The 53,836-nt window shown below is 42.5% G+C and overlaps 1 protein-coding gene across 1 annotated transcript; it reads left to right on the plus strand.

Annotated features, from left to right (window-relative positions):
• Positions 1 to 2,182: 2,182 nt before the first annotated feature.
• RASSF3 (Ras association domain family member 3) lies at positions 2,183 to 53,614 on the plus strand (the record flags this gene model as incomplete). The annotated part of the gene is made up of 5 exons (XM_080362417.1): positions 2,183 to 2,311; positions 50,106 to 50,213; positions 51,540 to 51,807; positions 52,899 to 53,014; positions 53,465 to 53,614. The coding sequence occupies 5 exons, from the start codon at positions 2,183 to 2,185 to the stop codon at positions 53,612 to 53,614; spliced, it is 771 nt and encodes a 256-aa protein (XP_080218543.1).
• Between the last annotated feature and the right edge of the window lie 222 nt (positions 53,615 to 53,836).

The raw sequence follows: 53,836 nt of genomic DNA on the forward strand, positions 1-53,836 counted from the left end.
AAACAAGCTCTGTGTGCACACAGTGCCTTTTGTTGCTGGGGAGTCCGTCAAGTGTGCCAGTGGATAACATTTAAAAACACCTTTGTAGTTGAGAAACACAAATCCCATTTTGTAGCACACCTGAGTCACTTAAAAACCTTCAACTTAGCTATGATCATGGTCAAGGGTGTTAGATCCAAAACCTTTGTAAACTGAGGTTACTGGGTCTTCAACAGGTTCAGAGGCAAGCCCAGCAGATCTCTGTTGGGGATTCTTTTTAGCATGGGGCTGGTCTTGGTGAGCCAGGTCACACAAAGTTTATTTGTCAAAAGCAAGCATTTTAATATGTTTTAGTCACATTCAAGTAACTTGGTGTTCAACTTAAAGCTGTCTTGAATACCATGGGGCTTTACAGTGCTCACAAGTAGGCTCAAGATCTGACACATTCGCGTCTACACTGTTAGACTTAATTATCTGTTTTTAAAAGCTATGCAGCCTTCTAATCTGCCAGATGCCAAATTCTATATGACAATCTGTGAGAATCAGAGGTGCTTGGAAAATGAGGGTTTAACACGCCCCAAACGGATTAACTGGTTTAAGCTCTCAGTGTGAGTCGTTTTGCTGGTGTTGAGGTGACTTTATCAATACATATGGCATACTGGTGTGGGAAGAACACCTAACTGGCAGAAGCAAACCCACTCCCCACGTGAGTGGGGATGACAGGAATGGCTGCATGAAGCAGACGAGGAGTTTGTGAAGGATCAGTGAGATGAGGATGAGGAAGAGGGAAAGGAGACGTCAGTTAATGGCATCCAAGATACATCTGTGGCCGAGTGCTGAGACCACAGGAACTGACGTATTGGCTTAGGTCATGGTTTGGTAAACACACAGCTTCAAATCTGTTTAAACTAATGTAGGGCTGTGGTGTTGCTGAAAGGTGTCACCTGCCCTCCTTCCGGATCCCCACAGCCCCATCTCCAGGGGTTTGCTCTGGCATGAGTGGCTGATGTGACTCACTTCCCCCCACGGGACCACTGCTGTGGCATGGGGGGACAGCAGGAACGCGGGGCTGAGGGCGTGCAGGAAGGGCAAGTCTGCTTTTTTGGGCAGCTGCAGAGCCCTAGGAAGCCATACCTTAAACCCTGTATCCTGTCTGTGACAGTGACCAGCCCTAGATAAATTAAGGGAAGACATGAGAAACTCTGCAGCAGGTAATTATGGAATGACTTGGCCTTCAGGCATTGTCTGTCATTTCCCCCATTAATGAGTTTGATGTATACGGTGTCTTATCAGAACTTTTGTGCTTTTAAATATGTTTCCTAGTTGCAGGTCTGGATATTCTTGCTATCTGTACACATATCTAATCTCTGCTGAGTCTTCACAAGCCTCGCTACATCCTGGGGCAATGAATTCCATTGACTTAATAGTCCGTGGGCCTGATCGCGTGTGCAAGGAGAGGCCAGGGCCAGCCGCCCACGGCAGCTGCGGGGATTCCAGGTTGTTACTGCTCAGCACGACAGGGTCTGCTACCAGTTGCAAAGCTTAAATTCAAAGATTACTAGAAGAACAATACAGGAAAGGCTTGCAGTTATTTTGCCATTGGTTATTTTTTAATAATTTTGTTCTCACAGGCACGTAGGAGAGTGAAACTGGGTAATTATTAGAGGAGAGTTTCAGAACTCATTCCTTTAGCAAGGACCCCCTCGTTGCTCGCAATTAATGGGGTTGATGCTGAGGTGTCAGCACGGAGGCCGGGAGGAGGGTCGGTAACTTCAGTCCACGCCCGTCCTTTGATCTACCGCCTCCCCCTTCGCCGCCCCGCGGCGGTCGGGCCCCGGCCCCCGCCTGCTGGGCTCGCCGTGCCGGCGGGACCCCCAGCTCCCGCCGGACCGGAGTTTCGGGGTCTGGGGGCGGGAAGCGCTCGGCCCCCGCCCCCTCACCTGCTGCCCGGGGCGGGCGCCCCGCGGGGCGGGCGGGGCGGTGCCGCCTGGCGGGGCGCGGAGCGGCGCTGCCCGCGGAAACTTGTGAGGCAGGAAGGGAGGAGAGGGCGGGAGCGGAGCCGCCAGAGCAGCAGCTCCTCCTCCTGCTCCCCGGGCCCGGCGGCGCTGCGAGAGGAGCGGCAGCGGCGGGGCCCCATGCGGCGGCCGGGACGGCGCTCTCCGCCGCCCGGCCCCAGCAGCACCATCAGCCGCCGCCGCCGCCGATGACCTGGACCAGCAGCATGAGCAGCGGCTACAGCAGCCTGGAGGAGGAGGAGTCCGAGGAGTTCTTCTTCACCGCCCGCACCTCCTTCTTCAGGAGGCCGCCGGGCAAGACCCGGACCGCCTCGCAAGTAAGTGCTGCGCGCCGGGTGGAGCGGCGGCCTCGCCCCGCGGGGCAGCTGCCGCCGGTCCGGTCCGGTCCGGGCCGTCCCGGTCCGCGCCGCCTCCCTCCGCCTGGCCTCGGCCTCCACGTGTCCGCCGCCCCCTCCCCCACGGGGACAGACCCGCGGGAGGCGCCCGGGCCCCGCGCCGGAGCGCGGAGCGGGCGGCGGGGACGGCTTCCCTCCCCGGGCTTCGAGCGGGGCTCGCACTGGGCTGGGCTCCGGAAGGGTCCCCGCCGCGGTGTCCCGCTCGGAAGCCGGCCCGAGGGAGCCAGACTGCGAGTCTGACCCCCCCACTCTGGGAGTCCGGCGGGCTGGGGATGTGATCAAAAATCACATGTTTGTGCGGTGAGTAACCGTGCTATCAGCCCTGCTATCGGCTCTGCCGGCAGCTCTCCGCCGGGTACGGTGGGGTCTGCCTCTTCACCGCTCTCAGAGCTGGTTTCGAGATGAATGACAGCCCCTTCAGCTGTTTTGTTGGCAGAGAAAGCCCCACAAAAGTGTTTAAGTGCCTTGGTTTAAGTATTCAAGCGCAGGATATCAACGCTAAGTGGGCTTTGAAGTGAAGAACTGATTAAAAAGAAAGCAAAAACCCCAAACCAGCCCCTTTTGTGGTCAGCGTTGGGATTTCGGTGGGGAACCTGCGGGGCTGGAGGCAGAGTGAGGGGGTTGCTGTGTTGAGGAGCCAAAACCAGCCCCTCTCCCCTAGCAGCAAAGCTCATGTCAGGGATACAAAATGGAACAGTCCCTGTCCCATCCAGAGCAGTCGTTAAACCATATAGGGTAAACGTCACGTTTCTTTAGCTGAGCAGTGCAGCCTCCTCTCATTTTTCTCTTCCCAAAGCGCAGGATCTCTTTCTAGAGGTGGTTTATAGCTTTGGAAACAGTAAGCTAGCAAGCCTGTTTTGTTTATGCTAGCTCTTCTTCCCCTGTGTCTACCAGCGACTGTGGCTTCTTTCTGCTCAGTGCCTATTTCTTTGTACAAACTTCTGGTGTTTTTTCCTGACTGGACTTTGGTGTCAATATTACGGCTACTATGGAGACCTAGTTATAAACCTGCTTATCAAAGCCTGGATACCTCAGGTGCCCTCTGGGACACCCATGGGGCTTGCCAAGTCTCATCATTAGTTGCCCATGGCTGTTCCTCTAGGCTTTGTTGTGCTGCAGAAGGCCAACACTGGTTTCTGTTTCTCCAAGGTTCTCCATCTGTTATGCCCTGTTTGTGATTTGCTCAAAACTTAAGCCCTCTAACTGCCCCTCGGGAAACTCCAGCTCCTGTTCAAGGAAGCGCACGGAGGTTTCTTGAGCTTTAGCTTCCCTAGCCAAGTTTGGCAGGGAGCCTGGGCGCACCCTCTGCCTGCACCTGAGCTCAGGCACCTTGTGCAAATAGTCTGGGACTGGCTTTTTATCAGGTCATGGCTGCTTACCTAAGGTGCTTCTTGCTGTGCCCCTCCTCAGGGGTCGGGTTTTTCTCATCCATCTGGAGAGTCGGCCTCCCACTAACCTGATGGCCTCGGTGCAAGCTGGCAAGTCCTGCTGAGTGTCCTTGAACTTCACTCCCTAACCTGTCTGTCCGGCGTTGGCTGCCACCTGTGTGTGACAGAGGAGGACCGTGGTGTGACAGTGCTGAGCAAACAGATACCCAACTGCTGTCAGGTTTAGCTTGGCTGCTGTGTCAGGAGATGTGAGAAGCCTTAGGTTTTGATTCGGATCCTAAAAGCGTATCTGTGTATTTATAACGTGGTTTTGTGAGTTGCCTTACTAAATGCTAGTTGTATAAGAGATTGTGCAAACATGTAAACTGCTGCATGCAGTGTTAATGTTTCCAAGCAAGGGGGGGGATGGAAGAAAAACCCTGAAATTTGATATTGTGCTCCAGTATTGTTTCCCAAAAGAATACTGCAGTGAGGTGCTGCAGGGTACATGTTTAAGTATGCATTGAGTAGCCTGGAACAAATTCATCTGCATTGCTGACTCTGCAGCATCAGAAATTCTCGGCGAAATGTTTGTAGTCATGAAGTTATTACCAGTTGCTCTGAGCTGCTGAGTTATAAAGTAAAAAAAAAGAATCCCCAAACAATGCTGAATGTAGATTTCAACAGTCATGTGGCCAGTAAGAGTGAGTTTCCCCTTCCAGCAATAACAGTCATAATAAGCCTCTTTGTACAGATGAGGATGTTACTTTTGGTTTGTATTTGAGGTTTAGTAAAAAAATGCATACTATGTCCCCTAGAGCAAAGAGGAAGGAGGGGAGCTGTTAGTTATTGTTTCTGTGTCTTTCTCAACTGTACAGATAATTTTGTAGTGAACTTTTGAAGTGTATTGTGTTTTGTGTTTGTTGTTTTTTTTGTTGTTGTTGTTTGGTGTGTTTTATTTTTTTTTGTAGAAGGCCTAAGTGCTGGCAGTTACTTTCATCCCTCCATCAGCTCCCTCTGCCCCTTTTCTCACAGGCAAGAAATTGTTTCAAGCTTTTGTCTTGTGGCTGTGCCTGCAGAAAAACTCAGTAGTAGTGTTTGGACTTGTTTTGTATGGATTACCAAAAAAGAAAAAAAGGAGGAAAAAAGGAAATTAAGTAGCTGAGTGAATTTTTGTCTTTAATTTAATGCGGCAGGGGTGGGCTTACTTATGTACCTCAATTCCTGCAGCTAAAATGGGGTTAATGGACTGATAGCAATTCTGGTGTAAAAGTGTTGTGATAGTAGCTTTGGGCTTTGCCTAAGATGCCTAATCATCTGTTGAGTGGTTAAAGATTTGTCTCCTCCTCTTGCCCTACCACTTATAAAAAACAGAAGCATAAAAACCATTCCAGCGTATGACAGGCAGCATGATGTGTTGAGGCTGATTATAGGCCTCAAAGTAATTTCTTAAGCAAGAAATACTTTAATCTGAGGGCAATGTGCGTAAAATGCAGGTTGCTTTACACTGTGTTGTTGCTCATGAAAGTTTAGTTTTATTTAAGGTTTCTTATCTTCTGTAGCTGTTGTAAAATTTAACTGTTGGAGGTGAGATTAAGCTTAGTGTGGCTGTGTTTCATATTTGCAATGACTCAATAAATGAAAAAGGAGGAACTGTAAATATTTTTGTCCTGCCAGTGTGAGTACTCATGTGAGGTAAAGTTACCCATGCACGTAAGCTTTTGCAAGGTCAGACCTGTGCTTCTGTATGATAAAGCCTTTGGAAATCATCCATTGCCTGTAGAGAAATTACCAAAATAAGGTGTTTTGCAAACTTCTGAAAGCTGCCCCCTTTCTCTGCTTCTTTCCTCGCACCCACCCCCATCCTTTCAGGAAAAGTGAAAAGAGTCGCGCCTGCTTCTGTGAGCCCTACCATATGTTGGAGGGATACACATCTTTCTGCGTATGTTTTCTATGCTTCCCTTCCATGCACTACTTCTCCCAATTTGAACATGGTTGATGTAAATGCTTGCAATACTTCTCCTTTCCTGGCTGGCTTTGTAGATGGTGGCTTTTCAAGCATTGTGGTTGGTGTCTGACTTAGTTTCCAGTCTTGCTAAGTTCCTGTTTTCTGTGAGGATCACTGCAAACACCTGAGGACATCCCTGTGCTTGGTTTTGCCTGCTCTGTGTTTTGATGTTCCCCTGGGCTGTAACCATAATGGTTAGAAACAGGAGATTTCTCTGTCTCTGTACCTGCCCTTACATGTGAGGGCTCTGTGAGAGGACACCACTGTGCTTTAGGAAAAACAGTGCTGCAGAAGCTAGTGGTGCTGTGTAGATCATGGATCCCAGCTGTTAGAAGAGAGCAAATCCTACAGCTTGTATTCCGCGTCCTGTTGTGAGTAGTTTGCGTGCAAAATACGAGAGAGCTCTGTGTGAAGTCTAGTATAAAATAGCTTTGAGATATGAAGGTTGACACTTGGGTGCTGCTCATATCTTTAAAGGAAAAAGCATTTGTGTGTTTATGCTCAGTTTTGCACTGTTCCATATAGGGCTCTGTAAAAGTGCTTGCAAGAAAAATGCAATTGCTTCTGTTGGCAGTTTCCAGAAATGTACTCTTTCCTCCTGCACATGAGAACGTGCTCATTGCTTCGTTATCAACAGCGGTCCTTCCCAGTCTGCAATCTTATTTCTCCTTCTCTCTTCGCTTTGCTTCTCTCAGCCCTCACGCCTTCCTGACCCGCCGTCTTAGTTCCTTCCCCAGCACCCACGCCCGGTGCCCCCTGCCATGACATTGTGTTTGTGACCGTCTTCTCTGCGCGTCAGTGCAATTTGCAGGTGTGGTAATGGCGGTGGGAGAGGAAATTCATTAAAAAAGCTGGAAACGGAAAGCGAATATAGAAGAGCAGAGGAGGTATGAAGGTGAGAGGCAAAAGGCAGAGGGTGAAAGTCATCTGTAACTAGTCCTGGCAAGGTAACCAGCCATCTCTCGTTCCACTGTTGGAAGAGGGGGTTTGCAGGGGAAGACCTAGCAATTTTTTTGCTTTTTAAATGGGTGAGCTGGTGTAAGTGTGAAAAAGTAGACAAGCTTCTGCGTGCAGAAGGCCTTTTTTAGATCTGTTCCGTGTGAGTTTGCACAATGGCTCGAGGCAGTTCATTGAGAGGAAGACAGACAAAAGGAGTGTTTTATTTGGGAAGAAAGCAGTTTCTAGGGATAAAATGCAGTGCGTAACTGCTCAGGACTGCTTAGGATGGCTTTGTGTTACCAGTGTCCGTTATTAATAAGTTTCACGTTGTTTGGACATTACAGCTCTTCCCGGGTTTCCTTCCAGTAACATTCCCCAGGGAAAATGGCTCTCCTGACTACCAGAACAAATGAGATTTCTAATTATAGGCTTGCTTTGGAGCCAAAAAGTTTAGGTTTGTGTTTGACGTGTAGTCATGAAACTTATTTAAAAAAAAACAAACCAACCCCAAACAAACAACAACAAGAACTGCCCACAAAGCGAGAAGAAAGCACTAAAAATATCCAGTAGTGTTTATTTCTTTTATTATTTTTTTAATTCATTTGGCAGTCAGTGAATGTTATAGGATAAAATTTGTCACGGCTAAAATACTTGAAAGTTAAGAGTTGAAGTAATGAGCAGGGTAGAGATCGCGTCTATTTTAAGCCCATGTCAACGTCGAGTAAACTAGCGGTTCTTATTTTGTGTTTCTGCCTTGCTTCCAGAGTGCTTGTTGTGGTGTGTGTGTGTAGCTTGGAAGAGTGTGGTAGCTGTTTTAGGGTGAACTCAAGAGTCCCCTTCTGGTGTCTGACATCTCCGGAGCTGAGATTTATGCACTGTGCAGAGGACACTGTTTGCTTTACGCTAGTTTGTAATCACTGTTGGTTCTTAGAGTCATCAATTTAAATTTTGGGGACTTTAATATACGAAATGGTATCTACTAACACACAAAAAATTAAGAAACATGTTTAGGAGAGGTTAATGTACTATCCCAAGAAGAGTTCGAGTCACTAAAACATCTAATGAGTGCTGTTACATTCAGCAATTTGTTTTAAGGGTCATGAATACAGCAACAGTGGCAGGTGGTATTCAGGCTATGGTGACTAACTCTTATCTTCCCACTCTTTTCTTTAGTCTATTGTATTAACGCAATATTAGATGCATCTCTGTTTCTATGTTGGCATAAACTTCTGGAGTACCAGCAGTGTGTTACTGATGTTTATTTGAATATTGCCAGATAAACACTGGTGTTTGCACTGGTGTTTGTTGTTTTTGTTGTTGTGGGGTTTTTTTGTTTGTTTGTTTGTTTTGGTCATTTATTTGGAAAAAAAGACTTTGGTTCACGTGTCTGAGTTCTGGAATATAGTAGCTAGGCTTCTCGCTGGTAACTTCAGGAGTACCTAGTTTGTATGGATGTTTTGTGAATTGAATAATAATGTAATTGAGTTGGGATAATCCTGTGACTTTATCTAAGTGCAAAGTCAAAAGGGTAGAACTGCTGGAGCTTTGGACTTTCATTGTAGTCAAAAGTATTGGGCATCTATAGCCTTATGGCCCAAAAGGTTTAGACTTTTAGGCTGCTTATACTCATGAGCAGACATGCAGACACAAGGAATTTTCTTTAAATTGAGGACTCTGGTGAATTCAGGTAAATGCAAAGCAACGGAGCTCAGGATCATCTGTTAAAAACAAACACAGTCCAAACCAAATCAGACAACAGCTATTTAAAGAAGGAGAGTATTTGATGCCCTGTTCTCTTGACCTCTTATTTGAGCTGTAGACCTGTGTATAAGAACAATATCAGAATAACTATTTTGGAAGATGTTCTTGATGGTTAATATTAAGCCACTGTAAGAGCAAAAATAAAAAGAAAAACTGAAGTAAAAAACAGATACTGCAGTTTGTCTCTCGTGTAAAGAGCCAGTGGCACCAGTGTTGGATTAACAGTTGCAAATAAACCGATTAACAGAGGATTTTAGATAAAGCGGTAGATCTGTAATGCAGCATTTGCCTGTGACAGTGTCCTTGTGAGCCAAGCCAAGCAACAGAAGCGTCAGGGAGAGAGAAGTGAGAGTGACAGGTGTCCGTCGTTCAGCTCTCCCCATGGACAGGCAGCCGAGGCCTCGGACACGTCTGCAGGCTGCACATCTGGCCAGGCTGCTCAGTACGTACAGCACTGTCCTTCCAGGTACAGATAGCGGGGGTTTATCTATCTATCTATGTATTTATATATGCATGTTAAACAAAAACAACAACAGAATAATTTATGTATGTGTCAAGGTTTTGATTGCGGGGTGACAATAAAACCGTGGCAGATGTGTTAACCCCCTCTCCCCACCTTCTCGGCCTTTAGTCTGTCCCTTTCCCCTCTTCCCACTAAGGACAGGCAATTGGGAGGGAAAGAAGGACAGAGAGAAGAGAGTTGGAAAAATTAAAAATGTTTTACTAATGCTACCAATAAATATAGAGAAAATAATACAAAATATACAAAACCCATCTTGAAAGTCCCAGCAACTGCTCTGGCAGATGTAGAGCTGGCACCCAAAGTCCTGGACTGGACTCTGCAGCCAACCGGAACTGGATTCAGTCTATTACTAGGCCTCAGTTCACAGGGATGACTCACAAGGTCCTCTCCTAATGTTGGCCATAAGGAAAAGGGGCAAGATCTCTGTGATCTCCCACTTTTATATGAAGTATCATGTGAATAGGATGTTATACTCAGTTGGTCAGTTTTTGGTCACCTGCTTCTTGTTGCCCCTCTCATGAGATGTGCATCCATTCTTATCAATGACCTCCCATTCCATTGCTATGTCTACCAAAACATCTATCTAACTTTCAGGAGAGTGCATTTAATAAGAAGGCTTTAGCTGACAGACAAATTCACTAAAAAAGAAACTTGTTTTTAACAAAATGAGGACAGTATGTATTTTTCGTACATATGTAAAATACACACATAGAAAGATTTGTACTTTTGACACCAACATTCATGAAAGGTCTTAAAACCAGCATGTCCCACTGACTTCAGGGGCGCACCCCGTGAGACTGGAGCGAGCACAGCATGCTCTTATCCCCTCCAGTTTCAGAGCAGCGCTTACCTGACTATTGTCCAGCCTTTGTAGGAGTTTGGGTGCCTGTGACAAAGCCCACATGTTTCTGTAGACAGGTGTGAATTGACCTGGGATGAGCAACTGCTGCTTTCGTTTTGTTTTTTTTGGCATACGTGCTCTTTTGCAAGGTTGATGAAATACTGCAGACAGTTTTGAGGAGAGTGCTTCCTATGCAAACATATATTTGGCTATGCTAACTAGCCACATGTGATTTATGTAGCAATTAAGATCATTTTCTAGTTACTCATCTGTGTGTGTGCTGGAGAAGAATTCGTGTTCCTGTATATGAAGGAATCTATGCTGTGCTGAAAATAATAGTAAAAGCAGCAGTGGTCCATCTGCCTCAGAGGAAGCATCAGGTGTTAGTGTTGGGTACATAGGAATACTTGGCGTGCTGGTTGTCAGCTTCTCCGTCTCAGTCTTTGCCCACAAAGTAATTGTGGAAAACGCTGTTTGCAAGTGCATTTCTGTTAGAAATTACATATAGTAATACAGTAGGGGCAAATTACAAAAGCAGTTGTCTGTAATATTTTGTAGTTATCCCTGTTGTGTATAATTAGGACTGCTTGTCTTGTGTTCTGCATTCTAATTCATCCAAGGTGTGATCAAGTGCATGGATCCAACCATGCTGTGCTCTTCCTCATAGTGCACAGTCCTTGTATCTTGTGTTTGGAGTACCCAATCAACAGGGTCTCTGTAAAGGCTAATTAGCAATAAATACTGTAGGTCAAGTTCTGTTCTGATTGAAGGTAACGGTTTGCTAAATAATTAAGTGCTTAATCTTATTTCCACTGAATCAGGGAATACCATGATCTGGCTTGTCCCTCCTGAAGAAAAGTTTGGGGTATATCAAGTTTGTTAATACTGCAGAAGTAGCTTGATGGCCTGTATTGTAGAGGACTTCTCGGTCACTTCTTACACATAGTTGTGCCTAGGATCAAACTGGGCTGTAAACTTGGAAAAGTTTATTTCAGATGTTCTATACAGAGCATTACTTTTCTTTTACTGGGTCGCTCTCTTCTGAAGAATTCTGCTCCTTGGGAACAGAACCTGCATATCTTGCGGTTTCATCCACCAGTGGCTTGAATTAGTGTGTTTGCATATATATATATGTGTGTGTGTGTATATATATATATATATATATATATAAGCTAAGATTGTGAAAGTCTTTTTGTTCAGAGCTATTAATTTAATTGCCAAATGTCTTCATGGTTCATCTGAGAAGCATCTGGTAAAGCTTTATAACCTGTAGCAACTGCACTAGGGATTTCAGCATGACCCATAGTGCTTGTGTGTACAGAAACTGGCATATTCTTTGACACTGCTTAAAATTTTAAGAATATGGTGGTTGCGTGTTGCGTCATGGGAGGATTGACCTGTATCATTTGTCCTAATGTCTGAAATGAGTAAGTTCGGTGTTCAATGCTGGTGTGAGATCAGCATAAGAGTCAGTGCATTTTTTTCATGAAAGGTGTAATTTGAACTACTATAGTATAATTTTTTTTGTTATGTTGTTATTGCTGTGTGCAAAGATTATGTAGTGTAGGCATAAACAGGCATCTTGCGTTACCCTTTGAAGTAAAGGGTAGTATTTCTTTTTTTCTTTGCAGCTCTGGTTAGCTTGTTAGTAGTAGGAAATTGGACAAGTGGCAAGTGACTTAGGCTGTGCCTAAAGCAGACGGCAGATATGTGCTGCAGGAGCTGATCCTCACCTGTCCAGACTGGTGACTTAGAGTAGTCAGCCGTTTTTTTGTTATTACTGTGCATGTGTGTTTGACTTTGGAAAGCAGTGGGAGAGATGGTTTCTGCAGAAGTGTTTCTGGATCCATCCGGCTAGACTGTTTAACCCAAGTGAAGACTGAGGAACAGAAATAAGAGCGGGAGAAAAAGATCATTACAATCTTGTCAAACATGCAGGCTCCTCATTTCTGTCAGCAGGAGTACCTGTGATCCAAAAATTAGATTGATGTGATGGCTCTTGTTTTGTGATACAGTACGGGGGTAAATGCCTCAATGGGCGGTATTCCTGAAAACTGTGGAAATCCATAACTCTCCATGAGGTATGGACCTGGCAGTTTTGCCCTTGCAGCTGAAGGCTTGAAGTAGGTGTTGCTTTTGTATTTGGTAGTTAAGGAATGGAGGAGAAGGAAGGAATCTTTGCCTATCTGTTGCAGGTTGGTAAATAGGAACACTTGTCTGCTGCTGAGAGCAAATTGGAACAAATTATCCTGGTTGCACGTGAGGAACAATAAAGGTCTCATTTGAGATGTGGGGTTGAATTGTGACTTGGTTGTCTTTCAGCAGCTCCGACTAAAGAAGAAAGGAAAAACTATTATGTCTGTCCTGTGAGTGTAGGCTAAAAAGTGGTTTGTTTGTATTTCCACACCAGTAAGCGATGTCTTGTGTCCCGTACAAAAAGGGACAGTTTAATAGAAAGTTTGTAGTTGGAGCAGTTGCTGTGTCAGGTGCTGACACACAGATGCTGGCGGTAGCAGAACACCCGACACTGAGTCAGGGGAATGTCACTTGTGCAGCCAACCTGGTGTGAACTGTGCCCAGGCTCCCATGTAATCTGCACATGAGAAGTCCACTTTATTAAGGAGAATTTTATCTTTAGTTAAAGTAACCTTCCTCTGGTCATGATACTTGTAGCTCTCATGAAGCCTAGTTTAGCACAGCATTCCTTTTCTTATTCAGTGTCTGCCTAAACTGGTACGTTTACAATCTTGTTTTCTGTATTTAAAAGTGTTTCTAAATCTTTGTGAGCTAATTTTGGTGTAAAATTTAATCCCAGGGACTGTCTGTAGTTTTTGCATGAGTTAGCAGGTCAGGTTAAAATAAACAGAATCCTGGGAGTATTTAACTTGATATTCAGGGCCCCTTTAGTTGTTGAATTAAGGGAACACATTTTTCTCCTTTGAAGAACATGCAATGTGGGGTGATGGCTGATGAAAGGAGTCTTAATCAACAATTTCTATAATGAAAACCATTTAGCTGCTCTTAGAGCCCAGTAAGTGGATCTCAGGATCTAAGAGGGTGAATTCACAGTAGCTAGATAAGATATTCTCCATGAAGTAGGACCATTGTAGAGTTCAAAGACTGGACCATCTTTTTCTGTTTACTAATAGAACTTAGTTATTTCCCTGGGGAAATGACTCTTAAATTATTGTTGGATTGATTTACTTGTCTCTTACCACTACAATGAATTAAAAGATTAGTGCATGTACAGATGGCAGTCTAAGGAGACAGCCAGTGCTTCTGGACATCGGTCAGATAGGCCTCTGAATTAGATCATCACATTTTTTTCAACTACATTTTTCTGTTCTTGTTGAAGCTAAAGTTGAATTAATTTATGTGAAGAGTTGCTTTTCTTAAGTTTGATTCTTTGGGCTCCATGGCTGACAGTGTGTAGAGAAATAATTCTTTACAGAATTATTTTTTTTCCCTCTTTTCTTCAAGGTGAAGTGAGAACCTGTTTTATTCTTTGGGTGCAGTTACTTTTCCTTCTCCTCTTAGTCTGGGAGTGACTTGCAGTGCTATGGTTTATAACAGAATCACTGATGAATCTAAATACCTTCTCTCAACATTCTCTATATGAGCTGCAAAGTATTGCTCTGGGGTCTGATTTGACCTTCATGGGAACCAGTTTGTTTTCATAGAATTTGAAAAACGGTATTAGTGTTCAGCTGACCATTTGATGCGTGTCTCTGAACTTTTCTTGGTCTCTTGATTGCCTAGGAGTATTCTTACTGCTTTTTGAAAAAAAAGTATAATCTTGGCACAATGAAATTGAACTTGACTAAAAACTGCTGTGTTTTAATGAAAGTATACTACAGAAAATATCTTCTACGAATTTTTAATTCTGTGCTTTAAGTTGCAACTATTTTCTTGAGAAAGTACTCAGTAGACTGCATTATCAAAGAGTAGAAAAATCTGGCTTTTTGTCACCCTGGTCTGAATACTTGATCTTCTGTAAAATGAAGCAGACAGCTCATATGCTTTGTATGGTGAGATTTTTATATTCTGAATTAGGCCGGGTACCAGTTAGCCAGCACACAGTATAGACAGTTTCTGCATTGTAGACCTTATCACAGCACACATAACATTATCCCAAATAAATGCCAAGTATTTAGGTGAGGAGAAAAACCAGCGGTGCTTCCTAAGATGATGTATGTCAAATACGAAGTGGCTCTGTTGCTAGTGGAGCATATTCCATTAGGATTTCTTCTTTGATTTAATAAACTATAGGGCATTTGTAGCTGCCTTGATAGTGTGGTGGCAGTTTTGTTATAAAATAGAGGGAAAATAATTCCTGGTGTACACCTTTATTGAGTTCTGAATCAGAATGAAGCCGTCTGTAAAACAGTAACCCTATAGAAGTGCCCAGCTGTCAGAAAATCATGTAAGTTGGCTTGAAACATGGCAGGTGGTGTAATGCAAATCAGTTTGACTTCTCTTTGATCACCAAATTGCAGTCAGGTTCCTAGGAGGTTAATCCCGTGTTTTGTCACAAAAAATAACCCTGCTTTGTGCTCACCTGTGCCTGAGACGAATTTGCAAAGTGTGTTTTCAGTTGGTGCGGTTGGCTGCACCCTCTTGTTTGTGTGTCTTTGGTTCTCCAGTTGCCCTTACCCTGTCCCCCAGGGGCACCAGTGGCCATGGAAGCTTTTGGGGGGAGTGTGGCACCTGCTGAGCTGAATACTACAAAAGACTTAATATTCTTCTTCTCTTAATATGCTACCCTGAAAAGGGTCATCCTGCTTATGGGGGCTTCAGGGACCCTTCTTTGATATGATGGTCACAGGAAGGTCACAAGAAGACTTTTGGTGTTTTGGGAACCCAAATTGTTGTTCTGTTGCTTCTCCCAGGACTGCAAGGTGGTAAGATATGCCTTAATATTAATGTGAAAGGATTTAAATAAGTTACAGATTACTCCAATAGAACAGAAGTTACAAAATGCCTTTAGTGTCTTTCTAAATGTCTTCCACTTAGAGCGTGCATTTGCCCAGTCATGGGCAAAGAAGATTTAATAGAGTTATATCACAGGCTGTTTTGTTTCATGTGTAGAGTTGATGAGTTTGTCTAAGTTGACAGCTGCTTTTGATTCAGTTACATGTTCACATGATGTGAAGCTTATCTCAAGATGGGGAAACATGATTGTTTATACTGTGCTAAAAGGTTGATATGTGAAGTGAAACATCAAAGCAGTTTCTAATGCTCTGAACTTTAAAACTCACAGATGATTTAATAAAAATAATAATTAAAAGGCACATCTTTCCCCACCCCTAAGTACAGACCCCAAATATTCTTCAAAGCATATTTGATTTTAATGATTTGGTGATTTCCTCCCTGAGGCGTTTTTGAAGTTACCACTGGAATATGAAGATGTAGCTTTGAGCTGTGACAATAATAGACCATTAGTGAAGTAGGTGTTTACCTCATAAGATGATAAAATGACATGTTATGAGAAAATAACGTGGTATTGGCCAAAAAAAAAAAAAAAAAAATCATAAACCTAGTGATTTTTCTTGTAACAGCCAAAGTTGATGGCAGACTTCTCTTTTTTTTTTTAAGTGATTTATAGCTCAAAACAGCTCCTGAAGTGGCTTGGTAAGGATGCTAGTATGTCACCCTTGCTCTTTTTTTTTTTTTTTGTTTTATTCCCCCTCTCCCTTCCCCCTTGAACTTTAGTCAAGTGTCCTGTATTAAAACAAGTTTGATTTTTAGCTAGGCTGGAATGCTGGAAAAATCTTGTAATCTGTAAGAGAGCTTATACTGCACAATCTAGTTGTCCAAACATTATGTGGAGAATTCAAGATGGGAGCTCCCTGCTGTGTGTCTGGATTTAACCTCTTACACAAGTAATAACCTATATGTTTTCATCTTCACAGATCTGGAAGATATGGGGGGGGAACATCTTTCAGAAGCTGTTTTGCATTTGGTAGTGATTGGGTCAGAAAGAAAAGGCAGCAGAAGAGTGTTTGTTACCAGAAGGATTATAGAAGCAGCATTGTTAACACTAGCATTGGTATTTCATTATCTTGCAGGTATGAGCATTACAGTGTGCTAAGTGCAATAATTACAAACATGGTGCCATTCCCTGGATGTGGAAAGGAACTGCTTTTTTAGGTATTCCAGAGATCTTTTATCATTCTCCCTTATGGCCTCAGTATAAAATGAACCTCTCTGCTACCCTCCCAGAGAAATCTCAACTTTGATCTGACTGTTCCCAACAAAGGCAAGCAAAAAAGTTTGAAACATGGTAGGGATGCCCCACTGGAACTCTGGGCTGGATTTGGATCCCGTTGTCTTTCAGACATGTACCAGGACATGCTTCCCTGGGTAGTGCTTGCTCTGATCCCTCTTCGTTCTTCTCTCAATCTCTGTGCAGTTTCATGTCTGCATGCTCATAAACAAATCTTCTAACTGTGTTATAATTTTTACCCATGTTAATTGTCGGATTGCTAATCCACACCCATTATCTGTAAATAGGTAGGTGGTATTTTCTTTTGGGTTCATAACTTCATATTCCACTTCTGTACAGGCATATGTATACAAAACATTTTGGTGAAGACATGGTAAACTAAACATTAAGCACAGGTTGATTCACAGAGTGTAACTTGCATCAAAACACAAGCCTGGTGCAACTCAGTCCTCTTTTGGTTTTGACATTTTGTAGAGGGTGCTGAGCACAGCCAGGTTTCCAATCTCCTGGGTTCATCCTCTGAACCAAGAGCAACAAGCAATGTGTTGCAAGGCAGAACGTGAAGGGATTATCATGCAGCAGTTCATCCCTCTTCCATTGATTGAGCCTTGTAACATCACAGCCACCCACCTGCAAGGTGAATGCTGGAGGTCTCAGGCTGTTTTGGAGCATGGCTGCCATCACTTGAGCAGAGGGTGGGGTTCCACTACAGCTTCAGTTTAAACTCATTAAGTTAGTTTTTTGCCAGATGCCCTGCTTGAACCAGATGTCTGTGTGGTGGCCAGAGGAGCAGTTCTGGTGCGGGAGCAGGTAGAGGAATATACAGGTGGGGAGGCTGACAGAGAGAGTGGGACCTCAAGAAGCCCCATCTGGGCTTGGCCTACCTTGTGGAGCTGGGTTTTGGGAGGAAGAAACTCAGTAGATGGTGCACTGAAGAGGTGCCCTAGAGTGTTTTAACAGGTTTCATAACTGGATAGAGATGCTACAGGTAGGCAGAAGGTGGGAGAATCTGGGCTTTTTGGTTTTCTGCTGTTTTAGTTTGTCTTTTTTTTTTTTTTTTCAAATGAATAATGCTTCTGAAACGAGACAAGCAAGGAGAAAGCAGTAGAGCCTGCTGATTAGAAAAAACTGTTTGTGCTTTAGTATTTGACAGAAAATAGTGCAGCAAATAGGATTGCAATGTAAACTTTGGATTTACTTGCAGGTTCTTGATTTTAAAAACACATGCATTTGTGTATTTATAGCTCCTTGTATTTTCTGTGGCTTTAGAATCCTCCCTTAGTTGTTTCCTGTAAAAGGTTTTACAGGCCAGTTCATCCATTTAGAGTACAAAGTCAAGGGCACTATTCTAAGCATATTGAATTGAATTTTAAATGGAAATCAGGTCTTAGTCCTTTACTCACCTTTTGAAACTGCAGTAGGTTCCCAAGCTTGCTAGTTTTGGGAGAAGGTTGGAAGGGATTTATTAATCTGCTTGATAAATGTATTATCAATATCCATTTTTATGCCTCTTCATTAAAAGTTTCACAGCTGAAACTATCTGCCTGTGGTAATTACTGCAGTAATCAACTTTATGCCTTGATTTTACTTTACTTGGGCTTTATTGGTTATGGCATGACAGTACCTGTTGTTTTCACAAGTGTAAATAGGGGCAGCTTTTTGGACACTCCTGCTGCTTGAGGGGAAGAAAGTGTCTCTTATGGGACAGAAGACAGAAGACAGAAGTGCAGGTGAAAAAGAAGCTACAGCAACAGAAGAGGCAGCTCCCCTCGGTGGGAGGTCTTGTTCTGCTGCTGGTCCATTGGAAGGAGGGAAGGCCAGGCTGTGCCCTCCTGCCTTTTGCTGATCACGAATTGGGAACACCTCAGGGTCTTGACTCCTGACTGCTTAATAATTTATTTTGCTCATTTCAAATAAGGAGAGTGTTGCCTGAGGAGTTTCTGGATAAACTGGAACTCAACATCACCATCACCACTCCCCTTTATTATTTTATTTTCTCTTTCTTCCCTGCAAGACAAGGCAATGAAAAATAAGACAGGACTCAGATGAGTAAGGCAGTAGTATAGTCAGGATCGTGGTAAATAGCAGTGCTGTGTATGGTATTAAGGTAAGAAAAGTACTAAGTTTAAAAAAATACATAAAATGATACTTCATTATTTGCAAATTTGATCTAGTTTTTTACCTTGATTATTTTTATCGAATGAGACATTCCTTCTCTTCCTCCTTCTCTTAGATATTTCTCTACGAATGTGTGAATCTGCTTTGAGTACTTTTTTAAAACAAGGAACAAGTGTGGATGCAACCAGCAGACTGGGTAGTACCAGCAGGAGCTGAAGGGCCAAAGCCTGATGACATTTCCAAGATCTGGACAGCATTTGGCAGTTTGAAGGCACTCTCATTGTAATAGTTGCTGAACTCAGCCCTTAGATGAATGTCATGCAATGGGACACTGAGAAATGAGTATAAATATTTAGATTTACATACAATAAATTTTAGTTCTGCCTATTAGTAATATCTCTTAGAAATGAAGTTTTACTGGGAGCTGGAAAAGGGAGCAATGACCATCAGCAGCCATCGGACTGGAAGAGCATGGGTGCATCTGGCCCCTTTGGGACACTTGGCCTGTCATGGGCACGGTGAGGAGACCAGGGGAAATTGTTTGACCTCTGTCTTCTCCTTCTTCCCTGGCTCAAAGCTTCTCTGTGCAGTGACTACATGAAACGTTAAAATGTCTACCCTGAGCAAAGGGGATGATGTGAGCAGAGGTAAGAGCCTGGTGTGTGCTCCAGCTCACCACTGTGGCTGTGGTGGTGAGCCCTGTAGTTTGGGTAGAGAGGAGTCTGGAGAGCTCTTGCTGGGAAATGGAGCGGAGGTTTGTGTGGAAACTGTACGTTGTGGGTAGTGATGGTGGGTGGAGATGGTGGTGTCTGTTGCAGTGGTGCAGGTGGTGGATTTATGGGAGCTCTGAAAATGAACGGTGACCTGATCTGGAAGGCACCATGAGTCTGTGCTATACAAACTGTGATGCTCATGAGAGCAGCTTATATGTAGGGAAAGGTGTGTGTGGGTTTTTTTATTTTTGGTCATCTCTTCACCACCTATTTTGTTTTCTTTGTCAGGACTGGCTGAACTGGCTTTGATCTGAGATCACCAACTCAACCTTCAGTATTTTGTGTGTTCTTTGAAACACCTTCCTTCATGGCTGTGATGCCTGAGGAGGTTTCAGAACAATACCTGGCTGCAGACAAATGTTTATCGATACCACTTACCAGACTTTTGTTAAGCAATCCTATTTGTAAATACTGGTATGTCGGGTAATTAGTAACTGTAAATCCCTCCTTTTTGGCTGCTGTTCTCTTGGAAATTTGAAGATGGTTGCTGATAATTGACAGATGGTTAAAATGCTTCTCCAAGCTGAAGTCTAGTGACCACAGCCCAATGCCAGTCCCTTGACTTCCTTTGCAAGATTAAGGTCACATACTTCAGTGTTTAGATGTAGTTTCAGGCTGATATCAGAGTGTGACTGTGCTGGAAATCCAGCTGACTCTCCAGCAGACTTCAGGATACTTTGGCCATTCTCTAGAGAGCTTGTTTGAAAGTAAATGTAGAATGCAGGATTTTTTTCTTTTTTGTTAACACACCTTAGTAGCTGAACTATATACTGTGTATAGCAGTATTTAAAACTTTGGTGTTGACTTACAGTCATATTGTGTTAAAGTGAGTGAGGGACTGAAATTTGTAAAGCTGCTGTACTTTTACGTGTTTGCCAATAAAAAGAGAAAGTGCATCATTTAATTTTTGGCTAGACAGGCAAATGCAGACGAGTTGCATGGAAGTGTTTGCTCTGGCACCCTTCATTGCTTATTGAGAGTCTTTGCTTATGACCTGAATTCTGGGAAGGTGTCCAAGCCCTATGCAGGCTGTAGCGCTTATCTCTTGAGTTGTTTTTTCTATTATTCTGCTCAACAGAATACACAGACCTACTTAGCAAATGCAGACCTACTTAGCAGTGCCCATACAGTTAGAGCTCCGTGTCCCACTTCAAAGTCTCTCTCTTCCCACCCCCACCTCTGCTGCAAAGGGTGTGCAATTAAAGCTTTCCTTCCAAGGAGGTCTTGTTCTTCAGTTCCAGACTGTTCTTTTGCCTTTAACCTTGATGGTGCCTCTTTTTTCCTTTTTAATTTGAAAATGTTCTGTGTTAATGATATGGCTTATTTTTGGGGTGACCTGCCATCTTGCATTCATCTCTGAGCAAAATGAATTGCTTTCTGTTTTTATTTGAATACTTTCACAATTCACAAAAGTGCACGGACAATTTTTTGCTCTGTGCTTTTGTGTCCACACTACTGATGGAACAGTAGCCTTTTAGAGGGAGCTGCTACAAGAATGGTGTTTCTGAACCTCTTAAGCTCCCTTTTCATTGCTATAAGAAAGTCATGTGGCATAACAGATCCTTAGTGTTTGTGCAGAGCCTTCGGCTCCTGCCTGGGGAGGCTGAAAGCTGTTTGTGCATGGAACAAGTATGAGCATGGGTGGCACAAATACGAGTAGCCTTGTGCTGTCTCTCAATGTAATGTGTAGCCTTTTCACAATCAGTCATTGCTTTGGAAGTATGAATTAATGCAAAACCTATCCTGACTTGCTGCTGGTGGTAGGATATAAAAACTACCCTGTCTGCCCTTTTTTAGCACTGTTTCCTGCAGAAGTGAGACTTCTGCAATTTTTCCCATCCGTCTCCTAAGGCAGATGGTGTGTTAACCAGATCTCTCAAAAGGATGAGGGCCTGAAGCTTCTACAGATCTTAAGTGAAGCTGTAAGTACAAGTTACTCCTTTGTAGCCATTCATATGGAAGTCTCTTATGGTTTAGTTTACAAGTAGATCATGTGCAAGAGGGTAGCAAACCAGGTTTTATTAGTTCCTTTGCACACAAACCACTTGGGGTTTTTTGTTGCCCTTTCAGAGGCTACTGGAAGAATTTCCAGTATTAAATGGCGCTGATGCTGTCGCTGACCTTGGTTCATTTGAGTCAGAAGATGTTTTTAGAACAGCCTTGCTTTTTTAGAACAAAGGGGGGACCTGGAAGTTTTGAAAAGTTAAGTAAATAAGACTGTGTTTGCATGACCTGCAGCAGCTTGGACTCTTCATGGCAGGGACTATAGCAGGAGCGTTGTTCCATGTTTCTGTTCTGGCTTTTACCTCCAGCCCCCTCCTGTGCCTTCCCTGGGGCGCGGGTGGCACCATGGCAGCTGCGGCCTGGGGAAGGGAAACGGGTCCCTCTGCTCCTGCTGGCTGAGGCTGTAGTGTTGTTGGCTCTGTGTGTTTATCTAGAGAAAAGTAAGCATTCTGTGTATGTTTATTCTCTTACACAGTGGTTTGGCAGAGTTCAGTTCTTGCCCTAGACAGTCCGGGGTATGCTTAGTTAAGAGAAGGCAATCTGCTTTTAACTCAAAATGGTGGAGAGCTGTGAATGCTCCAGCTGAAGGAGACATGATGTTACCTTTCCCCTGGACTTTTGTGTATTTATTGCAGTACTGAGGTTGCCCCTTTACCTCTTTTCCCTCTGGAGTGGCAGATATTCCTTCCCATCCCCCAGCTGTTCTGAGCTGAAGTGCTGCAGGACTTCCTTCAAAGGGCTTTTTTGGCTGGGGAGCTCCGGGGCTAGCTGTCCTCAGCAGCAGGCCCCTTATGCGTTCTGTCAGGATTACGAATGCCTGCTTTCCACTGACCATTCCTATCACAAGACACAGATAAACGTGGACAGATACATCTTTAATGGATTTATAAACCTCAAAGGATTCAGCTTTCTTTTAAAGCAGGCATCTGGCTCTCCATCCCGTGCTTTGGCTTCCCTTGGACTTGAGAGTTGCCGTGTGCTCCTTCCCCCGATCTCGCAGCACAAGCCTTTCCCGTGGTATTGGAGATGATTTCCACTGAGGAGTGGGATTTAGGAATGATGTTTAGAAGCAGGATGGTTCATTTCTACAGAACTTATTTTCTGGAACAGCTTAATCTATCAGTCACCAGTACTCTAAACAACCCATGATACCTTTTGAGAAAAATTTGTGTGTAGGTCCCCTTCATGGTGTATGGCAGAGACCGAATGGCTCTGCACTGGACTGGTTACCTCCAGGTGAGGCAAACCTTGGAAAATCCTTTGTTAGGAAGAAGGGATCAAATCTGTCATCATTGTGGTCACACCAGTCTTTTCTAAAATAAAGCAATGAGAACAGCATGTCTTGGGTTTTTTTGTGTTTTAACCCAGCAATTGATGTAAGAGGGACAGGGTTGAGAATTTTATGGTTTATAACCAAGTATACAAAATGTCCCTCTGTTTGATGCAATCTTCTCTATTTTAAAAAGGGGGGAAATTTTAATTGTGAAGTTTATGTATGACCTAGGGTTTAGTCACATGCAATAGACACTACATGTCAGAGCAAAGGACGCTATTTTTTTTTTTTTTTTCCTCTTTGGTGCTTTTACTACTTCCATCTTTGGAAAACAGGATTCCTTTTGAGTTCTTTGTTATTGTAAGTGGCTGATTACATGTTTTAGCTGGGTCATGCAAATGACTATGCTTGTCCTTAGCAGCAAGTTGATAGATAGGAAGCATGTTAAATTCTTACCTTTTTTAATGGTACTCTGGGTTATCAGTAAACTGAGAGACTGGTGAAGAAAGATGGAGTATTTGTAGTTTCAGTAAAAATACCTTAAAGCAGGGAAGTAGTTTTGAATGAAATAACAATATTCGTGTTTGTTATCTGGCTTAGTTTCAGTGCCTTCTGCATGCCTGCCTTTTGCAACCATGCTTCCTTTCCCTTTGAGGATATTTCGCTTTATTGTTACATCTGATCAACTGCATAAGATTACTTTGATGCTTTAAAGAAAGATGGTTCATTCTGCAGGGTGGATTATAAACAAATGATTTATAGGCAAATCGTGAAGCACAGTAGGAAACTTTAAACATTTAGTCTGATTATAAAGATTAATAAAGGAAATAGTTTTTCTAAATGCGGAAGGATGGGATGACATTTGCAGTTCTGTAATTTTAAAATACTTTCTGGATAAACGTTTCCTATTATTTGTTTCAAGTAGCAGTTGTTTTTAATATTAATAGTTAAAACTGCACATATGAGATTGCATTTATATTTATTAAGTGTACACTTTTCTAAGTGAATGCGTGAAAGTTTTGGAATGCGTGAAGCTTATCTCAGCGACCCTGTAATATAAAGGGCACGTGGTGATTTGCGTCATTTCAAGTAGCGTTTTCCCATACTAATGCTCTTCGCTGCAGGCCCCAAGTCAAAATTTGAATGGTGCTTATCTAATAGACATCCCAGCTGTCCCTTGCTGGAGAGCTGACAGCTCGCTCTGGTAGCAGGGGGAATGTCTGACTGCACAAGTGTTGGGGACCGGAGTGGGCAAAACCACACAGGCTTGTGTCCAGTTTGGTACACAGAGAACCTGTGAGGTTGTCTGTTGGCTCCCAGTGACAAAAACATTCAGCTGAAGGGTTGGTTTGCCAAGTGTGAACGTGCGTGTTGAATTTCCAAGGCTGCCGATTGTCTGCTTAGGCAGTCAGGACCAGGATTGTCCATGCACAGGGTTGTTGCAGATGATGTCTTCCACAATTGTTCGGACTATCCTCCTGTTGATGAAACAAGCAGCTTCAGTCCTGGTGTCTGTGCTTTCCTACTGGAGCTGCCCTTTGAGGCCTTCAGTCTCTCTGAAGCTGAGAAGAATAAATAAAACCAGGAAGGAAGAAATTCTGCATCTGTAGCCAGTATGGTGCACTTTCCCAAGTGACTTCCCTGGTGGTGAACAAACCCTCTTTCAAAACCCACATGAGTGTGCCTGAAGCCTGAATTCCTTTCTGGATCTGATGGGTCCACATCCTTAGATTTAAACTTGTATACATACTGAGTGTTTGCTTTACTTACTGATTTGCTCAGATAGTATTTCAAACTCTGGGGGGAATAGACTCTCTGAAGAGTACAGTAACGTAAAGGATTCCAATGAGGACTAAGGTGTGTATCTCCAGTTTTGTGTGGAAATACCTTCAATTTCTTGCTTTTAAGAAGTGACCAACCCAAACACCAGAAACCTTGTTATAGGACATTTGTCTCACACAGTGTGAGTGGGTTAGGACTGGGTAGAGCAGCTTGAAGCTGCTTAAAAAAAATCCTACTTGTCCATGCACCACCTCCTGTACTGCTTGGACCTTGTTTTTTCTAGCTTAGCTTTTTTTCTAGCTTAGCTTTTCTTCTCAAGTTAATTTTCTGATGGGTTAATGAGCTGAGTTTTGCTCACTGAGAGTCTGAATAAATGCTGAGATCCAGGGACGCCTCACAGCTGTAGGGAAGGGGAGTGAAATATCCCATTTGCCCTTGAGAGCAGCAAGTTGTTGGGTTGCGTCACACCACCTAGGAGAACTTAACACTCATGTTTGACCACGTCTGGGTGATAATGCTTTGTTTGCTCCCTAGAGCAAATAAAAGCCATTAAAAGTACGGTGTGACGTCCGTTGGTGGCTGTGTTGCTCAGTGTAACAGTGGTTCCTTCTATCCCTCACTTAAGCCAATACAGCTTTTGGTGGGGCTGCAATATATTAAGGTCAGGGAACTCCAGTAGTATTACTCATCTGGGAAAAAAGAGGGAGTGTAGCTGCTGGAGTATGTCTGCCAGCAGAAAGACTATATAGCCATTTGGAGCTCTAACCTTGCCAGTCAAGATGCCTAGGATGTGAGAGGGCTGGCTGGGGTGTGGGAGTTTTGCAAGGCGTGGACTAAATCCTGTGCTGTAGCTCTTTACAGTGACATGTGTTGCAGGGTTACCTTGGTGTCTGTGGAGGAGCCGCCTTGGGTTCAGCAGAGCTTGCTGACAGTAGCTCAAAACCAGCCATCTCAGAGCATGGAGACAACTCACACGGGTTTTCTTTTGCATCATGCTGTTCACTGCTTGTGCTTTGCCACTCCCCTTGTTCTCCTTCCAGCTTCCCACAGTAGAGGATTGATTATACATTGATGGTTTAAAGGGATGTACTCCACCGTGTAACGCTACCTACTGCTTGTAAGTCTTGAGCATTAAGGAAATAAATGGTAGCTTCAATTTTGAATCACTTGCTGTTGGGAAATCTTAAATTGGATGCATAGCCTCAATGTGTTATTTATCTTCCGGAGAGTGTGTGTTTTCCTGAAGTAATTTCTACTGCTAGTCTGAATTGATCTTCTAATACATACCTAATAGGTCCTTCAAAGCATTTGTCATTTCATAAACAACTCTTGTAAGTGCTCTCCATCTTCTCTCTTGGCTACTCAAAGTGACAGACTGAAGAGGAATCCCTTAGGATTTTCATTTTAAAGCACAAAAAATCCAGACAAAACCACCATGTAGTCTTTTTCCATATAGTCATTTTTGTCACTGCAAACGGCAACAAATCAGAGAGAAACCTTATTTCATTGTTGAAATCTAACCATTCATTGCTCAGGACTTAAAAAATACCTGTCAGAATGTAATCTGCACTATGCATAAGTAATTTGTAACCATGTTGAGTCTGCCTGCCAAAGCGACCTTAAATATGTTTTGAGACATATGCACTAATATCAAACTTGGAGCAAGTGATGAGAGGTGTTTTGTTTTCAGTGTGATTGCAGGTTTGCCATGGTATTAAATGTAAAGACAAGACTGAGGATTAAGTTTTAAATTCATAGTCCTTTTGGACTTTACTGTGCAAATACATTTTGTTGTTACTTGTTTGTCTTCTGTGGAAAGGATTAAAGGATTTTCTCTTTTCCTTAGTGTAACTGACAGCTCTCTTGTCCTATGCCTTCAGACAAGTCCAAGCACTTGACACCTGTCAAAAACAGGCTTCTAACTCCTGAAGTTCAGAAAAGCCTTTCTATATTCTGGCCTGTTGAATGGGATACTGAAATGAAAGGTAATTTGGCAAAAGCACTTGAGGTGTATAAGCCTCAAATTTAGCACTGTGTTTAGCTTATTCTTCCTAAAACAGCTTAGCTGTTTTGACAGGTACTTTTAAACAAAATAGACTTGGCAGCAGCACTTTTCTTAGAAGCTTGTTTCACATGTGGCAGTAGGAACAACTTTGCTTTTGACTTGTGCTTTAATTTGAAGTTAGTCAGTGACACCCAGCAGCTTCCTCTGAGACATTTAGTAGGTGCAGTAAGTGCATGCCAGAAGTGATGGCAGCCCCCAGGTATTTGAGGATATTGGGCGAATTATAGTGCATCTCTGTAGGAAAATAAGTGGCTTTCCGTTCCCTTTAACATGCACTTTAAAGCCTTTTAGCTGCTTAACTGTAGAAATGTGAATTGCTGCTGCTTTTCCTTGGCTTTCACAGTGAGGAGAGACAGGTTCATCTCCATCTTTATTAGTTGGGAGCAACCAGCTTTACTGTTCAGGTACCCTTAGGTCACCAACCTGTACTGCCTCCAGTTTTCTTTTTACTTAGCCTGTTGTATGACTAAGCAAACTATACTACTAGACTTACCAGTCTCTTGACTAGTTGCAGTCAGCTCTTCTTTATCTCCGTTTGCTTTTTTGCTTGTTGTGCAGTGTATCTTTAAAGAAAGGAGGATTGCAGTGATGTTTTTGCAGGCCAGGCTCCTGTATCTTACCTTCTTCTATGCCCTCTGAGAGTGGCTGGGGAAGGGCAGGAAGACAGCAGCTGCTCCTGGGAGATCAAAGCACATTTGTTTTGCTAAAGCAGACAGCAGGATAAGCTGCAAGCCAGGGTTGAGCCTTCCCTAGGGTGGGGATGGCTTCTGGAAAGCTGGAAGTCCAAAGTGTAGCGCTCCATTTCTTGGCCTTCTATTGCAGATCCTTAACCTAGAGTTGAAAAGAAGAATCTGAATCTGTATGTCCCAGACCACTGAGCACTTATACTGGGATACAATATAAATGGCTTCCTGACTGCTGCTTTAAGTGGTTCCTCCCCTGGGTTTGGATACTGTGGTGATGTGACTTTGCTAGAAGACAGTTTTGTTTGACGTGGCATTCTGATGCTAAGGTACTTGCAGTGCTGGGAAGTGTTTGTGAGGTAGGAGCAGTGACAGTGTTTGCCTTCCACTCACACCAGAGGCTTGTATCTTCATTCCTCTTCTTTAGCCTGCTCTTGACTCTTGTTTTTCTTTTTGCTCCCTATGATGATTTTCTGCTTGCATGTCTCCTGGGTGCAGCAGGACTCCCTTTTCCACCAGGGCTTGAGCTCTCTCTTGCTGTTGTACTGAGTCAGCCTGAGTTGAGTGGGTGTCTGCAGCTCAGCCCTTTAATCTCTTCTTGCTCTACTTACCGAATCTTTGATCTCTGATACCTCCTACAGCCACTCCTTTCCCTTGTCGGCTTTCCCTTGTCGGATACCAGCTACTTACCTGCTCTCCATGCAGCTGCTTGCTGCCCTGATTTACTCTGTGTCACTGCTTCCTTTCCCCAAATGCCAATATTTCTTAATTCCTGTGGGATAGGTCAGATGATGATCTGCACTTTTTTTTTTATAACCCACCCTCTTTCGGGACAACCAGCTAATTTACACTTATGGATTCTGTCCCTTTCACAAGCTCTGTGTAGGAGGCCACTGATTTTTTTTCAACCAGATGAATTTGCAGGAGACTTTTCTCCCTTACTGGGTCTGTGGAGCCACATCCTGTGTCGAGCTACCTGTGCTTGGGCTTCCCTTGGTCTGTTCCAAGGAGGTGGGCACAGAGTCAATTGCTCTGCGGGTGGCTGTGAGATGTCCTTCAGAGCTCTCCTGGTAAAAAGTTGTGTCAGGAGAAGCTTTTCCTGCAGGGAAGCTGTCAAAGAGACTTCTACTCCCCTTCCTGCTGTGGGAAGGGAGAGGTGTTAGGCATGCCTTGTCTATGTCTTTCTGTAGCTGCCATCACTGGGGTGCTTTGTCACTGGGGTGGTTTACCCTGTCTCCAGGTGGCATACATTGCCCTTCTGACCTGCTGGCAGCTGCTTGGAGCAATGCTATCCTGATGTGCAACCTCCTTTTCACTTCTCCAAAATTTAGGGACAGTTAATGTTCTATTGTCTCCCCATGCATGCCTCAGCCCAAGATTTTCTGTGGGAAAATAGCTGAATTGAGGTTGTAGCAGAACTTGCAAAATGCTGAGACACACTCACTGACTTAAGAAGATACGGGAAGACACATCTTCCATTTTATCTGATTACCCAGGAGTTAGCTCTGTGTTCCTGCAACTCATGGCAGAATTCTCTGAATTGTACAGGAGGGGCCAGTGATAGAAGCAGCATGCCTCAGGGGATTGTATGGTTTAAAATACTTCTGTGCTGTAAATTGCAACAGATGGTGGTGGGATTCTTTGAGGTGGATTTTTATTCAAGTAGTACTTTCAAACAACTTCCTCCTCTTCTTCTAACTTCCTCATCAATGCAACTTTCTGGAAAAAAGTGTGAAAATGAACAAAGGAAGGTTGACTTTTTTTTGTTTGTTTTGCAGTTTCAAGGGAAAGGCCACAGGACCTTCAGTTTCCTTTTTCTGTGGTGCTGGACATGGCTCTTTGCCTCTACCAGAACCGCTCTGCTTTATTACCAAGACCAGGGAAACGTAACAAGTGTGCAAGTGGGTTCTTAGGGAGTTATTTTTAACACTTAGGATTTGCATTCACTTCTCCCATTAGCATTCCTTTTGGTTAGGAAAAGGTCTGTCTTGCAAGAAGGGAATTAATTCTGCTGATTAGCTGCAGGCTGTGCTTGAGGAATTGGGTGAGGGTTGCCTTGCAAACTGGGTTTTGGTCCTCCCAGTAATACCCAGGGACACAGAAGCTGTCCTCTTAGTTTCCAGCTGGTAATTTTTCCTCTGCTCAGGAAAGGCATCCCGTTATGTTGGTTTCCGTGCAGTATCCGATTACCCCATGAAACTTGAATGCAGTCTTGAACTCTTGACCAGATATTTTAATATCCTTTGCAGCAAGATCGATGGTAGTTCAACTGATTTTTCTTCTAGGTCACTCTTTACTTGATATCCCTACTTAGTTAAGGTCATATATGTTACGGGCTTAATTCCCCTTATTTCTCCTTGTTTCTTTCTCTGCCTGTATTTGAGCAGAAATTGTCTTTTTTTGGTCTTTTTTTTTCCCCCCTTGTTCTTTATAGAAGGCTGCTAATGCTTGCTGCAATTGAAAGGCAGATCTTGGGAAATATGAGCCTCTGTCCTCCTTGAAGGTTGTAGGCAGAGGGGGTAATTCTTGCTCTTCATTTTGCCCTGGCCGGATAGATTAGTTCTCATGTGCTCTAAGTGTGAACAATTTGCAGATCTCTCTTGACCTGTCAAAATGAAAGCCAGCTGTAAACATTTCATATCTGCCTCTTGGGTTGAAACAAGAGCTGTCTTATCTGAAGCTTATCCTGTTATTCAGAGTGCCAGGCTTTATTTGGGTGAGTGGAGGTCTCTTTGGCAGGTTAAATGAGGGTCTTTTTAATAGTAGAGCACTGTCTTAATATTTGAGACTTTTATTTGAAAGTTGTTTGTGCAACTTTAACAGGAGAGACAAGTACATTACAATCTTGTTGAATTTGAGGTAGCTCCCATCTCGGCTGGACAATGTGCTAATGCAGTGCAGGGAAGGAACAGAGGAGAGCATTGGTAATGAGAAAAAAAGCAATTACTATAGCAGTGTTTCATTGGAAGCAACAATGTAAGTAATAACTAAGTAAAACATCTATAGTGAAGCATGAAAATGCAATGCTTTGAAGGCAATTTGTACAAGAAGCTAAATATATTCTTCCCCCAAGAGAGAACCCTTTGAAAAAAGTCTAAGAAAGTTACATATGCTGCAGTCTGTTTTCATAAGGAGGGAAGTGAGAAAACATGATCGCTTTTTGCAGTGTTTCATCTGTTCTTGCAGTTATTTTTTCATTCAAGACCAAGTCCCATGTCTTTCAGTTTAGCTTAAATATTTTAAAAATAAATAGTTGTTTTGCTGAATTCTTGTTGAGGAGGGTGTGTATATACATATATATATATATATATATATATATATATATATATATATATATATATATATATGTGAATATGCATGCCAGGGCTTAGTCATGTGAAGTTAAATGTGACTGTTCTCATCTGAAAACATCTAATTGTCCTTAAGTGTAGAGTCTCATCGCATTCTTCCTAGTTTTTTGGTGAATCTTAGCTCCATGCTACTCTGATTCTGGGTTATGCATTCTAGATAATAAAATAATTATCTTATAAATGACCATATTCAAGTGTGTATTTGTTTTTAAAAACACTGGATAACTAAGTCAGGTTGTCTCTAGTTTGGAAAAGCTAACATTATTTCTCCTTGTCTCTCTGGGTTAGGTTACAATTTTTAATTACACTATTGCTTGCCAGCATCCCTCCCACAGACTCTGCCTCATCCAGTACACAGAATATATGGTGCTAATCTTGATGAGTCTTTCCCCTTCTCCTTATTGTGGAATATGTGGCATAAAGCCATAAATTTCCTGCACGGTACTCAAAGCTTTCTTTAAAAGAAGAATTAATCATTTCAATGTGGATTTTTTTTTTACCCTATGATATTTCACAAATGTTTGTGAACGTGCCTTCCAATAATAACATATTAATAGCAGCTTCTTCCCATCTGCAAGTGCACTGCTGCTCATGTTTCTGGCTTTAAGAAGTCTGTTTTGTGTTCAGATTGAATTGGGTGATCCCCAGCTGTTCACCTCAGGCTCTGTGCAGGTCTTGTCTGGCGGTCACCTTGGCTACCTGGGCTTTGGTTTGGGACCTGCTGTTTGTTTCTGTTTCATTCAGTGGTGATATTCCCATTCCATAGTGGATGCTGAAACATAAGGAATGTGTGAATAACCATACAAAGTCAAAAGCAAGATCTGGCTAGACCAGTATCCCACAGGCAGAGCAGAGAAACAGGACAAACACACAGTGGTCTTCTTCCAGAACAGTTTTCCAGCCTCTTGTGATTTGCAGACCAGGTTGTTTTCTTCTGTGAATTTTCTAGTTACTTTTACATCCATGTAAACACAGCATCTTGTGATGTGAAATTCCACAGATCAACTATTACTTGCAAAAACCACTTTGTCTTACTGGGTTTCTTGAGTCTGCCTCTTGCTGGTGTTACTGGGGTAGGATTCAGCTCTGGAACAGAACACCTACATGCAGGTGTGTGAATGCAAGTGTCTCACTGGCAATGTTGGCAGCGGAGTTCAGAGCAGTTTGGCTTACCATGAAGTCGATGTATGGGTTTGGACTCAGTTGTTTAAGCCAGAGGTATCTGGCATTTTTGTGGGTAAAGTGGGTATCCTGCCTGGTCTCCTGTTGCCACTTGATGGGTTGTGGGCATCCCGCTAATGCTCTCTTGCAGGCCATCTTAGATGCACTAGAATTTTGCAGATATGGTGCTTGGATTTGTCTGGTGGAATTGCCTCCTCCTGTCTTCCTGTATCACCTGGCATGGGAATAAAACTGTTTGGATGTTTTGACCCAGATTAGGGTCTCATGTCCCATCCTGTCCCCCTCTTTGCTGCCTCCTCTGTGTGGTAAGAAATATCTTCTGCTTCTGATCTGTCGCAGCTGTAGGTCTAACCAGACTTGTGCGCGTACCTCACATTGCAGAGAACACACAAATCCTGCACGTGTTTGCTTTGCCTGCAGATGTGAATGTTCATGACCCAGCAAATCCTAATTAGTATCAGGTCTCAAACCAGCTCCCCTAAAAGGAAAGAACCTGCTATTAGTGATCATCTGTGGATATTTTTGTACTCGAAACTCCTTTTCAGGGCAGGGGTGGAACTCGTGCCTGCCAAGCTGAATTCACCCGAGAGGTTCCTCCTGCTGTTTCTGCCTCCTTTGCTGGGCTCCTTCCAGTTTCTGCAGCAAGGGATCTTGCAGACCCAGCCTCAGTCACAGTTGCTTGATAAAATTTTGCCACAAACACTGAAAAACGCTCATGTTTGCAGGTGTGAGAGGAAAACAGTGCTATGTGTGATGTGGAGAAAAATATACTGATGTTAAACCATAAATGAATTAGTCTGTTCTGAGGTTTTATTTGGTTGTTGATAACAAGTATAATGATGGTGCTAAAAAGACAGAAATATTTATTTAAACAGTAAGTGGACCTTGGACTGAGCAACAATTCCAAAACGCAGCTAAATGCACCTCCTTCAGCGTGCGGTCCTGACTTGCGGTGCCTGCGCTGCCTTTCCCTGCCAATTCCTGTCACCCTCCCGGACTCCACGGCTCTTCTCCCTTCACAGTCCTGGCTGCTCCAGAGGCACTCACAGGAATTTCCATCATTGACAAAACCTCATCTTTTCTGCAGCTTCTCCCTCTGCTACAATGGAGCAGTTCTGGCTGGGATTTTGAGAGGGGAAAAATGTCTTGATATGTAGTATTGTGAACCTTGGCTCAGGCTTTTAACATGTGTTGAAGCTGCAGTCAACTGAAAAATCACGGTTGCTGTCTGCCACATTTTCAGTCAGTACATATCTGTGAGCAATTAAGATAATGGTTTGTGTTACTTTTGAATAATTGGTTTTCAGATTACTGTTGGAAATTTGACACTTGTATGTGTGCTGTGTTTGTCTCCAGAAAGCATTTTATATACCTTTTCATAGCATTATTTCCAATCAAATGTTCTTAAACCTACTACTTACTGGTTGTGTTCAAATTCATAGTAAAGCTTATAGCTTATGCTTGCTCAGCACTTTACTCCCAAGACATACAATTAAAGACTACTACTTCTCCTTAAAACTACATGTGTATTTATGGCAAAATCTGAACTGGCTGTTCATTCCTGGTTTCAGTGCGGGAGTGAAAAATGGTGACTTTTCCCATTATCCAGCTGCAGAGACAGTAAATGAGAGGCCTCTGAAGGGGCCAGGTGTCCCTTGGCAGCATTTTGGTGGCTCTTATTTCTAATAAGCAAGCTGGATTTTTGGGAGTTTCTAAGTCTGTCTGGGCGTGGGGAGAGTTGTATTCTGTTATTTATAAATCTAAATGAGGATTGCTTTGCTCTCTTGGCTCAACTTTCCAGTGCTAATTCTTAGGTTTTAATCTTACTATGCTGGGTTTGTTCAGCGCTTTTTGTACTCCAGAGCTACCAGCAAAATGCAGTCACTCAAACAGCTTGGATCGAGACAGCAAATATCAGTGAAGTTTTGGACACAGAGAGAGATCACGTTTTGCAAACAGCTGTCATGGTAGAAGGCGGTGGTAGCCTTTCCAGTAGGAGTGCTCTTTCTGAGCCAAAGCAGTCAGATCTGCAAGATCTCGTAATGTTAGAAAAGTTAGTGCAAAAACCTGGTACTGTATTGCCAATGTCCCTGATACCACGGTATTTCAAAACGTTCTGTTAAACAGATATATGGGACTTACTGTAAACTGAAACGCAGGAATGCTGAGGTTATGGGTGTAGGGAGAATGTTCCCTTGTTATGTGTAATGTTGTAGAAAGGGTTTGCTAAGCCTCCTGTTTACAGCTGATTTGCAAAACATTCCCAGGAATCTCCAGTTGTGCTGGCAAATGATTCCCTTAATCAGTAGTAGTTTGCAAAAAAGATCCCAGAGAGGGTAGGAGCATGATTATGAGGATGTTCAATGCTCTCGGTTTATGGGCAAGAGACCGCAAAGGGCTGGTGCTTGTCTACGCACCAGCTCCCAGTCTTGCCACCAGTTATAGCAGTCAGTTGGTCATCTACCCATCATGTATTAGTAAGATATAAAAGAATCCATTTCTGCGGTGAAAGTTACTGTTACCTATTTTATTGACAGGACTGAACTAACTAAAACAAGGGCATGACTCCTCAGTGACATTACACGTGCCTGTTGACATGCATACGAATTCCCTTCGAAGTGGTTTGAGATCGGTTTGGGTGCAGGTGTCCTGCACGGGCAGGAAAAACAAACAGCGGTGGGTGATGGAATCCCGAGATGCGCAGTGCAGGGAAGCAGTGCAGCTCTGTAACTGGTGTTCAGTAGGACTGAATCTGTCGGAAAATGTAAATATTCCTTGCCTGATTTCATCCTTTGTGGCTTGGGGCACGGAGCTGGGACTGGGGGCTGCAGTGGAGGGTCCACTCAGCACCTGCCCCTCTGCTGGGTGCAAAGGGTGTTTTGGGAAGCTACATCCCAGAGCAGGCTCCTCGTCTGTCCTGTGTATGGGCTATATGACCCGAAACACCGTGTGTCTGTGTGGGAAGGTGGCTGGAAGCAGGTGTGCTTCATTTCTAGTATAATTATGTGGCCATGTAAAACTGCTTAGCAGTACAAAGAGGGGAGAGCACACACTCCCTATGTTACCAGTAACATCAAGTGTTGCTGGTTTTAATCTGTGTCTTTCCTTAGGAGAGGACTAAGCTTCTAATAACTTAATAGAAATGTGGTATTTCCTAGCCTGGTTAAGCCTGTAAGATGTTTGGGGCTTTTGTTACTTTTCCAGTAATATAAATTAGTAAGACGCACTAGTTGGAGAAAGTATAAACAAAATGCAGCTTACTGAAGCAAAACCAGGAGGTGTGGTAGGATCTCAAGTTGTACACCCCACAGCATTATCTTTTCTTAGGATCACTTGCATCCTTTGTAGTTTGCTTGTTCAGATTGTCTCTGCTCTTTTTCTGAAATGCTGATTTTATATGATCACAGCCAGCTGTGGCTGGCTTCTTCCCACTTTGCATCATTAAAAACATTTTCTTAAAAGCATGTAGTAAGCTCCCTTTAAGTCCTTGTGTTTCCACACTTTGTTGACATGTTATTTTTTCTACAAACATATCTTTACTCTGTGTGTGCACACATGAGCATCACTGTATGTCACCTTGGTATGTTTATAGAGCCTATGTAAGTAACTACATGGATTTCATTAAGATTTACTAATTGCCCTAATAAATAACTCTACTGATTTCATTAGGCCTTACTAATGAATGGCCCTAATAATCAAGGACTAGGCTCTGCCATCTTGGGAACTTTCTTAGGCTCAGGGGTGCCTTGTTTGTGTGCAAAGGTGGCACTTTTTACTACGGTACTGTAACTTTTCACATTCGTAGTTCAAGTCGGTGAGATGGAAATGGCTGTTTGGGTGCTAAATTAACACCTTTTAAAAACCAGAAAACTGAATACCTTCTCTGCACTGTTCTGTTGCCTGCAGTTTGCAGGTCTGCTCTTTGTGTCTTGCAATGTAATATGCTGTTGCCTGGCCAGGATGCGGTGTAGGAAACAGCAGCGTGTTCCTCTCCCCCTTCCCTACCCTGTGCAACTGGTCATTACAGAAGAGTTTTTTTACATGAACCTGTGACATTTGTTAATTTGAAGAGTTTTTGTAATCAGGTTACATAAACAAAATTTGGTTGAATTTCAGTGTTTTGATTGCATTGCCTGTACAGCTTTGGAACAGAAGGAAAAAAAACAGCTTTTATGTTCATTAGAGGTTTGTTTTAGGTGTGTAAAGCTGAGATCCTTCACACATGGTAAGTCTGCAGTTAGAGAGGTCTTGATAGTGGACCGATGTTACATATGCTCAATGGAAGAATGGATGTGAACTGACTTTTATTTACAGGACTAACGCTTTTGTGTTTGTCAGGAGTTCCAGACCTGTTCTTATTTTTTCCAGCTCTTGAAGAGCTTCCACTTGGCTATATAGTTGTAGGTGTCCATGTGTATATTTGTAAGTTAAGAATGGCTCCTGAGATTGATAAGCTTCTAATAAGATAAGTTAGTGGTATAATTTATTAACTTGACAAGTTTACAGGCATACCTAAAGGCTGTGTTTCCAATTGGGTGATGTTGTTGTGTTTGTTTTTTAACTTTCATTTTGATCCCATGTCAAAATGGAGTTGATATCAGGTTGCTTGCTTTATTTTGCCCCCTAAAAACATGTATTAAACATCAAGGTTCTTAGTATTTTCTGTTAAAACATAGGAAACATAAACAAGAGTATTTCAGGGACTTTTAATAAAAGGCAATTAATTTGTGGTTTTGCTTTGCAGAATTTGTTTTTTATTTGAGGAAACTTTCTACTATTCTCAGCTTATCCCATGCTTGTCCATGAGGTGACTTGTCCTTTTTAATGTGTCCCATCTTATGAGAGTTTTTTCAGAGGGTGTGATGGATACCAATTCTCCCTATTCTCTTTAATGTTATCAAGGGTAGGTTTTTAATGAAAAATTCTAGTAGGCTCTCTTCTCATTCCACCTGAAATGCGTATCAGCTCTAGCAGATCTCATGCTGTATAAACTTCATAATTACATTTCCTGAAGTAGAAGTTGGGCATAAGGAAAGGTGGAGTAGCAGCAGCGTTTCCTTGTGCCTGTCACATCCTGCCCATAAAAGCAGGGAAACTGCTGTTTGGAAAGAAAAAAAGAACAACTTTTGAACTTTTTGTTGTAAAATCAACACGTTCTCCCGTTCGCTGCTTAAGAACAAAAACATGTAATCTTTTTCCCGCTTCTCTGGTTTCCTGGTGGCCATTCTCCAGCATGGCAAAATAACTTGTGTTTGGAGTCGGGCCATGACGTAGGTTGTAACCAAGCAAGCCCTTTTCTCCAGTACAGCCTAATTGTTCTCCTGACCTTTCCTCAGAAGAAAAGTTTGTTTATCCAGCTTTTCCAGTGGGATACTCATTAACCACGTTTTGAAGTATTTTGTTCACACCTCCCTTGAAAGTCTATGCATTGTGATCTCCTACTCTGTCCTCCACTGTGTCCTGCCAGTGTTGATCTAAATAGCATTGGTATCACCCCACTTTTTTTATTGATGTCATAAGAAAAAAAAAAATCAAGTCTAATTGTAACAATTGCCATGTAATTCTAAAGTGACTCACTGCTACAGAATTGTCTGCCCTGAGACAGACGTGGTGAGTAAATCTGGAGGGAGCAATGTGCTCCCATCACAGCTGGAGATGCTGGGGTGTAAACTGTCTGCTGATGGCTGGCACCAGGCTAGCACAGTGTTTGGGTACATTGGAACCCCTGTGGCAAAGTGTTTATTGTACCGTAGTTCCCTTATGCTGCAGATTTTGTTCAATGGTTATTGGTATAATCTGTGGCCCCTTTTTTTTAACCTGTACAAAAATACCTCTGCCCCCACTTCCCTTTGCTAGTTCTTTTGTTTTCAATTTGTTTATCCATTCTCTTTCACCAGTAAAAAGAAAAAATGCTATGCTCATCCTAGTTAAGAAAGGAGCCTCCTGGATTTGTAGAAGTCATCTGCAGCCTGATAGTGGGTCTGTTGCTGGACAAGGGCTGTGACAGCTGACATTGGTTTCTGAGGCAGCAGTAGCATCTAGAAGAGAAGCAGGCATACAGCTAAAAGCAATAATATTTTAAGTTGTCCCAGCATGGATGTCTACAACTCGAGGCATCTGGATTCTTTTGTGAGAAATAAATGTGTGTGTATATTCTGGAAAACAAATTCATATTGAAACTAGGCAGCAAGTGTAATTTTGCAAAAAGGGTTGAGGCAAATAAGTTGGTGGCAGTTTTCCATTTTCATAATGTTAGTAGTGTGTTTAGTCTTCCTTTTTAGAGAACACATGAGTTTCTTCAAAACTTGTCCTTCTGTCAGTCCCACTCTGCTCACAGCTGAAGTGCTTGGTAGCCTGTTTAAATGTATGTGTGAATAATAAAAATAGGGTGTAGAAAAACAAGGGCTTGAAACCCTTCAAAAATCAGGTTATTATTACCATGTTGATGAGGTTATTCAAGGCATAATTGTATTGAATCGGTTGCTCAGTTTCCTCACGATGCAGAGATCGGAGAATGGAGTCCCCCCTTACCAATGCAAGCCTGAGGTCACTAGGATGCCACAGTGAACTGCTGTGGGCTGTGACGCGGCTGGATGGCCAGGGTCCAGCAGCCCACAGCCTTTGCCAGTTTCTTCTCATCTAAGCCCCTCAACTGCATTCATCATCTGCAAGAGGAGAAGAATAACTTAAACCAGGGAGTTGCCGCGAAGTCAGGTCAAAGACTGGTTCAAGCCTTTTCTTTATTTTCCTTCTTACTGGAACAGCAGACAAATCTGAGCTCTGAAGTTTTAGAAAGTTCAAACGGGAACTCCAGTCATATTGAACCAAGGTGGGGAAAGAACCAAAAAATTCCTGTTTCTTGCAGCCTTGATGTAGATAATCAACTACAGGGCACTGATATCTATTTTTTAGCATTTGACATCTTAAGGCTGGGTATATAAGAGAGGTAAAATGCTATCATTAAGGTAAATGTAGGTTTAGGCTATAGCAGTACACGGCGGTGGTACTGAGATGGTTGCCTAGTTTGGCCCCTCTCCTTTTTTCTTACCTGAAATACTAAACTGAATTTTTGCTAGACCAGTTTTGGCAGTAATAAGTAAAGCTAATAACTGTAGTGTGCTGCTTCAGAAATGTCTTTTGGATATTACCCTATTTTTAATAAAACATGCTAATATCAAGGCTGTACAGTATTAGCTGTTAATGAAATTGTGCCGGGTGATATAAATTTTCTGTAGTGTAAAAGGAGAAGGAAACCCTTCATGCGGGCTAGACGCAGGGGTGCCTCCTTTTGTCTGCACTTTGTGAAATATCTAATTTGGATGCTTATTTGAAGAGACTGGTTGCTTTTTTAATATTCCTGTGGAGGCTATGTAGAGTGTTAATTACACAAAGTGGCAGTGAGAGAGGTAGCGTTGGCATAAAACTATTTCCTGTGGGCTTATTTAATGAAACCTAGCTTACTCTGTTGAAGGACAGCTGCAGTCACTGAAAACCGCATTAAGTTTTTTAGCTCTTATCATTTGATACGTGTGTATATAAAGCAGCAGTCACATTGTATAAGTTGGCTGTAAATGCATGTGATGGTTTTATTTTGATTATATTCAACATACAAAGAAGATAATTTGGATTCTGTGGCTTAGAGGATGTCTGTTTACTACAGATACCAGTGATTGCTTACAGCTTTTAACTTCTACCCCTCAAAGTTACTGTTATAGGCTTTTGAGGCCTTTAAAATGCAGATTTTATTTGAAAAGTAGGTAGTTGTAGTTCCTAAATTTTGTGGGGTTTTGTGATGCATGTGTGGTACAGGAGGGGTTTTTTCCTTCTGAAAAGTTTCAAATATGAGAGGGGGTTGGATTAGATGACCTTTGAAGGTCCCTACAAACATAAACTCTTCTATGATTCTATGGCATCAGAGCCAGGTTGGTCAAGAGAGAGACAATAACAGTGACTTCTTTAATTTTTTAGGGAACTGTATGTTCCTCAAACAAGGAACTTCCCCCCATGGTCAGTATTTGCTTGAGGAGATTATGCATCTTTTTGAATAACACATATCTGTGACCAGGGGAAAAACTCTCAGGGTTGCACCATATTGAAAGAGCAAATGCGTTACGTGATGTTTCCTAGATGAGAATTGTTACCGTGCAATTTTTAAGAGGTTTGGTTTTCTTTTTTCATTCAAGTAGAACAAATCCAAACAAAAATGGTTGGTGGGACCGTGGCCATGTGCAGGCTCACCATTTCTAACACCAGCCCTGAAGCTGGGCCTGGTTGGGAAGTTATTGCCTTATCTCGATGCAGGCAGGCTTTGTCAGAAGGCTTAAAAAATAATTTGATGACATAATGTTTGAACTACCCAGCCAAACCTGGGAAGGGAATGTTTCCCTAAAGATAAAATGGCACTTGGCATATGGCGAAATCCGGCACGTTACCCAGCGTCTGCTGGGACCGGGCCTGTGGCTGAACTTGCCTCGGAGCTGAGAATCATGGAGAGAAGACCTTAGTCTGGCACCAGGCTTCTCTTCCTGCCCTGTGCTTCCCCAGGAGCAACTACTTTGTTTCCTACACCAATTTTAATGTAAAATCTAGATAGCTGTGTTTGAAGAGCTGCAGGTGGTTGTTGCAAACAACTTCTTCCTGCTTTCTGTTAGATGGAGCACATTGGATTCTTGCATTGCAGGGTCATGTGCAAATACTGTGATATCCTAATATTACTTAATTGTCTGATTGCTAACTCTATTAATAGCTCAGGCTCTAGACCGTACTTAACCTTCTTTTCAAGATACCCTAATTAGTTTTCACAGTATCCCAGTATGTTTGGGATTGGAAGTGACCTCAAAAGATCATCTAGTCCAATCCCTCATAGATATCTATACGATATCTTTTATAAGCTGGTTTCCTAACTGTCTGCTGAAAGCTAGATTTTGTTGTACAGGTCACAAAGAGGCTGATAATCCATTTTACTTCATTAAACCCCTTATCTGCTTAAATAGCTAGTAGTCAAAACTCACAAGCTTTCTGTAGAAGAAACCTGAAGGAGGCTACTTACTGTTTGTGATGTTTCTCACATCTAGTTTTACTGAAACTTGCAAAATTGAAAAGGCTGTGAAATGTTACTTAAATCATGCAATGTATTGCTTTTAAAATATGTCATAATGTGGGGAAAAAAAAAAGTACAAATCTGCATAAAACCTGCTGCCTCTTTGAGGCTTGGCATTAGATTCTGACCCCAGATATTATTCTTCATACAGCTGTTTTTCACTTTAAACAGATGACTGGCTTTTTAAAACTGGGTTGCATGCCAGTAGTTAAAGTACAGCCATATAGGGTATGACAGGGTTTGTAACTAGGGGTTTTCAGAGGTGAGGTGATGATAAACTTAAATGAAACTTAAGCGGCAGTGCTGATGTCACCAACAAATAGATTTATTTTCCTAGCCTTTCTTTCACAATACCTGAACATGAACTGTTTATATGGCTTCTGTTTGAAGGAAAACAATTTGTTAAAAGGAATAAAGGGAAGTTAGAATTCTTGGTTTGTTTCCCTGCTACTTAAAAATATTCACCATATAAACATTTGAGTGTTTACATCAGAGAGGAGCCATAAGGCTTTGCTTTACCCCTTCAGTGCTTTCATTAGCATGCCAAGCCACATGTTGTGATGGTATTTGGGAAAAACTGAAAATTTTCTGAAAGTAACAAGTGTTTTCTAACTGGGATGCCTGTACCTTGTAAAATTATGCTAGCATTATAAGCTGTGGTAGTTGCACGGGGATTTCTTGAACCACTCTGGAAGTGCCCTGGAAGAGAGACCACATTCTGTCACAGGTATCTTAGGTAAAGATTTTTCGGTGACCTGTAGTTTACAAATTAATAAGCAGAGGGCACCTAAACTTTGCACCCATGTTATGAGTTTTGCGTGCAGCTCCAGTCAACACATTTTGGGAAGGGCATACTGCGGTTAGTTACTGTTCTCTGGAGTGATTGAGAGGATGGAGCAGCTACCTTAGGAAAGACTAAGGAGTCCTCCAGGGTCCCTCACTGTGGAGAAGAAAAAAAGGAGGTGTATGATCATGGTTTACAAAATCAGAAAAGCGATGGATAAGTGAAACATGAAACTCGAGTTCACCAGGTCCTGCCATATTGGGATTAAGGGGTGCTCAATGTCTTTGGTGGAAGTTACCTTCTGCCCTAATAGATCAACTTAAAGCAGATGGCAGTACTTCTTCACATGGCAGTCGTGAATTTCTGGAACTTGCTGCCACAGGAGGTGTAGAGACTGGCAATATTGGCAGGTTCAAAAAGGGTTTATGTGCTTGCTTAGACACCAGGTCCATAAATGGACACTGAACAGGCTCGGAAGGGAGGTGCCCTCTAAATTCCTTCTGCAACGCTTGTGGATGCCAGCGGAGAGGCTGCAGAAAGGGCTCACGTGCTCGCTCTAAATAGCCTCTATTTCAGCTGCTGTGGGAGGCAGAGTACCAGGCTGGATGCACCGCACATACACCTGGCCTGGGAGGTGCCGCTTCCCTTGCTGCCCCAGGAGGGCACAGTGCGGGCTGTTCTTGAACTCGCTCTGTCAGGATAATTATTTAAGACTGAGGTCAGACAAACCTGCTTAGAGAAACAAAAGTCTTTTTCTAAAAAAGAGACTGCTTCCTTGCCCTGTGTGCCACTGCAGGGGTGGGAACTGGATCACGCTGAGTGCACAAGGCAAAGGGTACTAAGGAAGGTACAGAGATTATTCTGCCTGCATCCATCCTGTCAGAAAATTCCCCTTTCCCTGGTCGAGGGAGCAGAGCAACCTCACCCCATTCAGGAGGACACAAACATTTCACGGTGCAGCTACATGAGAAGGGGCAATACTTGGATGCTAATACCTCTTCCTGCCACCCCTGTCCCTATTTGGTCATCTATACCTTTCTGGCTACTGATACCTGACTGTTTGTGGATGGGCATGACCAGTAGCAGCTCTACGTGGTCATTCTCAGGCTTTCAGATGAAGGAAGAGCACATCTTTTGAGTGCGGATTGCTCCATAACGGAAGGAGGAATTGCTGCTGTTGGCAAAGCTGCTCTCCTCTCAGAGTTAGGATGAAGAAGCAGCAAGATGTTTGTTTCAAAATAATTTAATTGCAAGGTTTCAATTTCTGTTTTTCCTGTGGAGTGCTGGTAGGCTGTAGAAAAGAGTGTTCTTGCTCGTAGAAGTAGCAACAACAATTGAGATCAAAAGCCCCTTTCTCTATTTTCTTTCTTATGTTCTTTACTAGGCTTTTTAATTATGTGATAGCAGTATTAGTTAAATCCTTTCTTTAATGCAAACAAGATGTAAATAGTATGCTTTAGCTGCAATTTTTATGACTTAACAGGACAGATTTTTTTTTTTTTTTTTTCTTAGAGTAGATTAGGCTGCATTTAGCATTTGTCAAAGCCTCGGTGCTTTACTTCAGAAATTATTCCTGGCCACAGTTTACAGCAAGATCAGGGCATCTTCATTCATCTGACTGAATTAAGGGTAACTATATGTGTGGGATGAATATAAAATGTGAGGGCAGGGTATAGGGACTGAGGTGGCTTAAAAGTTAGCTTGAGCTCTCACAGGTCTTTGGTTTCTTATGATAATGCTTGATACATTCCTGGGATGGGTTAACCTTCTGTCTGCTTTATTTTCCTTTTTTCTGTCAACCTGTAGTGTTAAGAGGAGCTTGGTTCCCCATTCCTTAGGAGATGCTAATTTCTATAAGTTTTGTGAAAATAGGACACTAAACAGAAGAGAGAGAGTTTCTTGTAGGATTTCTCTATAAATAAAAGCCAATAGTAGCAGTTTGGGGAAGCCATGCATCTCTCTCAAGACAAGGATCCTGAGGAAATGGGGTTCAGGGTTCTGGAGTTTTCTTTGTGGAACTTTTTCTCGGCCTCATCCCATAGCAGCTTGCTAGCTGTTGAGCTTTGCGCTTTCTTACTGCATGCAGGACTGGAGTTTGGCGGTAACCATGGGACTTGGACTTCGTGGAAGTCCCAGATGTGATGGGATTCTTTTTGGGGGACTACAGCTTGATTTGCAGTTCATTTCAGTTGTAATCTGCGCAGTTTTAGTTGTGTTACTTTGAAGGTTCGTGCTGAACTAGTCTTGGGCGAGGGGGGGCTTTGTATTTGACATAAACGTGAGAGTGCTGCTTCTCTAAACATCTGTGATACAATAAATGAGATATGCACGGGGGGGTGGAGGCGATAAGAAAAACCATTTTCTACCGTTTTGTTGAGAGGAAGCTCAACTGTGAAGAGGCATTGCATCATGAGGTCTATTGAAAGACCAGCTATTCCCCTTGGGAAAATGAAATCACTTGCCTCATTTCCATCTCATTGGCAGCTGTTGCTTAGGAATTTCATTTGAGAATGAAATGCTGCTTTGGTTGACCTGAAAAATGGCTTTAATACACATGGCCACCAGTGCTTTGCACTGTTAAGTGTTGGGAAGGACAGCATGATCTTTCTATAAAGTAATGACTAGGTCTAGTAGTAGTGTGTTGGACCCAGATATATAATCTGTATGGATTCTGATGTATTCAATGGACTCCTAGAGATGAGTTTTTATCTTTCACATCTGTGATTGGCTGGTGATGTAGCAGATAACAATGAGAAGCAGGGAATGGAAGGAGACGGGGAGCTCTGAGGAGGAAAACACATTCACTGGGCTGGGAGGAGGAAGGGGTGATAACATGGCAGCCACTACTCAGAATATAATTTGGCTAAGTTTGATGATTTTCTTTTTTTTTTATATACACAAAAATAACACTGGAATGTTTATGTGCATTGTTTTGTAGAGAAAATTCCTTTTTATTTCTATTTATTTATTTATTTATTTATATCACAAGCATTTAGAAGTGTTGCTGTTAAGCCCAGCAACATCTAAGTCCTGGCTGTCAGAAGAAGATGGTGTAAACTGACTGCGCCTATACTTCACTCTACTGTTGTGTCGTACTCGTGAATTTGTGGTTAGGAAACTCATCACCAGGCCTAACTTTTGAAGAAAGGCAGTTTTGCAATTCCCAGCCTACAAGTTTTGTGAGGCATGCACACAGGGTGTTTTGTAGGGTGCTGGAGATGAATCAACTGTGTCTGAGTCGGTCTGGGGATGGATGGGTGGCTGGAGCTGCTGCCCCTCACACCCCAGCAGGGCACTGGCTCCATGGGGCTGTGCCAGGGCTTGAAGAGCATCCCTGGGGAACATGGGTGGAAAAAGAGGCTTTTGTCCTGGGCTGGGTGAGCCACTAGGTGACGCAGACTGGCTGCTTTGCTCATGAGACCAGTCAGAACTGTCACAAGAACTGATGATAGATGTACTTGGCTGGAACATCTAAATCTCACTCCAGCTGAGGCTGGAGTAGTTGCTTTCCAATGGTCCCACTCTGAGCAAGTTGTGGCTTCAGCTACTTGGTGGTCATTTCAGAACAATGTGATGTGAACACACTGTAAAAGCATGGTAGATATGAATTACTTACTGCTGTTACTCTGCTGTTGTGTTGGATGCCTCAAGGTCTTCTACGGGTAATAAATTTACCTAGTGAGATAATGAAGTGGAATTTGGTCCACTGGACCTAAGTAGAGTTAGCAAAGGACTTTATCTTTAGTGGGACCTGTCACAAGATGACAAATAAAGAAGGTTATAAGAGAATTGTGGGAGCTAAGTTTGCCAAGTCTTCTTCCACCCACCTAAGTACGCTGGTCAAAGAAGACTTATTTTAACTTAAAGCATGGTGTGCCAAAGCTGTATGGCAAAGGTTAAATGCCATTGTATAATGAGAGTAATTCAGCTGCAGGAAAGTTGGGGGAAAAAAAACCTGTGTACCATCTTGTCAGCATCTCTTTGCATGTTGGTTACGTATAATTAGGAAAATTAAAACACACAGGTGCCTCAAATCTGTGTGTGCTACTTAATGGTACTCACGGAGAGCAGCTGATCCGGTGAATCATAGTGGACTGAGGCTTTCTTGTTCGTAATAAACTCTGTGAGGCATTCCTGCGTTGGCTTTATCCTGACATCAGTCATGTGGGATTTACTGTCTCTGTGGTCCATGTGACAGCAATGGGATTTTTGGTAGGCACTGGTGCCTAGCTAGTGACAAGTTTTTGTTTGCTTGATTGACGTAATGTGCCCTCGTGTGCAGCTGGAGTGTTCTAAGCTTTTATTTGAGAGTGGGAGAATATCTCCAGATTCATTCATGGAGTTCTTGGGCTTAGATTTTCTTCAGTCAATATTTCCTTTCCTGTGACTGATCATCCACTGTTCACTCTCTTATGGTCTTGATGATCAAGGATGGTGGACTGGGGTGAAAATGATCTTTGAAGTAAACAGCTTTTCTGTTGATTGTGTAGAGCATTTTTCTTGAATGGATTTGGGTGTATTCTCTCATGTTTTAATTCTAGTACTCCTTTTTTGCATTCAGTTCATAGTTTTGCATAATCCATATGCTGTTAAAATTGAGGCACAGGCTTTGATCGTTTAGAAAACAAGTTATAGCTGCATTTGTTGCCAGTATGCTACAGAAGGTTATCTCAGCTTTTGCATAAACAGGGCTCTGCATTTTCTGTGTGCTGAATTAAGCTTTTCCAAAATTGCCTGGCCTCTGGTGCCAGTGCAAGAAAATGGAAATTCCAGGGGTATGTTCAAGTAGGGAATCATGTCTAAGTCAGTGAGGGACGGTGATCTCCCCTAGTGATGCCCAGTGATCTGCAGCTCTGTAGCAGAGCCTCACCTGAGAAGACTGGCGTTACTCTGAACACCAGCTGGTTCTCTACCCCCCACACCACCAGCCCGATGGAGCTGCTACCTCTAGCTCATCACCTTTTTCTCCCTGTGCTCCTATCAGTTCCAGCACCCTCAGACTCACTCTTGCAAATGTGTTTGGCTCAATCAAGAGCCATTTTAGTGTTTGGTGCTGCCGTCTCCAATACACGTTACAGACCTGACTCAAGGCATCACCAGACCAAACTCAGCAGAAATTAGGTTGCTTAGGTGCTGTGCTTGGGTTTCACTCATCATGCCTGGTCCTGTGGCAATCCTTTGGACTAGAGTGATCTCATGGGCTTTTGCCTTTTCTAACCTAACCAAATTTCTGTCACTTTGCTAGAAAAATGTGACTTCTTGGGAGAACAGAAATGTATATGAAAACTCGCTCATATGAAAATAGGAGAAAGTTATTTGTTGCTGTTTGTACTGACTAATTTTTTTACTGAGCTTTTTTTCTCTCTGTGTTTGTGGTTGGTTTTGGTTTGGTGTTGTGGTGGTTTGGGTTTTGTGGGTTTTTTGTTTGTTTGTTTGGTGGGTGTGTGTTTGTTTTTTAATTATTAAATCTCCTGAGGTGCACAGAAGTTAATGCAAAGTTTTGTTGGTGTTTGTTTTTTCTTTAATGGTTGAGGGTTGAACATGGGAAAGATGTTTTCCTCATTTCTGGTTAGTGTTTTCTGTTAATAATAGTGGATGCTATGATCTTACTGGCATCACGAGAGGTGTGGTGGAATGGCTCCTATGACCAGCGTGTTGGAATGGAAAGGTGCAGTCTCTTTAGAAAGGACTGGCAGAGGAGCATGAAGCTCCACCCCAGGGATGGATGAGGAAGTGATGGAGAGCTTGTGGGTCAGGATTAAAGCAAAGGCAGAGACAGGTGACATTATAGTGGGGGTCTGCTACAGGTTACCCAGCAGGAGGACTGAATGGATAAGGCCATCTATCAACAAATAGGAGCAGCCTCACATTCAGAAGTCCTGGTCCTCACGAGGAGGCTTCAACTTCCCTGATATCTGTTGGAGGGGCAGCACAGCAGGACAGAAGCAATCCAGGAGGTTCATGGAATGCATTGATAACTTCCTTCTCCAAGTGATAGAGGAGCCAACTAGGAGAGGTGCTGTGCTGGACCTTGTTCTTGTCAACAAGGAGGGGCTGGTGGGGAATGTGAAGCTCCAGGGCAGCCTTGGTTGCAGTGACCATGAACTGGTGGAGTTCAGGATCCATAGGGGGCAGCAAGGAGGGTGCACAGCAGGCTTGCTACCCCGGACTTCAGGAGAAGCAGACTTGATCTTCTTAGGTATCATCTAGATAGAGTATCTAGGGATAAAGCCCTGGAGGGAAGAGGAGCCCAAGAACACTGTTTAATATTCAAGGATCACCTCTTCCAAGCTCAGGAGTGATGCATGCCAACAAAGAAGAAGTCAGGCAAAAACACCAGGAGGCCATGAAGATGATCAGAGGGCTGGAGCACCTCTCCTATCAATACAGGCTGAGACAATTTGGGGTGGTTCAACCTGCAGAAGAGAAGGCTTCAGGGGGATTTCATAGCAGCCTTCCAGTACCTAAGGAGACCTACAAGGAAACTGAAGAGAGATTTTTTTACAAGGACATGTAGTGATAGGATGAGAGGTAATGGCTTTAAACTGAAAGAAGGTAGATTTGGGTTAGATAGAAGGAGGAAATTCTTCATCATGAGGATGGTGAGGTGGTGGAACAGGCTGCGCAGAGCAGATGTGGATGCCACATATCTGGCAGTATGCAGGACCAGGCTTGATGGGGCTTTGAGCAACTTGGCCTAGTGGAAGGTGTCCCTGCCCATGGCAGGGGGTTGGAACTAGGCAATCTTTAAGGTCTTCAAAACCAAACCATTCTATGGTTCTATGTTGTGTATGTCCAGCAGAGTAAATAACAATAGGATAATGATAAATATTGAAACAGGTGTCGTTTATTGGAAGGTCAGTATCAGTAGTGTTATCAGCTTGGAGAGAGATGAACTCCACAACATGATCATCTCTTAGAGCTGAGTGTTGGCTGGTGTCCATTTGAAGGGGATTGTCTGCAGCTACACAGGGTAGGAATGTTCCAAGTTAAAGCTTGGATTCTTGAAGTCAGTCAAATGGCAAATGCTTTGTCAGACCTTTGTGGCCAGAGGACTGCAGACTTCCCCATCCCTTCAACATCCACTGCTGAGGTTGTCTCTGTCCGCTCCCGCAGCATTACTTGAAGTCGACATATAAAGTGCCCACGTTTCCAGACTCTTAACTATGGGTCATTGCTATTTATATTATTTTAAGCATGAAAACAGCAGTAACACTCAATTTGGTTTCAGAGAAAAAAAATTACTACTTACATATCTTTTTTCTCTGCCTGCTTTGTTTTATGACTATTCATCTGCCCCCAAATAGAATACTACAAAACTGTAAGGGCATCTGGGGAGATGAGGTGAGAAGTTTAGATGAAGCTTTATCTGTCTGTGTTATGGTGGTTTGGGGGCCAGGGAAGATGAAAAATAGAAGGGCAAGGAGGCTTAATTTCTGTAGTGAGAATGGAGACTTGGATTCTGAAAACATTTAGTAATTTGGTATTTTGCAATAGACTAGGTGGGGTCTGGCAACTGTGCAAGATGCTGCACAATTGTAGAGGTGTGCTTAAGGAGCTAATAGGAGAGTTGTGTTTGACTGGTGTTCCTCTTTGCCTTGGTTTACTGGTCTGTGAAATAAAGGTACGTTCCCTGTGTTACGCAGGAAATCAGTATCTGAGGCCAGATCAGAATTCAAGGTTTCTGGCTTTCAGTTTGTCATTCAGACCACACCTTTCTTTTTATAGCTATGGGAAAAAAGTCCGTTCCAGCATGTCATTTAGTGAAATACCATATAGGAAAAGGAAAACTAAACCGAAAAGAGCTAAAACTAGCTGGTTTCAAATTAGGAGACAGAAAAAGTTCTGCAGATTCTTTCCATACCGGATGTGCTCATCTTTGGGGTCGTTTCTGGCAAACCGAAGTGCCTGCAAAGGGTGTGCTGAGTGGTGTCTAAAAGACCGTGATACGGGACTGGCCACTGAAGTCAGAGAAACCCATTTTTAGGGTAAGCTCCTCTGGGATGTGCTTGTGAGGACAGACTGGAACACTGTGACTTGGTGGTTTTTCTGTATGGTGAAATGTATATTCCTGTGTTGAGATGTATGTAGTCTGAAAGCTACAAGCTTCTTCAAAGCTTCTCCCTTTCTAAGTGAAGTCTTAAATCACTAAAGCTGAGGGCTGAAACTCTTCCATACTATATATGGCGTTTGTGCCAGTGGTAGAACCCAGGGTGTATTTATAATGCTAGTTTGCAGGAATATGGATTGGGAACAAATGTTTGTTTGGATATAATCCAACTCCAGGGATTGGTTTTACTGTTTCATGTAAAATCCACAGCAAGCTTGTAAAAACGGCAGTTCAAAAAAGTCTAATAGTTAGTGCCTTCACTATGGAAAAAAATATGAATTTCGTGTAACATTATATAGCTAGAGAGTTACTTGTGGTAGTTCACGTGACTGTGACTGTGCGTAACATGCTGTCACGTTGCCATGCAGGGGTGCTCTTACATTGTTGGCACACATGAGGATTGTTGGTGTTACGTGTTAGTACGTGCTGCTGTTTTCGTGTCCATTCTTCATTTGTTTAGAAATACCCATTTGTGCCCCAAGTAGTATTTAATGAAAATTGCAACTGTATTCTTAACAATATTGCATAGCACTGACATGAGCAAATCAAGCAATAAAATCAGCTGAACTGGTTTACATACTGCTGATGAATATTTGAATGAAAACAGTTGCCAAAAAAAAAAGACACAAGTGTCTTTGGGTGTGTTGGTTTTACTGTCTTCATTCAGTTCAAGTGTTCTGTGTGACTTTATATTGCTATACAGCTAATTACTGGATGTAGAGCCTCTGTGGAGTAATTACCATTTGGACAAAGAATCATCATATCCAAAGTCATAAATTATTGTTTTTTATTTTGTATTCTAAAACTACTGTCTCTTGTTGTTGAAGGATGTTCAGAAGGAGAGAGAACCTCATGCTTATCTCAGTGAAGAAGAAGTTAAAGAGAAGATACAAAGCTATAATTCATCTGTCACTGATAAATTAAAGATGACCTTGGTAAGTTTTGCATAGGATTCCTGTAATTTTCAATAGGAGCAATCAAACTGTAGCTTTGTAGTGCATGATGAGTCACTTTATTCTCAGCATCTTATGTATGAAACTGTCTCTGCTTTAATGGCTTTGAAAGAGGCTCTTTCTTAGATCTGGAAATTAAATCTCACATGTGAAATGTTTGTATCAAAATAGCTCTCTTTATATGGATTGAAATAGACTCTAGTAGTAAAAAATACGTCATTTGAAGTGTGTTTAAAAGAAACTCTTGGTTGGCACTAAGATGTAAATTTGGCAGATGAAAACCATCAGCTGGTAAACATAAAGACACACTTATCCTGTTTGTGTAGATAATTTTTTGTCGGGTATCTCTCTGATAAAGATGTTCAACCAATGAGAAAATTAAAACATTTAGTATTTATTATAGTAGACTTAATTTGCAGTCATACAGATTTTCAGCATGAGACTTCCTTCTCCCTGCCCCCGTAACACAGACAATAGAATGCATATATATTTCTTCATTTCCAAGGATATTGTGGACCAGGTCTAAGACTCAGTCCAGCCTACTGCAGACCATGCTAATAAAATTCATATCTATCTGGCTTGCAAGCTGTTATGCGGTTGTTGTGTTGTCCAGATTTTTTTGATGCATTACATGTTCTTGTGGGTGTATAGTATATGGAAATTTTGAAATTCTGTTATATCCTAAACCATATAAGTATGTGCTAAAAAGATTTTTCTTACGCGTTTGCTTGTGGGTTGGGACTTACTATGCCTAAAACCAGATTGCCTAAAGTTTTCTAGCTTAGTAAGTTTTGATCAATTTTACTGTTTTGTCTTTCAGAAACAACTGAAATAAATAATTTGAAATGTTGTTTAGATTGGCATTTATTCTGGTTCTTTATGATTTGCAACAGGATTTGATCATCTAAATGCCTTAGACTGATTTGATAAGCACAGCTAATATGTGGGACATAAAAGCACATGTGTGCTTAAAATCTGTTATTAAAGCTGTGTTAGTGGTTGATTTCACTTTATCGTTCTTTCCTAATGTGAAAGCTTATAACTAGTTTGTAGTACCTCTTGTTTAATGAGATCCTAATACTCTTAGAATTTGGTAGTTATAATTAAGAAAAAATAAAATATTCAGCAAAAATACCAAAAAGAATAAGTGTCTGAATTATTGAAACAATATCTTTCCTGTGAGACATCGCGTATTACAGTGGTGTTTAAATCCTGTTCACTGTGCCCATTTTAATCTGCCAAATCCACTAACATGTCACAGATGGTCATTACTACTTTTAACAGTCCGATACTTCCCTCCTGTTGCAGAATGCGAATGGGATTTACACTGGCTTCATCAAAGTCCAGATGGAACTATGCAGACCGATCACTGTGCAGTCTTCCCAGAGCCAGGGCAGGAGTGCTCACAGCAATAATGAAACTGCCTTTTACTTGCCCGATGGCTGTGTGAACACCCTGCACATCAGCAGCACCAACACTGTTCGTGAAGTTATCGAGGCCTTGCTCAAGAAGTTTTTCGTGGCTGACAACCCTGCGAAGTTTGCACTTTATAAGCGCTGTCACAAGGAAGACCAAGGTATAAGTTGGGCTTGTGGCATTTTGTTAGTGAAGGGGTTTGGGGAGGGAGTTGTGTTACAAGGATACTTGAAATAAGTAGGGTAGAAGAACTTGGATAAATGGAGGTGACAGTCCTGAGCGCTCTCATCTTTTTTCTTTGTGTAAAGTAGCATGTGTAAAAGAGTAAAAGATTTGGGGATACTTCAGGATAATTCACAAAAGACAAAGTAACCTACTAAACCATCTACAAAGATCTTCTGTGCCTTGCAGTCCATTATATTTTATTTAAAATGCCCCCATATCAGGCTCTAAATTTCAGCTAGCCTGATATACTGCAGATTTTTGAGATTAGATTACAGGGTGGATTTTTAAAAAGAAAAACCTTGGTGTCTGTGATGCCTGAAGTCCCTGCATTGGCAGATGGCGCTCGAGGTGACAAGTATCACAGGCACATGTATTGTGCCCATGTGTGTTAACTAGTGCACGAGGCTCTCCCAGTGTGCTGACTGCTGTTGGAAGTTTGTGTATTGTGTCTAGAAATACCAGAAGATGCAGAAGGTATTTTTAGTGAAAAGTGTCTTTTGCCAACATTGTGTTCTTGCACTTAGAATCTGCCTTCTTCTGTGGACATTGAGAGCAGTTTCAGGAGTTCAGAGGTTTCTGGCTGTCAGTCACACCAACCGTGCCAGGCAGGCAGAGTTGTCTTTTAGACGTTGTGTATGAGATTTTAAGTGGAAAAGGTATCAGAATGGTGATACCACAGCTCTGATGTCTTAAATGCTTAGTTATAGCAACAGATCTGTGTTGTACTTTTTTTTTCCTTGTGTTTTTTGCCCTGCATGTATTCAGATGGCGTACTGTCGTGGCTAGAGACCGTTTCATTCCTGTGTGAATGTGGTGTTGCACTGTTACCATCAGTCATCTTCTCAGCTTCTCCCTAAAACTCATTTGCTCAACACTCGTATGTAGACAGTGTGTAGATCATGTAAATTTTGTGGGTACACATGCATATCTCTGAACTTTTCTAACATTAGCTAGTGTTAATCATTCAAAGCATTCGAAACATCATTAGTAGAGGTGATAAATACTGTGATTTTTATCCCCTTGCAGTTTATACATGCAAGCTGTCGGACCGAGAACGTCCCCTCTACCTGCGTTTGGTGGCAGGCCCTAGAACAGAAATGCTCAGTTTTGTTCTACGTGAGCACGAAACTGGAGAAGTCATGGTAGGTTACAGTCGTGCTGGGTTTGTGTGTTTAGAATTGTTGAATCGTTCGATTTGGAAGGGACCATCAAGATCAGTGAGTCCAACCGTTAGCCTAACACTGCCTCTGTTTATTTAACTTCGTAGATGAGTGGGCTCCTGTTTGATCTGTGCTGACAAAGATGATCTGATTTTTGGAAGCAGATTTTTTTTTTCCTATTATATTTATTTTGTGCCTTTGTAAATATGTCATTTGTGGTTAGACTGAAACCCTGTTACTTGCAGAACAAAACACAGTTTAAGAGAGTAAAATGTTTTGAGATCCCTGAGATTTGCAAGGAAGGTGCCTGGTACTGTTTCAGTTTGAAATTGTTTTGAGTGTCTGAGGTTTTGTTTAAAAATACTGTACACATAAATCATTTATGTATTTTGTGTTCATCTCATCCATCCTTTTCTATTTTCTTCTTTCCAGTGGGAAGCTTTTACTATTCCTGAACTGCAAAACTTCTTGCGTATACTGGACAAAGAGGAAAACGAGCAACTGCAAATCTTAAAGAAGCGTTATGCAGCTTACAGAGACAAACTTGAAGAAGCCCTTGGTGGGGTGTGGAAACCTGGTTAAAAAGGGGCCAAACGACACTCAGGAAAAATGCACGCTACCAAATGTCAGTATAGCATGCCAAACCTAATGTACAAAGAGCAGCAGAGAGTAGTTTTCTTTATTCAGAAGACTGTTTTGTGATGCCAGGGTACCTGAATTTTGCTATAGACTTAGTTCCGTAAGCCAGGTCACTTAGCATCTTGCACCCACAAGTAAGGGATTCTGCATGTTTGTACATCAGTT

The sequence above is a fragment of the Nesoenas mayeri genome (assembly GCF_963082525.1).
Source record: "Nesoenas mayeri genome assembly, chromosome: 1".
NCBI lineage: Eukaryota > Metazoa > Chordata > Aves > Columbiformes > Columbidae > Nesoenas > Nesoenas mayeri.